This window comes from Coregonus clupeaformis, chromosome 33 (genome assembly GCF_020615455.1).
Source record: "Coregonus clupeaformis isolate EN_2021a chromosome 33, ASM2061545v1, whole genome shotgun sequence".
Classification (NCBI taxonomy): domain Eukaryota; kingdom Metazoa; phylum Chordata; class Actinopteri; order Salmoniformes; family Salmonidae; genus Coregonus; species Coregonus clupeaformis.
The window spans coordinates 23714962-23784406 of NC_059224.1; the positions used below are offsets into that span (position 1 = coordinate 23714962).

The 69445-nt window shown below is 43.5% G+C and overlaps 2 protein-coding genes, 1 long non-coding RNA gene and 1 other non-coding gene across 14 annotated transcripts; 2 read left to right on the forward strand and 2 right to left on the reverse strand.

Moving 5' to 3' along the window:
- Nucleotides 1-5806: 5806 nt before the first annotated feature.
- Nucleotides 5807-5878, reverse strand: trnae-cuc. Its single transcript has one exon. It is a non-coding gene; the product is annotated as a tRNA-Glu (tRNA).
- A 2577-nt stretch (nucleotides 5879-8455) lies between these two features.
- Nucleotides 8456-29921, forward strand: LOC121548823 (nuclear receptor coactivator 7). 3 transcript variants are annotated; one of them, XM_045210220.1, is made up of 17 exons: nucleotides 8456-9013; nucleotides 11748-11904; nucleotides 15254-15414; nucleotides 18861-18931; nucleotides 19393-19500; nucleotides 19587-19688; nucleotides 19781-19906; nucleotides 19990-20174; nucleotides 20737-20843; nucleotides 21030-21662; nucleotides 21749-21911; nucleotides 22035-22185; nucleotides 22400-22522; nucleotides 22666-22818; nucleotides 22898-22993; nucleotides 23115-23188; nucleotides 29346-29921. In XM_045210220.1, the coding sequence occupies exons 2-17, from the start codon at nucleotides 11867-11869 to the stop codon at nucleotides 29479-29481; spliced, it is 2427 nt and encodes an 808-aa protein (XP_045066155.1). In that variant the 5' UTR covers nucleotides 8456-9013; nucleotides 11748-11866; the 3' UTR covers nucleotides 29482-29921. The 3 variants fall into 3 exon arrangements, with proteins under 3 accessions (XP_045066155.1, XP_041716351.2, XP_045066154.1); XM_041860417.2 differs by having other exon boundaries at nucleotides 8458-9013; nucleotides 20704-20843; XM_045210219.1 differs by having other exon boundaries at nucleotides 8458-9009; nucleotides 20704-20843.
- Nucleotides 29922-43322: 13401 nt separating this feature from the next.
- LOC121548825 lies at nucleotides 43323-53118 on the reverse strand. 8 transcript variants are annotated; one of them, XR_005996692.2, is made up of 13 exons: nucleotides 52840-53118; nucleotides 52386-52715; nucleotides 50158-51393; nucleotides 49832-49941; nucleotides 49436-49521; nucleotides 48753-48998; nucleotides 48497-48611; nucleotides 47873-48340; nucleotides 47133-47265; nucleotides 45350-45447; nucleotides 44946-45129; nucleotides 44666-44833; nucleotides 43323-44528 (listed from the first exon to the last, which is right to left on the reverse strand). It is a non-coding gene; the product is annotated as an uncharacterized LOC121548825 (long non-coding RNA). The 8 variants fall into 8 exon arrangements; XR_005996697.2 differs by having other exon boundaries at nucleotides 44946-45074; nucleotides 52386-53118; XR_005996691.2 differs by having other exon boundaries at nucleotides 52386-53118.
- Nucleotides 53119-53202: 84 nt separating this feature from the next.
- Nucleotides 53203-59855, forward strand: LOC121548824 (histidine triad nucleotide-binding protein 3-like). Of its 2 annotated transcripts, none has more exons than XM_041860419.1 (5): nucleotides 53203-53833; nucleotides 58247-58364; nucleotides 58473-58542; nucleotides 58666-58792; nucleotides 59388-59855. In XM_041860419.1, the coding sequence occupies exons 1-5, from the start codon at nucleotides 53693-53695 to the stop codon at nucleotides 59469-59471; spliced, it is 540 nt and encodes a 179-aa protein (XP_041716353.1). In that variant the 5' UTR covers nucleotides 53203-53692; the 3' UTR covers nucleotides 59472-59855. The 2 variants fall into 2 exon arrangements, with proteins under 2 accessions (XP_041716353.1, XP_041716354.1); XM_041860420.1 differs by having other exon boundaries at nucleotides 53203-53747.
- Nucleotides 59856-69445: the final 9590 nt, after the last annotated feature.

The following is a 69445-nucleotide window of genomic DNA, read 5'->3' on the forward strand; positions in this document are numbered from 1 at the left end:
GGAGGGAAGGAGTTGTGTCTCAGAGCTGCTCATTTCCCCTTCTCCACCTCCACCTTGTTCTCTCTCACTCTCTTTGTAAGTCCCTCACTCCCTACATTTCTCCAGCGGCCGCCACGGCCTTGGGTGTAAATAATTGTAGAAGAAGTGAGAATAAGAGAGGAGGGAACCATAGGAGAGGGAGCAAGGGAGGAGAGAAGAGGTGAACTGGAGGAGCAGAATAGCCTCCTTTTCTACTGTAGCAACAGGAGCAGTTTATATTTGACAGGGCTTATTTAGTATTGTATTTACACTTGCATTGCTTTTGTCTCCTTTTGCCCCAAATCCTCAAGTAGATGTTTATACACTCTTCTTGGTATGTGTGCGTACGTGTGTATTACAAGAATAAAGATTAGTCACCTCTGAAACACGAGTGAATCCACCACCCTCTAAGACCCTCTTTCTGCCTGTTGAAATGCCCCTCAATGCACCCTGTGTGATAGCATGAGCAGGGGCCTCATTAGTCTTTTTAATTGGTCGGTTTATTTAGAGCGGGCTGTCTGTGGTCAGATCCCGGACCCGCCTGGCCTCGACCCAGACTAAAGTAAACTGAAACAGTAGAAACATTACGCAGGCCAACTAACAGATCACAGAGTACAACATCAAAACATCATAACCACTATAACAAAGGTGTGTGTGTGTGTGCGAGTGAGTGGTGCATTCTCTCTGAAATGTATAGTGTATTATGTAACATTGTCAAAGACATTCCTCTCTGAATGTGCCTTCTGGGCTACGAGGTGACTTGCAATATGCAATGTGTGTGTGTGTTTTAGCGCTCAGTGTGTGCCTGTTGGGCTGTGGCGTCTATAGCTTGCAGGGGATCCATCATAGCTTATCATTGTAAGTAAACATGACAGGCTGGACAAAACATCTTGTACGCCGGCAGACCTGCTATCTACCCACAAAGCATATCTGTGATGATGGAGTGATGTGGCGCTAGTCTTGACTAGCCATAGTCTGAGTGTGTGAGTGGGAGTACACACACACATACACAAACATACACATACACACACATGTGCACACAAACACACACACACACAAAGAGTTGACAGACATACACACATGTACACACGTAGACACTCAGACAAACAGTAAGTACACACTTATGTTACCTGTAAATCCTGACCTTCACAGGAACACTAACTTTACATTACATGGGAAGATGAATTATTGTACTGCAGTAAATTCAAAACCCAGTGATAATTCATTTTCTCTGCAGGAATTTATGACTGTGATTTATTAGCCAGCGTTTGACACGTCTGTAGTTTTACCCGTGAATTCAGATGTACTGGACTTTTTCTTCTGGAAAGTGAACATGGAGACAGGCCCTTTTTTTTATGGGGGATGAGGTTAGGCATCATTAGGGAAATATGGAGGTCTGGTAGCATTAGATAATTCATGTTAGCTAGCTAGCTAGCGTGATCCTGAGGATGTCCGTAGGGTTAGGACCATCACAGTTTAGAGGCTTTATGTGTCATATTGGAAAATCTGGTCTTTTCATAAACAGCTAATTTAAAAAAAATCATTGACCTGTAGAAAACTTAGTCCAGTCAAATATGAAACAAACAGAACAACACCATAGACACACCACAGGTGTGTGTACATGCACATGTGCATGCGTACACTGTGGTCAGTATGTGTGTGTGTGTATCCTGGGGTCAGAGTCTGTGTGTCATCTGCTTGTTACAACACCATTGATAAGCAGGGTAAACAGCATGGCACTGATTGCTTCACCACCATCATGTGACCAAGAACACAGAGGGACAGGTCGAGATGCCCTGACACACATACAGAGACAAGGGTGTGTGAGAGTGTGTGTGTCTACCTATGGGTGCCTATTTTGTCTCTGTGTGTTTGGCTGGATATTTTCAAGCGCAGGCGGGGAGCCGGCAGTTATTACGGCAGAATACAAGACATGACACAGCAAATAATACTAGAAGTGGAACCCAATTCTTCCTAATATTGATGTATTGTATTTGAGAGGGGGTAACCGTCACAACAGTTCCTACAATGTGTCTCACTCACCTGTGGTAGACTCTGGAAGGTGTCTGTACTGCATAGAATTCAATATACATTTAATATATTAATATTGTTTACTTCCTGGGTCAATGGTCACATGCTGTAATGCTTCAGTTAATTGGCAGATTGACGTTTGGGGTCGTGTCACATGACAGGATACAGTAGGCCTGTATCTGTATCTCTGTTTTGATCAGGCATCTCTCTTTCTCTCTCTCTCTTTTACCCTGCACTCTCTTCACTCACCTCTACTTCCCACCTTGTTCTTCTCTCTCTATCCAACTCTGTGTGTAGTCTGTCTGTCTGGGGGGGGATGCCCCTCTTTATCAGTCTGAGGCACATCAGAAAGGACGCTCCCTGACCACCGGGGGAGACAGACCACTATGGTCCACCACAGATTATGGCCCACCACAAACCACTGTGGCCCACTACAGACCACTAAGGCCCACCACCCACCACTAAGGCCCACCACTAAGGCTTATATGTGTGTCACTCAGGCCTGTGTTTCCACTATGTTTTATCTGATCTATTCAAGCCATTTATCCCTCACTCTCTGTCTAGTTCTAACGCCATATACTTGCTACTCTCTTTCTCACTGAGGGATTCAGTTGTATGTTTATGTTGATAAGTGGGGCCACACAAACAGTCTTAATAGAGACCCTTGTCATTGGTTCTTCCTGATCCCCTCTTGACTAGGATAGCATGTGACCTAGGAGAAGTACAAGAAACAAACTACACTAATTATAAGTATCAGTAGGCAATGTTTTCATATATTTATTTCACACACAAAAAAGATCAATGAAAAACATAATTTCACAGCGATTCACAACATACTGATTGTAAGCATATTATGAAATATGCATAGACTAAATAATTTTACTACAATCTCTACAGGCACTGAGGTTATGAGTATGAATGATTATGGTAACATTGTGACCTCAGTCATCTTTGTGACATGTCTTTTTGGTCTGTTTAGGTTTTGTGGCCGCTTGTTGCCACAATGTACTTGAAGTTATCAGTGGCCGTAGTCTAAGCTCTGTGAGTGTGACGTCTGAGGAAAATGACTTTATAGCTTTTCCAAGGTTAACATTTCTGTCTGCCATGGGTCAGACCTTGGTGTCTATAACATAATGCTTCGCATAAAGATCATTTTCAGAAGCGAGACTTAAGACGTCAGGGGTCGTTTTCCACTGTCTCAAAACCATGTACAGCAGCACAGAGCCTTTGAAGTCTTCCTCCCTCTTCCCATCCTTCTCTCCATCATCTATCTCTCTCCATCTTTCATTTTTGAAGAAATTTGATGGTTTGATTATAAAATCCCCAAAGAACATTATGTGCCTTTATATTATCACATGCCTCTATCAACTATCATTCCAGATGATAAAATAACATTGTTTTCAGTTCTAAAAAGATGCTACGTTTGCCCTTTTGTCCCAGTCTCCCCTTACTCAACCCCACTCCTCTCCTGCAACATAAATTCCTGTGTGTGTGTATGGCTTTGATCTCATACTGTATTCCCTCGAAGCAATAATCCTAAAACGCTAGCTCTGTAATGGTACCAAGCTGTTTGTGAGCCCTGGTGGGATGGTACCGTAAAATTCAAATATCAGAGTCCACAACAGGACCAGCTGTATGTATACTGTTCTTATGACCCGTGTATAGACATGTGTAGACTAGGGAGCCAGAGAGAGAGATTATAGGGGAGATGGGCTTGGATTATTGAACGGTATACAGATGTAGGATCTTAATTTGATCACTCTTTTGTTGAGAATTTTTCTGCACAGCAGGAAATGAAAAATTGCAGTGTATTCAAAGTTTAAAAAGGCTCCTAAAGTTTGTAATTACCACTTAAAAATATCATACTTGATTTGCCCTAACGTAAAATGTATCATATTGATGAATTATAATCCACATAATAATTCACATGTCCTGTTGCTGCAGGATTATTTTCATGCTGTAGCAAACTGGGTCAAATTAAGATCCTACATCTGTACTGTATGGGCCACATCTTGAAGGCATTACTCAGCAAAGAGTCAAAAGTTTACCGGAGCTCATCCTTGTCTTTTTAGTACTGTTTGCTTACAATGCAGTCGGGCTATGTTCTGGTCTGGCTTTCTCTCTCTCTTTCTCCCTCCTTCTCTTCTTTATCTCCATGCAGACAAAACTATGGTTCCATTGCCCCTAAGGCGCTCAAATGTTTGGAGGCGTGAGATAAACAGCTAGAGAGACCATTTCAAGAGTTAATTTCTTCATTAAAAGTTGACAAGATGGCAGGGAGAGACAGGGAGAGTGAGGTTTTAGGGGTGTGGTGTGGTGTGTGTGTGTGGGGGGATGGATGGGGGGGGTTATTGTAGGGTGTGGACAGGCAAGGGAGGTAGGGGGGTATGGTTGGACTTTTGAAGAGAAAGTGCAATGCTTCCCAGAGCCCTACGGTCTTGCCAACACAAACCCTGCTCCCTACCATGATCCTCCACAATCCTCCGCTGCAGTCAGGGAGCTGGCCATCTGAGAGGCAAGGGGAAGGGACACACCGGCGCCATGGCGATTCCTTAGACAGCTTATCTCCCCCCCCACACCCCTCTGTGATAGTGCTGTCAAAATAACTGCCAAGATACATAGCAGTCAGGAACTGGTTAAAACCTGAATGGCCCAATCGGCCAGCCAACTGTCTGTCTCCGTCTCTCTCCAGCCTTTGAGGGCTCTGAGACCCAGGTTACACAAACACACGGTATCTCTGTCTCACAGGCTACTCTCTCACTGACTGTGGCCTAGGTCTCTCTCTCTCTCTCTAATGAAGACACTGCTGCTGTGGCAACGATTTCAAACTCAGAGAGTGAAGTGATTTAGGAATTTGTCATTGTTAGACTTGTGCTAAATTGGGATGAGATTTAGATAGGCTAGATCAGGAATTCATCATGAAGGGCAGGAATGGCTCGCAGCCCTGCATACCCACATCCATACCCACACATGCAGTCAGAGCAAGCCCCCCCACCAAGCAAAACAGTTTAGCGGCCCCCCTCTTGACAGTGGAGAGAAAAAAAGTTTACGTTAATTTCCTGCAATTCTACACATTTTACCATGGGGCGGAGAGAGAAATGTGCAGTTTTACAGCTAATTTCCTGCAATTCTTTAAATTTTGCCAAAGGGTGGAGAGAAATGTTTGCAGTTTTTAAAATGATATGTGAGTGAGAGTGACTAACAAATTCATTGGAGGCCCCACGGTCGGTAATTCGACCATGATTACTACAAGTTTAGATAGCTGGCTAGACTAACTTACCAATATAAACAATTTTAGCTGACATGGGCTGACTGTCAGTGACTTACATAACAATAGAAAAAATGCTGATGCACAAACACATTTTAAAATTGCACCTTGTTTATTGTACTATTCTAACTCTCAACAGTAAGTTGAGACACTGGCTAAGTTCCCCCAAAAAAGATGTAAAAAAAAAAGATATTGCATGAACTGTGCCACTTTCTGTTTGTGAACAACAGCAAGGGGACATTTATAATGACTGAATTCATGAGCTCATCAGGCTCCATGCCTTTTGATTTCAGCCGAATAGCAATTGCTGTGATTAGACCGCCATCTAGCGGTGAAAACTGAAAAGGAGACAAAAATAAACCCAAATCCATCGCTGGGTAAAGGGGATCGTACACGTCTATAATGTTCCAGAATGTGTTAGTATGTCACTAGCACCATCAAAAGATAAGATGAGAAATTCTACAATAAGCAGCACTCCCAAAACGGATATTCCCTGACCGGGAATCGAACCCGGGCCGCGGCGGTGAGAGCGCCGAATCCTAACCACTAGACCACCAGGGAAAGCTAAATTATAATGCAACTGTGGCTATATTCTAATGCAACTGTAGCAAATTTAGATTACTTCATCAAAACATTAAAAATACAAAACTATAGCCAAAAGTATGCGAACACCGCTTGTCGAACATCTCATTCCAAAATCATGGCCATTAATATGGAGTTGGTCTTTGGAAGGCTTTCCACTAGATGTTGGAACATTGCTGCTGGGACTTGCTTCCATTCAGCTACAAGAGCATTAGTGAGGTCGGGCACTGATGTTGGGCGAGTTGGCCTGGCTTGCAGGCGTTCCAATTCATCCCAAAAGTGTTCGATGGGGTTGAGGTCAGGGCTCTGTGCAGGCCAGTCAAGTTCTTCTACACCGATCTAGACAAATCATTTATGTATGGACCTCACTTTGTGCACAGGGCATTGTCATGCTGAAACAGGAAAGGGCCTTCCCCAAACTGTTGCCACAAAGTTGGAAGCACAGAATCCTCTAGAATATCTTTGTATAGACCATTTTCTAGTACACAACAAACTGAGGTCATGCACAGAGGCGCGGCAGTAAGAAAGCCATCGCCATCTGCGCCCATTCAACATAGCCTACATTTACGTTTTTATTACTCCTAAACAAAATAACTTTTTTGGGTTCTCATACGCTTACAGTTATGTTTTGATTCTTACTTGAACAGTCGCTAAGATTATATTTGGTTGTGAACTTTGCAAAATAACAATTGTTAGCTAGAATGCTAACGCTTGTTGATATAGGCTGTAGCAAAAGCTAGCCAAAGAGCCATTTTACTGGTTGAAGTTTAAGTGTTTTTTAAGTATAATGCAGTTGATTTGCAATGATGAAACAAACATTATATTAAGCAGGACATTATATTAACTGCTCCAAAGTCCAATGGCTGCTAGCTTTACACCACTCCAGCAGACGCTTGGCATTGCACATGGTGATCTTAGGCTTGTGTGTGGCTGCACGGCCATGGAAACCCATTTCATGAAGCTCCTGATGAACAGTTATTGTGCTGATGTTGCTTCCAGAGGCAGTTTGGAACTCGGTAACGAGTGTTGCAACCAAGGACAGATGATTTTTAATGCGCTACCCGCTTCAGCACTCTGTGGTCCCATTCTGTGAGCTTGTGTGGCCTACCACTTCTGGGCTGAGCCATTGTTACACCTAGAGTCGTTTCCACTTCACAATAACAGCACTTACAGTTGACTGGGGCAGCTCTAGCATTGCAGATATGTGAAAAACTGACTTGGAATGGTGGCATCCTATGAGGGTGTTGTTGAAAGTCACTGAACTCTTCAGTACTGCCAATGTTCCTCATGGAGATTGCATGGATATGTGCTCGATTTTATACACCTGTCAGCAACGGGTGCAACGGGTGTGGCTGAAATAGCCGAATCCATTAATTTGAAGGGGTGTCCATATACTTTTGGCAATGCAGTGTAGTTCTGGTGTGGGCTATTTTAAATGCAGATATGGCTGTGTGCGCATTTGATACTTTAAATGCCAAACATCGGTCAAATACTATTAGAATTTAACCCACTGTTCCCCGGGCGCCGAAGACGGGCATGTCGATTAAGGAAGCCCTCCGCACCTCTCTGATTCAAAGCGGTTGGGTTAAATGCGGAAGATACATTTCAGTTGAATGCATTCAGTTGTACAACTGACTAGGTATCCCCCTTTCCTACCACTTTCCCTTGTATCTGACTATTTTAATAGCAGTCTTTGCAGATCGAACAGCTAGGCTGCAGTCCAAACACGTTATTTTTACCCACTCAGCCCTTGCGCTAGTCACTTTCCCTCGGGGGAATACCCGTCGAAACCGGATGCAGTTTGATTGCCATGTTAAGTGAAGATCCAATTGACTAACGTTGCCCCCCTCGATTTAGTGAGTGAACAACTTTGGTCACTTGCGGGGTTGATATGACCCACAATTCAATGCAAACTGTAGTCACATGTCAAACTCTGGTGCCCGCGAAGTCTCAGATTTAGTCAACAAGGCTGCATTTTCGGCTGGACCGAAAAAGTATGAAGCTAGCTTGCTAAAATATATATATAGACGTTGATTTTAGCGTTGGCAAATCGGCTTAGTCTCGCAGTGAAGAGCCTATAAAACGTAGCTAGATTCATAAACACTTTTTGGAATTCTGAAATATATTGGAATAAATGGCCAAACTATAAAACTAGCTAGCTACCTGACAGTTGTTTTTAAGCTCAACTTCAAGATTTCCACCAAGGACGTTGCCTCTCCGATCATCACTCCCTCTCTTGGGCAAAGGACTGAGGGTTTAGGGCAGAGGGCTTTCTACTTTGAGTTTGAAACGCAGCCCTAGATTGTTAATGCACGAAAGGGCACTGTACACGCGTAAACGGCAAATGTTTGAAAATTGTGAAATGGATCAGAGAGGGTTTATACTCCGCCCAAAATCAGTCCCCGAAAATAAGACTACAAAGTTAGTAATTTGTGTATGGAGGTCAATGATAGTGGGGAATTTGGTCAACCAAAAATGTAAATACACATTTTCTACGTGAGCCTTATTTGATCGAATATACGTTTCGTAATGGTTACGAATGAACTGACATGAGTGGACGCACGTGGCATTTAGGCAATGTTATTATCACGCGTATCTTCCTCTTATTGGCTAGAATGGTCCCACCTGCCTCCCATTTTTGAGGACATGCATTTCCTTTGTTAGAGCGGTCACTCGACTATCTTGTCACTATATAACATATTTGTCTGGAATGGTCGTAATTGCGTTATTTAGAATTATGAAAATGCATAGTTGCACCTAGCTAGCTTGGATAATATATTTAAATGTTTTTATGCATGCATGTCCACTACTTGCAAGTCGTAAACATTAGTGTTGTCAACCAAGCTACTGAATTCATCCATCTATTTTTTTTCTCCGCCTTTTGTTACGGTAAACAAACTCTGGCTAATGACATCAGCTGTCAGTGTTGTCTTGTGTGGACCTTGTCCCGTCTGCGTAGATAAGTGTCCACTCTCTCGCCACAGCTTTGCAGCAGCATACATGCTTACAGAGAGCAGACTCCTGTTGTTTCCATAATCATCGGGAAATCTCCGTTTTTTTCTGCACCACTGCCAGGGACAAGTTAAGCAAGAAAAGCAGGATGTAGAAAAGTGGGTAAGTAACTAGCTTTAGCATGTATGAACTATCTTGACTAACTACGAAATATATTGACTAGCTACCTAACTAGCTCTCATTATAAAATCAACAAGCTAGCTAACGGTTTATGGGAAGGTAGATTAGAGCTAAATTAGTTAGCTCATATTTTTCTGTTGTGTTGCTGTTTAACTTTGTCTCTAACGTTAGATCTCTTTTGTCTGCCGATATCGAAAGGCCCAATGTTGGCTGTTTAATTTCTGCTGCACCTGTTACAGACATCAATATGCAGTTATTGTAAAGTCCCTAACTAGTTAAAGGTATTCAGAGATAGCCTGGTTGCCGTCTCTGTTCAGCTATTCTTCTTCTTCTTCATTGAGGTTTAACGGCGGTTGGCATCGAATAAATGTTGCATTACCGCCACCAACTAGACTGGAGTATAACTCCCTTATACTTTGCTTGAAGAAAATAAAAGAAGTAAATCAACAAATACGCTACCACCTAACCCTACACTCACTAGAAACCCACCACCCTACTCCACTAATTCAGAGATGCCTCTTCTGGTAATGCAGTTGCTCAGAGTTACTACAAGCCATTTGCTAAGGTTGTCATTGTTAGCTGTTGCAGTGGTTCAGGATAAGATACACCCTTGCCAAGTACCTCAACTCCTCCACGGAATTGAGCGCAGACACGTTTTTTAAATGAACCTCTGTCTCCCCTCGAATCGCTATGTAGGCCATACTTCAAAAATGTCAATTCTTAAACCCTTATTGTGTACCTGTGTTTGTATTCTGTTGCATGCATTTCTTTTTTTGGCTGCTGAAACGGTGACTGAGTTTATCAGGATGTGTATAGGAGATGTTGTGCCCACTGTGACTATTAAAACCTACCCTAACCAGAAACCGTGGATAGATGGCAGCATTCGCGCAAAACTGAAAGCGCGAACCACCGCATTTAACCATGGCAAGGTGACTGGGAATATGGCAGAATACAAACAGTGTAGCTACTCACTCTGCAAGGCAATTAAACTGGCAAAACATCAGTATAGAGACAAAGTGGAGTCGCAATTCAACGGCTCAGACACATAACGTATGTGGCAGGGTCTACAGACAATCATTGACTACAAAGCGAAAACCAGCCACGTCGCCGACACAGACGTCTGCTTCCAGACAAGCTAAACACCTTCTTTGCCCGCTTTGAGGATAACACAGTGCCACCAACGCTGCCCACTACCAAGGACTGTGGGCTCTCCTTCTCTGTGTCCGACATGAGTAAGACATTTAAGCATGTTAACCCCCGCAAGGCTGCCAGCCCAGACGGCATCCCTAGCCGCATCCTGAGAGCATGCGCAGACCAGCTGGCTGGAGTGTTTACGGACATATTCAATCTCTCCCTATCCCAGTCTGCTGTCCCCACTTGCTTCAAGATGGCCACCATTGTTCCTGTACCCAAGAAAGCAAAGGTAACTGAACTAAATTACTATTGCCCCGTAGCACTCACCTCTGTCATCATGAAGTGCTTTGAGAGACTAGTCAAGTATCAAATCACCTCTACCTTACCTGTCACCCTAGACCCACTTCAATTTGCTTACCGCTCCAATAGATCCAAAGACGATGCAATTGCCATCACACTGCCCTATCCCATCTGGCCAAGAGGAATACCTATGTAAGAATGCTGTTCATTGACTATAGCTCAGCATTCAACACCATAGTACCCTCCAAGCTCATCATTAAGCTCGAGGCCCTGGGTCTGAACCCCGCCCTGTGCAACTGGGTCCTGGACTTCCTGACGGGCCGCCCCCAGGTGGTGAAGGTAGGAAACAACATCTCCACTTCGCTGATCCTCAACACTGGGGCCCCACAAGGGTGTGTGCTCAGCCCCCTCCTGTAATCCCTGTTCACCCATGACTGCATGGCCAAGCACGCCTCCAACTCAATCATCAAGTTTGCAGACGACACAACAGTAGTAGGCTTGATTACCAATAATGACGAGACAGCCTACAGGGAGGAGGTGAGGGCTCTTGGAGTGTGGTGCCAGGAAAATAACCTCTCACTCAACGTCAACAAAACAAAGGAGATGATCGTGGACTTCAGGAAACAGCAGAGGGTGCACCCCCCTATCCACATCGACAGGACCACAGTGGAGAAGGTAAAAAGCTTCAAGTTCCTTGGCGCACACATCACTGACAAACTGAAATGGTCCACCCACGCAGACAGTGTGGTGAAGAAGGCGCAACAGAGCCTCTTCAACCTCAGGAGGCTGAAGAAATTTGGCTTGTCACCTAAAACCCTCACAAACTTTTACAGATGCACAATTAAGAGCATCCTGTCAGGCGGTAACACCACCTGGTATGGCAACTGCACTGCCCGCAACCGCAGGGCTCTCCAGAGGGTGGTGCGGTCTGCCTAACGCATTACTGGGGCCAGACTACCCGCCCTCCAGGACACCTACAGCACCTGATGTCACAGGAAGGCCAATAGGACATCAACCACCCGAGCCACTGCCTATTCACCCCGCTATCATCCAGAGGGCGAGGTCAGTACAGGTGCTGTAACTCTGAGACTGAAAAACAGCTTCAGACTGTTAAATAGCCATCAGTAGCACATTAGAGGCTGCTACTGCTGATGGACCTGTGCTATTAACTATCACTCAACTCGCCCTAACAGTCTGGTGGCGTCGTTGGCTGTTTGGTACACTGCTGCAGCCTACGCAGTTACTCCGCTAATTCCCTTCATTCATTTCTCTCCTCCCTTAGGATAAGGTAGAGTGCAGTGCGAAAAGGAAAGGAGCGGAGAGGGGATAGTCTGGACGTTCTGCCCACAGGCTCGGAGTGTGTATGTGTTAGGGTGCATGCAGCATTAGACCACCGCACTGATGGAGACGAGAGAGAGGAAGCCTGGCTACTTTGCCAGGTAAGTGAAAGTTGTTTCTGTGTTTAGCCTCTGTTAGGCCGAAGTCTTGTAGTGTTGTGTTTTTAGAGACAGCCTGTGTGTTACCTGCATGTGGCAACTATGTTTTGCTTCACAATGTGTGCACGGCGTGGCAGCACTGACTGACATCCCAATTTGTCATTGTTTGTCACGGTGTGTTAAAATCAAATGACATTTTATTGGTCGCATACACATTTAGCAGATGTTATTGCTGGTGTAGCGAAATGCTTGTGTTCCTAGCTCCACCAGTGCAGTAATATCTAACAATTCACAACAGTACACACAATTTGAATTCCGAAATGTATAAATATTAGGACGAGCAATGCCGGAGTATAAATATGTGTACGTATGTGATGGGATGTACAGTGAGGGGAAAAAAGTATTTGATCCCCTGCTGATTTTGTACGTTTGCCCACTGACAAAGACATGATCAGTCTATAATTTTAATGGCAGGTTTATTTGAACAGTGAGAGACAGAATAACAACCAAAAAAATCCAGAAAAACGCATGTCAAAAATGTTATAATTGATTTGCATTTTAATGAGGGAAATAAGTATTTGACCCCTCTGCAAAACATGACTTAGTACTTGGTGGCAAAACCCTTGTTGGCAATCACAGAGGTCAGATGTTTCTTATAGTTGGCCACCAGGTTTGCACACATCTCAGGAGGGATTTTGTCCCACTCCTCTTTGCAGATCTTCTCCAAGTCATTAAGGTTTCGAGGCTGACGTTTGGCAACTCGAACCTTCAGCTCCCTCCACAGATTTTCTATGGGATTAAGGTCTGGAGACTGGCTAGGCCACTCCAGGACCTTAATGTGCTTCTTCTTGAGCCACTCCTTTGTTGCCTTGGCCGTGTGTCCACAACCCCTTTTCAATGCCCTGGCTGAGGGAAGGAGGTTCTCACCCAAGATTTGACAGTACATGGCCCCGTCCATCGTCCCTTTGATTCAGTGAAGTTGTCCTGTCCCCTTAGCAGAAAAACACCCCCAAAGCATAATGTTTCCATCTCCATGTTTGACGGTGGGGATGGTGTTCTTGGGGTCATAGGCAGCATTCCTCCTCCTCCAAACACGGCGAGTTGAGTTGATGCCAAAGAGCTCAATTTTGGTCTCATCTGAACACAACACTTTCACCCAGTTCTCCTCTGAATCATTCAGATGTTCATTGGCAAACTTCAGACGGACATGTATATGTGCTTTCTTGAGCAGGGGGACCTTGCGGGCGCTGCAGGATTTCAGTCCTTCATGGCGTAGTGTGTTACCAATTGTTTTCTTGGTGACTATGGTCCCAGCTGCCTTGAGATCATTGACAAGATCCTCCTGTGTAATTCTGGGCTGATTCCTCACCGTTCTCATGATCATTGCAACTCCACGAGGTGAGATCTTGCATGGAGCCCCAGGCCGAGGGAGATTGACAGTTCTTTTGTGTTTCTTCCATTTGCGAATAATCGCACCAACTGTTGTCACCTTCTCACCAAGCCGCTTGGCGATGGTCTTGTAGCCCATTCCAGCCTTGTGTAGGTCTACAATCTTGTCCCTGACATCCTTGGAGAGCTTTTTGATCTTGGCCATGGTGGAGAGTTTGGAATCTGATTGATTGATTGATTGCTTCTGTGGACAGGTGTCTTTTATACAGGTAACAAGCTGAGATTAGGAGCACTCCCTTTAAGAGTGTGCTCCTAATCTCAGCTCGTTACCTGTATAAAAGACACCTGGGAGCCAGAAATCTTTCTGATTGAGAGGGGGTCAAATACTTATTTCCCTCATTAAAATGCAAATCAATTTATAACATTTTTGACATGCGTTTTTCTGGATTTTTTTGTTGTTATTCTGTCTCTCACTGTTCAAATAAACCTACCATTAAAATTATAGACTGATCATTTCTTTGTCAGTGGGCAAACGTACAAAATCAGCAGGGGATCAAATACTTTTTTCCCTCACTGTATACACACACACACACACACACACACACATGTACGCAGACTCCGTACATAGTCTCAAGTGCAGGCTGACAACACGTTGATCCATGCACTCATTACATCCCTCTCCTGTGTCTCCGAAATGCATCCCAAACCTTTCAGGCTAGTGCTAGGCTAACATCAGTGTTGCATGGAGAGGAGACTATAGCCAGAGGAGAGGGAACATGGAGGGAGGAGGGACCTCTTGGCCACAGCTAGCATCCCCTCTCTTCCTGTCAACTGAGCAGGGTGCAAAGGCCATTCAGGACTGCAGAGTGCTCACAAACAGAAGAGACACTGTGAAATGGCTGCCTGTTATGTCACCAAATTATGTTGTCATATGGCCTCCATGACTTGGACAGTCATAGGATGGCCCAAACACCGGTCCCAGGTGATTTTAGATTATGAATATTCTTTATAAAGTATTTTGTGTCCCGGTAAATAGCTGAAGCATGAGAAATCCAGTAGTGATGATGGAAGCATGAGAACCTGGCTCTGTCTGTTCTGTTGCTGCTGTTTTTGGATGAGTTGTTTATGTTTTACATTATCTGTGGCTGTGCTTGAGTGATTACACAGGCAGGCCAAATATTGCTCCGCAACCAGGATAGAGAAAAAGCAAGAGTGGGACAAAATGGTAGAGAGCCAAAGGAAATCTATACATTTCGCTTGTGGAGATGTCCCTGTGTGAAACAGGAGGGCTGTGTGGCATGTGCTGGTGAAATCCTGAAACGTTTACCAGATGTGTCTGTTGCTCTGCTGTATCCGTAATTGCAGAGAGGCTATTAAAAGACCAGAGCTGTATCCGTCTGTCTCGTGTCTCCAAACCTATTGATCCACTGCCCAGTGCTCCTCCATTAGAGACGCTCTCGCTTTCTATCTCTATCTCTCTGCTTCTTCATTTTCACACATCCTTTGTCTGTACAGCATTGGATTTCCTTGAATGTTGACTTCCCTACCTCCTCTCTCTCTTTCCAACTGTTTCTATACTGGGCCTACCCTGCCTGGGCCTTGTTTACAACCTGTTTCAGTCGGTCCCGTAGGCCTAGCACTACCCCTTTGTACACAGGTTGACTCTAGCTTTGTTGTAGCTTCCACTGTTTGGTGTCGCTTCCCCTGTTAATGAACCCAGGCAAGCAGGCAGGGGTGGGAGACGCCATGACATCATCGCCTGACCTATCAATGATTAATCAGAGAAAAGGACAGAGGATGAGAGGAGCAGAGGGTGGGGAGGAAGGTTGGGAGAGAAAGTGAGCAAGCAAACGAAAGCAATGTTTTGAAGTTTGTTTCACAACCTAACAGGAAACTTTAATTGGGATTGAAATCAAATGTTTATAAGGCTGAGTAAACAGATTGACCTCCTCCATATCCTCAGGCTGAAGAAGCGGCGACAGGTCAAGCAGAGCCAATCAGAGAAGGCAATGGCTGAGCAGAACCCGTCGGATTCGTCCTCAAAGATGCCCATCATCTCCTGCCCAGACCCTACTTTTTCTGAACCCCTGGAGAGGATGAAACCTAACCCACCTGGAGGCTCAGGTAAAGCATGCACACACACAGGAACTTTCCCTAGGCACAGAGGCACATGACCCCCTGTTATGAACAGAGGGTCAGAATTATCATCTTATCAAGGAAGTTGTATAACTGACCAGATTCTCTTCTGTTCTTAGTTTTGCCTGTTTTTTTTTGGCAGCTTTTAGGACAATGTGATGAACATCCTCAGCTCTCCCTTCAGATTCCTGTGGTTGGATGGAGGGACTGCCAGTTGGCAGGCAGAATGCTCCATGTTTTGCAATGGCATACCACATTATCATGCTGACATTAGAAGTGTTCTGCGTATGAAGGAGTAACTAATATAAAAATAATAATTTGTGAACATATTCCTGGCACAACAAGTAGCCTAATAACTCTAATCAAATGTCGTTTTAATCTAACAGTTTATTTCTGTCAGTGTTGTTATTGAACTAAAATGGCAGTCTCCTTCAATGACAGACAGGTCTTCTATAGCTAGTCCAGGCCTTGACAACCTTCTAGCCCCTTTTTTTTTTTTTTTTTTTTTTACCTTCCGAAAGCTCAAGTCACTTCTCCAAAAACAGTCTGTAACACCATGTTTACATCCTTGTATGATGCAAGGAACCACTTTACAATGCATTACGATCTTTTTTACATAGAGAATCAGACAAACATGTAGGCTACACTCTTTGCATATTCAAGGCTGTCTCAAAATATAACACTGCCCCCTTAACGCTATCCTGGAGGATGGTTTGCCACCCTTGGTAGCCTGTAAAATATTGCAACGTTACAATTACAACCAAATACTTTTTATGTCTTTATAAAATAATTAAAGGCGTAAAATATGTCGAGGACGGTTCAACAGACTCTGGGACAGTTCTGGGACTGTGACGACAGAGACATAATTCATACAACTACTGCATATTTAAAAAATAATGAAAGCAATGAGGCTGATGCAACAGATCAGACCGTTTAGCTTAAAATGCTGATACAGGTTTATTTATTCATATTATAAGCTCAGCAATGCGCACATGGCTGTAGGCTACACGCAAATGTTCCAAAATGCAATTAGCAGGAAAACACCGTTCTCAAGTGCACCACATGCGCAAGCGGTCTCGTGCGGTTTCATGTGATAGAGATGAAAATATCCTTTAGAAATTAAGATAGAGGGGAGATGTAAAGATGCATCAACTAGCATGGGATACTAATATGACTAGGATTGTGCCTTTGGCTGCTGGACAATATTAGAAAGTTGATTTGAAAACCAATAGAACATGAGGGTAATGCTGGTTTCAATGGCATATGAAGTGTTGGCTGCCTGGTCAAACTGAGCAATCGTGGGAGAAGGGCCTTGGTCAGGGAGGTGACCAAGAACCCGATGGTCACTCTGACAGAGCTCCAGCGTTCCTCTGTGGAGACGGGAGAACCTTCCAGAAGGACAACCATCTCTACAGCACTCCACCGATCAGGCCTTTACGGTAGAGTGGCCAGACGGAAGCCACTCCTCAGTAAAAGGCACATGACAGCCCGCTTGGAGTTTGCCAAAAGGCACCTAAAGGAGTTTCAGACCATGAGACACAAGATTCTCAGGTCTGATGAAAACAAGATTGAACTCTTTGGCCTGAATGCCAAGCGTCACGTCTGGAGGAAACCAGGCTCTGCTCATCACCTGGCAAATACCATCCCTACGGTGAAGCATGGTGGTGGAAGCATCATGCTGTGGGGATGTTTTTCAGCGGCAGGGACTGGGAGACTAGTCAGGATCAAGGGAAAGATGAATGGAGCAAAGTGCAGAGAGATCCTTGATGATAACCTGCTCAGGACCTCAGACTGGGGAGAAGGTTCACCTTCCAACAGGACAACGACCCTAAGCACACAGCCAAGACAACGCAGGATTGGCTTCGAGACAAGTCTCTGACTGTCCTTGAGTGGCCCAGCCAGAGCCCGGACTTGAACCCGATGTAACATCTCTGGAGAGACCTGAAAATAGCTGTGCAGCGATGTTCCCCATCCAACCTGACAGAGCTTGAGAGGATCTGCAGTGAAGAATGGGAGAAACTCCCCAAATACAGGTGTGCCAAGCTTGTAGCGTCATACCCAAGAAGACTCGAGGCTGTAATTGCTGCCAAAGGTGCTTCAACAAAGTACTGAGTAAAGGGTCTGAATACTTATGTAAATGTGATATTTCAGTTCTTAAAAAATAAAAACACTTGCAAAAATGTTAACCTGTTTTTGCTTTGCCATTATGGGGTACTATGTGTAGATTGATGAGGGGAATGTAATCCATTTTAGGATTTTGCTGTAACATAACAAAATGTGGAAAAAGTGAAGGGGTCTGAATACTTTCTGAATGCACTGTATTTATGTAATTAAAAGTCTCATTCAAGTTTGACTACATTTACTGCACCTTCCTCATGTAATGTCATCATCATCAGTTTGGACATGAGGCTGAAGCCAATATGCATATCACCTATATACGTTGACATGTAGGCTTGATTATTTGTTTACATGAAAAATAGATTTTAATATTACTCCAATGTTGGCCTCTGATACAATTCTGATCAGAGTAATTGTGTGATTTTTTTTTATTGTTTTACTTTAAATTTATATTTTTGTCAGACAATTATTTTTCTTGTCCCATACAAGAGTTAATGTTGAGCACTGTAGTCTGTAAAGCATAGAGACCTTTCATTAACCCCGTGTTGACAGTGTTAATCTACTAGCCACAATAGTGGGTTAGTACCAGGCCAGCTGTGTAAACTGCCGTCAGTAAGCTAATAAAACCCTGTCATTTTTCTCTCCGGCCCAGTGTGGGCATCTAGACAAAGGAACCCACATAACCCTGACAGACCACTCACTGAGGGACAGACAGAGCTCTGTCCTCTCCAGGCCTGGTTATAAAGGTTTCAAGCTAAGGCCTTTTACAGTCTGCAGCCTTTTAATTCAGAGGTTGTTGCGTAATGGCTTTACAAACATAATGTAATTAAATCAGAGCCGATATCCCCATAATCCACTGACCAAGGAGTCTATGTAGGCCTATACTGCATTCACTCAGAGCTACAACAGTACGCAGAAAGGAAACAAATTGTTATTCTATATTATTACTATTTCTCGATCTGATAAAGCTACCAGTCACTATGCAGTAGTGAGTAAGTGACAGCTCTGTACCAGAGGTGATCTCTCTGAATGTACAGTGACCCACAGCTGGACTCCTCACAGCTGTACAATGCTGAGTCATCCCTCCACTGTTTCTGTAGGAGCTGGAGCACTGTACTGGAGTAGAGGAAATAGTGGGAGGGTGTTTTTAATAAACTGGCACTGGCAATTAGTGAGCGAGAGAGGGTTTTGATTCCAATATAGCTCTATTTAAAGTACTATTGTGTTTGTGAATACATGCTTTTGTGTTTCTGATTGAGCTGCTCTATGGCGGTCATCTCTCTATACTGTGTCGGTGACCTATGGCTGTCTTTCAGATGGCAGCAGCAACACGAGCAGCCAGGCCAAGCGAGAGAAGAGGAGGCCCCCCGGGACAGTGGAGTATACCGTTAGTACAGGCTGCCTCTGTGATGCCTCACTAACTCCTCTCTCACACTACAACTCCCATAAACCCATGGGGTTCTGACTTCAAAGACTGGCTTAGGAAAGCAATGTGGACAATAAACCTCAACCATTTTCTTCAGCAAATACAAGGGTGTATTCATTACGTCTAGCAATGGAAACCGTTTTCCATTTAAGAACCAAACGGAAGCAAACTGAGCGAACGGAACAGGGAGGGACCTACCTGAATTTGTCCAATAGAAACTCATTTTCGTTGCAAAATGTTTTACGTTTTGGAGTCAACAGTTTCTGTTGCAAAACGTTTTGCAACAGAATCGGCTTAATGAAGACACCGAGTTGTATGCTTTGCAAGATTTCTGCAGATTTTGTCTCATGCTGCATTTTGCTTTGGGTAGATTGATACTTTTGGTAATCAAGAATAACCAAGGACTTAACTTCATGTTACAGGTGGGACTCCAGGAATCTCTAAGCAGCATCTCTCTGAAGTTTAACATCACCCCGAACAAACTGGTGCAGCTCAACCGCCTCTTCTGCCGCATTATCTATCCTGGACAGGTGAGGTTTCAGCACATTACACACCACTTCATGCTTTAAATCTTGGCTTTCTGATTGGCTAACATGCCTGTCCTTCACCCTTGCAGAAGCTGTTTGTTCCTGACTTGGGCCAATCGGGTGCCGACTCTCAGTCTGTGGGTTCTTCTGACCCCGCCTTCCCCAACGGTCTATCAGAGAAGGTGTCACAGGTAAGTCATTCTCCTTTTTAAGATAACCCATACTAAAGTCATCTCTGATCCTGGTTCTGTGCTTGTCCTTGCTGCCTGGCGATATGTTACAGGATGCAGACTCCAGCGGCAGGTCAGTAAGACCATTACGACGGGAGCTGTCTCCCCCATCCGAGGACGAGAGCCCTGCCACAGTCAAGTACATTAAGATGAGCTGCAAGTACTTTACTGACGGAATGGTAAGTGGCCACACCGTAGGCCATTTTGTATTAAAGACCATCACCACCACAACAGACTCAAACTCATGTATTTTGTCTCCCAGGGTGTGGTGGGAGGGGTGATGATCGTGACGCCCAACAACATCATGTTTGACCCTCACAAGTCGGACCCACTGGTGCTCGAGCACGGCTGTGAGGAGTACGGCCTGCTCTGCCCCATGGAGGAGGTGGTGTCTGTGGCCCTCTATGACGACATCTCCCGCATGAAGCTCAAGGACACACTGCCATCGTAAGAACCAACCCTGCCATCTTGAGAAGCTCTTTCACATTCTGTCCATCTTTCACTCCCTATTTAAACTAGCCCTTTCCCCCTTTTTGATCTTATCTTAACCTTGCTTTTCTTACTTATTCTTCAAGCGTCACACTTTTTCTTCTTGCTGTTTCTACCTCTTTCTGCACTCCTCTCTCTCCCTTGTTCTTTCTAATCCCTCTGAGGTGGAAAGGTGAACTGATTTGCCGAGCTCATACTGTAGGGTTTCCGGTACCAGATTCTAGGGACAGACGACTCGCATTCATTTTTGTCTTTAGTTTTTGAATGATCTATTATATTTTATTTTGTACTGGTTAATTGTCTCGTTTACTATTATTTGTACTATTATTATTTAGCCTTTTGAAATCCCTTTTTATTTTGTCCTGTTTTTTCAGTTGCATTTTCTTTCTGTTCATTTATGATTTCCATTTATTTTGTTTATTTTATTTGTTGCATTTTTCCCATCCTGCTTTGTGGGGTGCGTGTGGTGCCCCCTGACGCCCTACAGAGACCTACCCCAGGATCTGTGTCCTCTGTACAGGCCCGGGGAGTGGGAGGAGCTGCCGTCGGAGTGCGACCTCTACGAGGCGCTGGACCCCAAACGACCCATCGTCCTGGACGACATCAACTCTGCCCTGTCAGAGACTGGTATGACTGGGAGATGACACACAATGACTTGTATTGGATCAGGATAAATCATGGCAAATGAATTTGAATCATTACACATGTGTAGTTAAAAAGAAATCAAAACAAATTAGCTTAAGCATAATAATAATGTAGCAATATTTTGATCCATGTGGTCATTTTAATAACACAGCATTTCTTATATCCCAGTCATAGGAAGGGCAGCGTGTGAGCCAGCAGACCAGTCTCCATCAGATGAGGGTTTCACAGAGCTGGAGCTTCCCTTGAACGGGAGCACTGAGGAACCGAAGAGCGGATCCAGACCACCTGCCAGTGCTACCAACCAGGACCAGCAAGGAGAGCCCCCAGGATCTAATACCCCTAAACGGGTAAAGTCCCAGGACCAATCCCTCTCTGACCCAATCCCACTGACCTGGCAGAGAGGGGAGGAGGAGGATGAAGGACTGGTACAGAACAGCTCAATTGAGGACACGACAGAATCATTGCCTGTCTCATCAGAGACTGAGAAAGACCGTGAACTCTTGAAGGAGAAGCCTGCTAGCCTAGCCACAGTCCAAGACAAAAACTCTACAGGGCAACTAGTGAACAGTGTTAGCATTAGCGAACAATCAGAATCAGCAATGGACCAAAACAGGAAGCTGAGCTTCAGTGAGACCGCTGAGGCTCTGGGAAAATGTAGTTCTCGGGAACCCAGCCCTCCAGGCGAGCTGCAGAACGGACCAGTGGTAGAGGAGTGGCTGAGTGAGGAAGAGAAGCAGAAGAGGAGCAACAAAGCGGAGGTGAAGTCCTGGCTGCTGGAGAGGATGCAGGCGCCCATCCAAAGTGAGTGTTCACAAACACTTTACTAGCATTTTGTGTGGTTTCTTGTATTGCAGTGTTTGAATATTTTAAAATAAATCTCTCTGCAGACATGCTGCTGTCCACGGAGGAGAAGAGTAAGACCCCTCCCATGTTCCTTTGCCTCAAGGTGGGCAAGCCCATGAGGAAGTCCTTCGTCATTACCCGGTCATCCAGCCCCGCCCACACGAGAGGAAAACAGCCGGAGTACTGGTTTGCTGTGCCCCAGGAGAGGTGAGAGGTCAACCAATGAGACCACAGTCACAGCCAGAACCTCTTTATGACAACTGGTGTGTATTCACAATTTTATAAACTTTCAATAAATGTTCTGAATCATAAATGTGTGGTGTGTTTCAGGGTGGACCACCTATATGCATTTTTTGTCCAGTGGTCTCCTGATGTGTACGGTAAGGAGGCCAGGGAGCAGGGCTTCGTGGTCGTGGAGAAGGAAGAGCTCAACATGATCGATAACTTCTTCAGTGATCCCGTGACCCCTCGCAGCTGGGAGGTGAGTTCACACGGCATGATCCCTCGGATGAGTGTATTTTGACTGTGATGTTATGTTAACATTGTGGTCAAGGGTTGTGTGACTTTGTGGTTGTGTGTGCGTTTTAGAGTGGGTGGACCAAGCTGTGTTCAATGTTTGGACTAAGAGTTTTATCGGTTGAGTATGATTTGACTGTACGGTTGAGGTGTCTGACAGTACATGGTTGTGTTCGTAGATCATCAACGAGGCGAAGCGCAGGCAGAGTTTTGGCAGCTACGAAGGGGAGGAGCCTTCGGGGGATCTACTGCCCATGCTCAGTGACCCCAGCGCTCTGCTACAGGACACACACATAGAGAAGGTACACACACGCCATGACTCACAAAACACTTTCAATCAAGAAAACGTACCCACTGCAAGAGTGTGTGACTTCACCTACACAACCTATGCAGAAATGCACATCGACAAACACTTCCCTGAATCTGTTTTTCTCTCTCCCCACAGCTTGCGTGTCGGCTGCCGGCGCGGGTGCAGGGGTATCCATGGAGACTGGCTTACAGTACGGTGGAACACGGGACCAGCCTAAAGACCCTGTACAGGAGCCTATTGGATGTGGACAGCCCTGTGCTACTGGTCATCAAAGACATGAACAACCAGGTACACACACACACTGACAATGGTGCCCAATTTTTATTGGACTCTTGAGTTTTTAATTTATTCTCTCTCCCCCCATTAGTTGTTTGGGGGATACTCTACCCATCCCTTCAGAGTAAGTGAGCACAGCTATGGCACGGGAGAGACCTTCCTCTTCAGCTTCTGCCCTGAGATCAAGGTCAGACATACTCCTATTTATGTGTTTTATCCTCATACCTATGTTCAAGTTCAACACTATATGAGCTGTATGTCATTGCTTTGCTCCCTGACTTGTTATGGGTTGCTTTTCCTTTGCTCAGATGTACAACTGGACTGGGGAGAACTCCTACTTTGTTAAAGGCAACATAGATTCTCTTCAGATGGGAGGAGGAGGGTGAGTGTATTTAAATATATGTGGTTGAGCAATGTGAGACTATCTTTGTGAGAAGCACTGCCCTTGCAAACACATTGGTGGGGAAACAGCTGTTGGCTCAGCAGGGAAACTTGCTATATAAAGGCTGAAGGCTATCTTATAAAATACACATTTCAAAAAATATATTCAGCCTTTATGCTATTATCTACTTAAATTATTACTTTTAAGATGCAGCCACCACCTGTGATAATTGGTGATATCACAATGGTGATTTTTCTAACAGCATCTACTCCTCATCTTTTAGATTGTGTAGGCAAAGTTAATATTATTTCACACCTTGATTTATCTAATTTGTCTATGAAAAATAATCAGCTGCATGCGATTGAACAAGCCGCAAGAAGCGTGCGCTCCTGGCTATTTTAAATAAAAAACGTGCACATATTCGATAGAAGAAACAAAGAAACAGAAAGAAAAGTTATTTCAACCTTTTTTAATAATTCAATGTATTTAATTTTCTCTAGAATCTAATTATAATAGCCTATAATAAAACTAGACCTACGATGTTTCCTTGAAAAGTTGACTCAAACAGCATATGTTGGATAGAAATTGGCTTTCGTAAGGTGCTGCGCAGATTCATTCATTTTCAGCACATTATGAGGAGTCTTTTAGGACATATTAGAGATTCTGAATTGCGGCTTGCTGTGGCCGACCCCCTTGAACATGCTATTTGTGGCGATTGGAGAAGTATTAGGCTACTAGTGATAAGCAACCATTTGTAAAGTGTGTACCAATGGGCTACAGTTGCATTTTTTCGAGGGATATATGACTGACTTGCACAGGTAGGAAAGTGTCCAGACGACTGTGTGCTGATTGCCAGTAGGCTAGGTGTGAATGTTCTGAAAGCTTAATTCTAATAAATAATCTGAATACAATCAGAACCCCATGGGCCATGGGCCATCAGCGGGAATGAGATGGTGCGCTAAACGGCAGCATCGCAGACAAACATCAACGATTTATAAAATGTTCATATTGATATTAGACGTTAGCCTAAACTGTGAAAACTGTTCATGGTAAAACAAATCCAAAATAATGTATGCGATTGCAAAAATCGAATGCTTCTAATCGAAAGAGTCATCTTAACTTGATTCGTCATTAACGTGGTTCTTCAATAATTATTGGTTCTTCAATAATGATGCATATAGGCAGAGGTGGGTAGTAACGAGTTACATTTACTCCGTTACATTTACTTGAGTAAGTTTTTGAAAAAATTATACTTCTAGGAGTAGTTTTAAATCACTATACTTTTTACTTTTACTTGAGTAGATTTGTGAAGAAGAAACTGTACTCTTACTCCGCTACATTAGGCTACAATGAGGTCGTTATTTTTCTTTTTACCTCTTTGGTATTCTACGCGTCATTGTCTTTATCCCCCCGCATATGCCTTATTTTAATGTTTTATTTTGACAGAGAGAGAGAGAGACTTCCGCTAAAGCTCTACCACGTGACTGTGTTTCACCAATCAAACGTAGTTGTGCAGTCTCGTCACTTTACCATACTCAATCTCAGTGGCGGGACGGGTTGGCTTTACAGTCATAGCAACACACAAAATGTCAGAATTAGCCGTCGGCAATGCAGACACAGACGAGGAGGAACACCCCGCACCCCCTGGCCTCATATTGAAAGCATGTTTACCTAAGTAAAAGTGCGAAAGAACAGCTACATTATGCGGTGTCTTCTGTGTCTACCAAAACAAACGGACATTTCAGCATTCAAGAACTCAACATCTAACTTGAGGAAACATGTAGCGGTAAGTTTCTAAATTCGTTTTTTTGCTGTGGATAGGCGAATGTTTGTCTTTTAGGTTACATATGTTTTAAACATTTTCTATATATATATATATATATATATATATATATCCACATTTGATGTGATAATAAGTCTCTTTTAATGTCTTGATCTCCCTGTAGCCTCACAGATTTTTTTTTTTTTCCACAGAGGATTCACCCCAACAAACTGGCAAAGTACACAGACTTACTAGAGAACCACAGAAAGCGTAAGTCCTCCTCTTCCAGTGATACTCTTGTGAAAAATGCAAAAATCACAGCCTTTGCTGCCCCAGGGCGGGTAACACAAGCAACGCTTGACAAGCTGATGCTAAATTTTGTATGTGAGGCCAACCAACCATTTTCTGTGGTTGAGCGCCATCCTTCAATACTTTGATAGAAACCTTGCAACCTCATACAGTAATGACAAGGAAAACGTTATGCACAAGAATACAAGAAGCTGCAAAACACAAGAAGAGCATAATCATCAAAAAGCTGAGTGCTGTGAACTATGTTGCTAACGTAGCTACTTAGGTGTCACCTGTCACTGGATAGACAACACCTCACTGGAGAGGCACTCCACATTGGCTTGTAGACCTGTCAAAGGCTCGCACACGTTTGATGTCCTTGCTGCTGCATTAGAGGAAATACATTCTGAGTACCACATCAGGGAAAAAAGTGACCAGGACGACAACAGACAGTGGCTCAAACTTCCTTTCGATTATATGGTGAGGAGAAAGAGGAGGAAGCCATCAATGTACAAGAGGAGAGTGACTCCACCCCTTGATGATGCAACAGAAGATCAGAGTGAGTCAGAGGTGGAGTATCAAGATGTCTGCAATTCTGGATGACAACACAGGCCTTGAGTACCAACTTCCAAGGCACCAAAAGTGTGCATGCCATCTCCTCAATCTTATATCCACAGTTGATGCCACTGCTGCAGGAGGAGCTGCAAAGCGAAACCTACAAGAGGCTGTCTCGGTCTGCTTTTTGCAAAATGTCATGCTCTTTGGAATAAAACCAGCAGGTCAAGCATGGCTCATGAAACAGTGGAACGTGAATGCAAGCTGCAGTTTCTCCGACCCAATCAGACACGCTGGAGCTCCCTGTTCCTCGCTGTCCGTAGAAAGGATTGTGCGCATTCACCGAGAGCAAGGAGAACAAGCAATTCGCAATGTCTGCACAGCATTAAAGATAAAGATGTAAGTTGACAAAATGTATATTTTGTTTTTAAAGAATAATAAAAGTAAATAAGCCTTGCTGATTAATGGGTGAATCCACTTGTCTCAAGTAACTACGTTTTCTTTGCATGGTGGTGTGACAATTGTGGATGACTTGAATGAAATATATATATATATATATATTTTTTGTATTTAACATGTACAATGCATAATAAAGACATTGTACCAGAAATAGCTATAAGTAATTGTTTTATCGTTACATCTTTTATAGGTTCAATCCAGCTGAAAATGGGTTTTTTGGTCGAGTATGCTGCTGTGATGAAGCCTGTTGCCATGGCCCTTAATATCCTCCAAGGGGAATAATCTGTGCATATGGGCCTCCTGCTGCCAACACTTTACCAGTTGCGGGACAAGCTGAAGAAGTTGGAGTCAACTTGCAAAATGTGTACACCTCTTGTTCACGCCCTGCAGCAAGGGATCCAGAAACGTTTTGGAGACGTCATAAAAGAGCCTGAGCTGATTGCAGCAGCAATACTCCTACCAAGATTCAGAACATCCTGGACCACAGAGGAGAACATCTTAAATGCTGGTAAATATGCTTGTTTATCAGATTCAAATGTGAACCAGTAGACATTGACCTGTATAACTCTGTATAATGTTACTGTCATTTAGGATTATAGTGTGTCAGTGACAAACCACAGGGTGGCAATATAGTTAGTGTGACTTTTTTTTTTGCTGACTTTTCTTGTTAGATATTGGAACTGCAAAGTAAACATAATGCCCGATCTACAACTACATCACTCTCCTCTAATGCCTTTTAGAGAACATGCATTCAGCTTAATTTGTGTTCTGGGATACTAGGCCTGCAATATTGTTTTATTTGGCCATCTATCATGGACTGGTGCTTTTTCAGTTGATGTGTACTGCTGCTCTTTTCCTCTGCTCAGTGAGATGTGCAGTGTGGCCTAATCACAGATCAGAGTATTCATTTCTAGGCACACAGAAAAAGGGCTGTTGCTTGCCATGCAATACAAAGGTACTGAGTAGCCTAATCCCTATTGATTTTTTACTTGCTTCCTCTGCATAGCTAATACTTGATGGATGTGCATTTGGTATCCAGCTGTGTAGTTGTTGGCCTAGTGATATTGTCGACCGTCAGCTGATCCAGGAAATAGTTTTATGAATGACAGTCAAGTGACAAACTGTTGTGATAAACCGCGCGATGCAAAAACAGCCTAAGTGCGCGAAAAACGGTGTGGAAGAATGTCCAGTATATTTTGGTGCTTCATTCGTTACGCCCGTGAAGACGGTTATTCCGTGATCCACGTTGGATCCAACACCTATACATTGATGTTGATAATCTGCTATTGTCTGCTTGATTTATAGCAGGGACTAGTTCGATTTAACAGAAAGCATCAAGGTCATGAATTCGTGTTTTCATATGTTTCTGTGCGTCGATTGGACACTGAGTCTACTGTGGGCAATTGTGTAGGATAGGCTATTGGCAACACCTAACGGTATTTTCCTTTCTATTATTTAGGACATTAGAAGTCCAATGCAGCCGTTTTTATCTCATTAGTATTTCTGGGTAACAATAAAAAAAATAAAAAAATAAAGGCTTCTTAGCAAAGAGCAATATCTCAAGCAAGATTTTTGCCAGGACTGTCTGGGAGTGGTCTGAGTGGGGAGGGTAAAACTAGCTGTTATTGTCTGAGAGGTTTGGAACTCTTTTTCTTTCTTATTGGTCTATTAACTAATTTACCGCCTGGCAGGCCAAAACTCTATACCAAAACAGGCAGAAATGTCTGTCTTTTCAAACAGCTCTTACAGTAAAGGGGCATTATCATCATTTTCACAATTTCACAGAAATATACTGAACAAAAATGTAAACGCCATGCTCTACCAACTGAGCTACATCCCTGCCGGCAATTCCCTCCCCTACCCTGGACGACACTGGGCCAATTCGAACCATTATCTCTAGTGGCACAGCTAGCACTGCGATGCAGTGCCTTAGACCACTGTGCCACAGAAATGCTGTTAGTGAGCATTTCTCCTTTGCCAAGATAATCCATCCACCTGACAAGTGTGGCATATCAAGAAGCTGATTAAACAGCATGATCATTACACAGGTGCACCTTGTGTTGGGGACAATAAAAGGCCACTCTAAAATGTGCAGTTTTGTCACACAACACAATGCCACAGATGTCTCAAGTTTTGAGGGAGCGTGCAATGGCATGCTGATTGCAGGAATGTCCACCAGAGCTGTTGCCAGATAATTGAATGTTAATTTCACTACCATAAGACATCTCCAATGTCGTTTTAGAGAATTTGAGAGTACATCCAACCGGCCTCACAATCGCAGACCACATATATGGCATCGTGTGGGCGAGCGGTTTGCTGACGCTGTGAACAGAGTGCCCCATGGTGGCGGTGGGGTTACGGTATGGGCAGGCATAAGCTACGGAAAAGAACACAATTGCAATTAGATTTTAAAAAAATCTGTGACTAACAGATGCATATCTGTATTCCCAGTCGTGAAGTCCATCGATTAGGGCCTAATGAATTTATTACAATTGACTGATTTCCTTATTTGAACTGTAACTCAGTAAAATCTTTGAAATTGTTGCATGTTGCGTTTTATATTTTTGTTCAGTGTATATATAAAACACAGGAAAATATCGTTTTTGACTGCACTGGGCCTTTTAGGAATGACAACAAATGACAGCTTATATACAAAAAAGATCTGTTGATCAGGTTATGAAATGGCGTGACAGACATTTTGATGTCCATGTATCACCTGAAATAGCTAGCCTATTAAATTATAGGCTATGGCTACAAAGTTTTCGCCCCCACCCCTACGGAAACCTCTTTCTCAAAGCTAAGGATCCGGATCACGTTATGTGCATGTGTTATTTTACACACACTACACAGCTACTGCTCACACTCCACCTCCCTTTACGTTTCTCTATTTACTCACCCTCTTCTGAACCATGATGATGTAGCCCATCTCTGCCTCATATTTCTGTACGCAGTGTTGTACCCTCGCTGTCACGTTTTGCTTGACAAAAAGCCACGTAAACGTCTTTGTGTGACCTGCTCTCTCTCTGTTGAAGTCAACTTGTAGTTGCCATGTCGTTATGAGTTTGACTGACCTTTTCCTGTCTCTCTCCCTAGAGGTCAGATAGGGCTGTGGGTGGACGCTGACCTGCACCACGGCACCACCTCCAGCTGTGCCACATTCCACAACCAGCCCCTCTCCACCCAGAAGGACTTCACCATCCACAGTGTGGAGGTCTGGGCCTTCGAGTAGCCTCCCTCCACCTCCAGTCTCCCCCAAACCCAACCCACACTGGGGGGGAACCAAGACCTAGCTTCAACGCCCACCCCTTTACCAGAATGGGGAGCTGACGATTTGACATGGTTTATGCCAGCCGGTTTGATGTGGTTGGACCTGGTTTGTCCTGGTGGTGGATGTGTGAAAATCTGTGGCTGGTTTATTTCCCTTTCACTCTATTTGTTACATTAAGGTTCTCGCATGCTTCCTAGTCAAAACGTGGCGTGCCGGTTCACGCATTTATTATGACGAGATTTTGAAATTTTTGTTCGTTTTGGTGTTTGGCAGGGTTTTTTTCCAGCTGTTCACACACAAGTCTAAGTTCGGTAGCCTAAGTCTACTCCCCTTCGTCGGTGATTGGTCAACAGTAGGGATTCATCAAATCAAATTTTATTGGCCACATGCGCCGAATACAACAGGTGCAGACATTACAGTGAAATGCTTACTTACAGCCCTTAACCAACAGTGCATTTATTTTGAATAAAAAAGTAAAATAAAACAACAACAAAAAGGTGTTGAGAAATAAAAGAGCAGAAGTAAAATAAAATAACAGTAGGGAGGCTATATATACAGGGGGGTACCGGTGCAGAGTCAATGTGCGGGGGCACCAGCTAGTTGAGGTAGTTGAAGTAATATGTACATGTGGGTAGAGTTAAAGTGACTATGCATAAATAATTAACAGAGTAGCAGCAGTGTAAAAAGATGGGGTGGGGGGGCAGTGCAAATAGTCCGGGTAGCCATGATCAGCTGTTCAGGAGTCTTATGGCTTGGGGGTAGAAGCTGTTGAGAAGTCTTTTGGACCTAGACTTGGCACTCCGGTAACGCTTGCCGTGCGGTAGCAGAGCGAACAGTGTATGACTAGGGTGGCTGGAGTCTTTGACAATTTTGAGGGCCTTCCTCTGACACCGCCTGGTATAGAGGTCCTGGATGGCAGGAAGCTTGGCCCCAGTGATGTACTGGGCCGTACGCACTACCCTCTGTAGTGCCTTGCGGTCGGAGGCCAAGCAGTTGCCATACCAGGCGGTGATGCAACCAGTCAGGATGCTCTCGATGGTGCAGCTGTAGAATTTTTTGAGGATCTGAGGACCCATGCCAAATCTTTTCAGTCTCCTGAGGGGGAATAGGCTTTGTCGTGCCCTCTTCACGACTGTCTTGGTGTGTTTGGACCATGATAGTTCGTTGGTGATGTGGACACCAAGGAACTTGAAGCTCTCAACCTGTTCCACTACAGCCCTGTCGATGAGAATGGGGGCGTGCTCAGTCCTCTTTTTTTTCCTGTAGTCCACAATCATCTCCTTTGTCTTGGTCATGTTGAGGGAGAGGTTGTTATCCTGGCACCACACGGCCAGGTCTCTGACCTCCTCCCTATAGGCTGTCTCATCGTTGTCTGTGATCAGGCCTACCACTGTTGTGTCGTCGGCAAACTTAATGATGGTGTTGGAGTCGTGCCTGGCCATGCAGTCATGGGTGAACAGGGAGTACAGGAGGGGACTGAGCACGCACTCCTGAGGGCCCCCCGTGTTGAGGATCAGGGTGGCAGATGTGTTGTTACCTACCCTTACCACCTGGGGGCGGCCCGTCAGGAAGTCCAGGATCCAGTTGCAGAGGGAGGTGTTTAGTCCCAGGATCCTTAGCTTAGTGATGAGCTTTGAGAGCACTATGGTGTTGAATGCTGAGCTGTAGTCAATGAATAGCATTCTCACGTAGGTGTTCCTCTTGTCCAGGTGGGAAAGGGCAGTGTGGAGTGCAATAGAGATTGCATCATCTGTGGATCTGTTGGGGCGGTATGCAAATTGGAGTGGGTCTAGGGTTTCTGGGATAATGGTGTTGATGTGAGCCATGACCAGCCTTTCAAAGCACTTCATGGCTACAGACATCAGTGCTACGGGTCGGTAGTCATTTAGGCAGGTTATCTTAGTGTCCTTGGGCACGGGGACTATGGTGGTCTGCTTGAAACATGTTGGTATTACAGACTCAGTCAGGGACATGTTGAAAATGTCAGTGAAGACAATTGCCAGTTGGTCAGCACATGCTCGGAGTACACGTCCTGGTAATCCGTCTGGCCCTGCGGCCTTGTGAATGTTGACCTGCTTAAAAGTCTTACTCACATTGGCTACGGAGAGCGTGATCACATAGTCATCCGGAACAGCTGGTGCGCTCATGCATGCTTCAGTGTTGCTTGCCTCGAAGCGAGCATAGAAGTGGTTTAGCTCGTCTGGTAGGCTTGTGTCACTGGGAAGCTCGCGGCTGTGCTTCCCTTTGTAGTCTGTAATAGTTTTCAAGCCCTGCCACATCCGACGAGCATCAGAGCCGGTGTAGTACGATTCAATCTTTGTCCTGTATTGACTCTTTGCCTGTTTGATGGTTCGTCGGAGGGCATAGCAGGATTTCTTATAAGCGTCCGGGTTAGAGTCCCGCTCCTTGAAAGCGGCAGCTCTACCTCTTAGCTCAGTGCGGATGTTTCCTGTAATCCATGGCTTCAATTAAGTGTTGTCATTCAACGAGAGACGACTACTTTTCATGCACATTCTTTCACTTGAAAAATACTGCACCAAACATCTTAGCTAGATGTAAATTTGCACGACTAAGACCTCAGCAAAAAAAAAAAAAAAAACTACACATTTGTTGATTTCTTTTAGATTTATTAAAACTATTTTGAGGAAGTGTATACTGGCTATGTTGATGCTACGGCATTGCTCTCGTTTTTTTCAAATGGTCATTTATGGGAGTATGCGAGGCACAGATGTTCGCCTAGCTGAGTTCTGCTAGGAGCATACCGAATCTAGTATGCAGGCATCTTTATACCTACCACGCCACCCACAGCTATCCCAGCATGCAGCCTGCCTGCAGAACTCAAAACTTCTACCCACTCGGAGGGGGAAAAGTAGAGTGACTCAAGTTCCTGGAGGATTCTGCTGCAATTGTCCTAGCTAACGAAATCCGTCATAGGTGACTTTAAAAAACAATTAAAACAATGAATTGTGAAATTATTGCAAGTAGTGGGTGCAATGCCCATCAAGAGGAAATAAACACAACCATCAATTCTCTACAAACGGAGCCAATCAGAATATTCTGGTTGATAACAAAAGGAGCAATCTTATTTCCCTGAAATGTTAGGAACTGTTGTGAAAAGAGGAAGAAGGTGAAAGGGAAGAAGTTTTAGGTAGGGCTTAAGAGACTAATTTCTCTAAAACACATATCCGCCCCAAACCCACTTTAAATATAGGAGTAATTGTTTACAAAGAGAAGAGGCTTACATTCACTGAAGGTTGTATTGTTCTCATGTCTCCAGTCCTATATAGACTGAATGGGAATGTTGCATTGCATTTCATGACCCTCGCTTTCCAAAACAACTGCCCACTAAGAAGGGAACATGCAGTGCATTCGGAAAGTATTCAGACCTCTTAACTTTTTCCACATTTTGTTACGTTACAGCCTTGTTCTAAAATTGATTAAATTGTTTTCCCCCCTCAATCTACACTCAATACGCCATAATGACAAAGCAAAAATTGGTTTTTAGAAAGTTTTCCAAATATATATAAAAAATAATAATTACAGAACTGTGACATTTACACGAGTATTCAGACCCTTTGTTGAAGCACCTTTGGCAGCAATTACAGCCTTGAGTCTTCTTTGGTATGACGCTACAAGCTTGGCACACCTGTATTTGGGGAGTTTCTCCCATTCTATGCAGATCCTCTCAAGCTCTGTCAGGTTGGATAGCTGCACAGCTATATATATTTATATTTATATTTTAGTCATTTAGCAAACGCTCTTATCAAGAGCGACTTACAGGAGCAATTAGGGTTAAGTGCCTAGCTCAAGGGCACATCGACATTTTTCACCTAGTTGGCTCGGGGATTGGAACCAGCGACCTTTCAGTTACCGGCCCAACGCTCTTAACCACCCCCCCGTTCTTCACTGTCTCCACACATATGCTTCCCCATGTACCACTCCAACTTTACTTGTTTCTATCTGTCTACCACCCACGCATTGTCTATCCATTATATTCTATATATTTTCAGGTCTCTCCAGAGATGTTCGATCGGGTTCAAGTCCGGGCTCTGGCTGGGCCACTCAAGGACATTCAGAGACTTGTCCCGAAGCCACTCCTGCGTTGTCTTGGCTGTGTGCTTAGGGTTGTTCTTCGCCCCAGTCTGAGGTCCTGCCGCTGAAAAACATCCCCTCAGCATGATGCACCGTAGGTATGGTGCCAGGTTTCCTCCAGACGTGACGCTTAGCATTCTGGCCAAATAGTTAAATCTTGGTTTTATCAGACCAGAGAATCTTGTTTCTCATGGTCAGAGTCCTTTCGGTGCCTTTTGGCAAACTCCAAGCGGGCTGTCATGTGCCTTTTACTGAGGAGTGGCTTCCGTCTGGCCACTCTACCATAAAGGCCTGATTGGTGGAGTGCTGCAGAGATGGTTGTCCTTCTGGAAGGTTCTCCCATCTCCACAGAGGAGCTCTGTCAGAGTGACCATCGGGTTCTTGGTCACCTCCCTGACCAAGGCCCTTCTCCCCCGATTGCTTAGTTTGGCCAGCTCTAGGAAGAGTCTTGGTGGTTCCAAACTTCTTCCATTTAAGAATGATGGAGGCCACTGTGTTCTTGGGGACCTTCAATGCTGCAGAATTGTTTTGGTACCCTTACCCAGATCTGTACCTCAACACAATCCTATCTCGGAGCTCCACGGACAATTCCTTCGACCTCATGGCTTGGTTTTTGCTCTGACATGCACTGTCAACCGTGGGACCTTATATAGACAGGTGTGTGCCTTTCCAAATCATGTCCAATCAATTTCAAATCTCATAGCAAAGGGTCTGAATGCTTATGTAAATAAGGTATTTGTTTTTTATTTGTAATACATTTGCAAACATTTCTAAAAATCTGTTTTGCTTTGTCATTATGGGGTATTGTGTGTAGATTGAGGAACAATATTTAATTTAATCCATTTTAGAATAAGGCTGTAACGTAACTAACTAAATGTGGAAAAATGGAAAGGGTCTGAATACTTTCTGAATGCACTGTAAAGGGGGAGGTTTTGCAATGAACAAATGTTGTTTTATTATACTTATCTGTTTTGTTTGTTTTATCACTTTTTATAATTTTTTGTCCACTTTGTTTTTAAAAAGAATGTATGCATTTTGAAATGGTGTCACCTTTTATAGAATTGTATGTTTAGTGTTTCAATTTTCTGTGTTGTTTTAAAGGAAGTCCTGTCATCGGCCACAAGGTTGATACATCCAAAGCACGAAATGGATTGAAGGAAGTCAAGGCAGTATTACAGTCTGTCACATCTCTGACCAACTGTACCTTCTCTTTGTTTTAGATGTGTTTCTGTAAGTAGAGTGAGTTACTGCAGAGTGTGAATTTTTACATTTACATTTTAGTCATTTAGCAGACGCTCTTATCCAGAGCGACTTACAGTTAGTGAATACATCGGGTTTTTTTTTTTATACTGGCCCCCCGTGGGAATTGAACCCACAACCCTGGTGTTGCAAACGCCATGCTCTATCAACTGAGCTACATCCCTGCCGGCCATTCCCTCCCCTACCCTGGACGACGCTGGGCCAATTGTACGCCGCCCATGAGTCTCCCGGTTGCGGCCGGCTGCGACAGAGCCTGGATTCGAACCAGGATCTCTAGTGGCACAGTTAGCACTGCGATGCAGTGCCTTAGACCACTGCACCACTCGCAGTCGTTTAGTCCATTGAGCCAAGGGAAGGATGTCGTTTTGCACTGCAGGCTTGTAAGACAGTTAAATAACTCAAGGTGATTGGTCTGTGCAATTAACATAACATAAATCATTTGTGTGAATACCTTCCACTATTGTCACTTTCTACCACTACAACAGGGAAGGATGGGTGACTACTGATATATTATTTGGGAAAGAAAGGGATATACCTTTTTGTTTTTTTTCTCAACGCGTTCTGTTGAGCTCTCGTGCCACTGTTGTTCTTTTTTATTTTCCAAAGCAATGTTGATAAAGGGAGTGTTCATTTCTGTCTCAAGTAGGTTACCGTAAGATGACTAGGTCTACTACATGATATGACAATACTGTAAGTGTTGAACATGTTCCTGCTCATATGACGTTCCCCTTCCTGCATTCCCACTATCCACAAATCCTTACAGGTGTGGCTTTGTTTTGTGAATGTGTTTCTATGTCATATAGATGTTGAGTGTTCTTCTCATTGTGAATGTTTCCAGTGTTTTATTTCCTGTGAATCCAAAACTACAGTGTCATATTATGTGAATACCACCAAGGATATATTTATTCTATTGTTGGCACATTTAAAACTAAATAAACAAATAGTACCACTCCATGCTGAGACTCCCCCCCCCACACTTGCTTACTTTACTGTCTTATGTAGGCTACATAGGCACATTTAACTTTTATGTAACTATCCCCTAGGCTAGTAAGTAAAGATAAATCAATTTAGAAAAATAGTTAAATACTCAAACTGAGTAAATTGCTCAACATCTAGGGGACGTACGGTCGTGACTAGAAGGGATCCACCATTTGGCAAATTAACGTCTAAAGTAGAAACATTTAGCATTTTAGCTAACCCTAACCCTTTTCCTGACTGAAACCTAATTCTCAACCTGCTACGTTAATTATCCTAACCTGCTACAAAAGTCAAATCTGACGTTAATTTGACAAAAGCTGGATCCCTTCTAGCCATGACCAGGGCATACCTGCAGGTGCTTAACTTGCGGGCAGGGACGGATTAATGCAGGGGCTTACCGGGGCTGAAGCCCCTGGGGGGCCCAAGAGGAAGCAAAAAATGATCATACAAGGAAATATATATTTATTATATATTATTTATATGTGTGTGTGTGTGTGTGTGTGTGTGTGTGTGTGTGTGTGTGTATATACACTGCTCAAAAAAATAAAGGGAACACTTAAACAACACAATGTTTCTCCAAGTCAATCACACTTCTGTGAGATCAAACTGTCCACTTAGGAAGCAACACTGATTGACAAATTTCACATGCTGTTGTGAAAATGGAATAGACAACAGGTGGAAATTATAGGCAATTAGCAAGACACCCCCAATAAAGGACTGGTTTTGCAGGTGGTGACCACAGACCACTTCTCAGTTCCTATGCTTCCTGGCTGATGTTTTGGTCACTTTTGAATGCTGGCGGTGCTTTCACTCTAGTGGTAGCATGAGACAGAGTCTACAACCCACACAAGTGGCTCAGGTAATGCAGCTCATCCAGGATGGCACATCAATGCGAGCTGTGGCAAGAAGGTTTGCTGTGTCTGTCAGCGTAGTGTCCAGAGCATGGAGGCGCTACCAGGAGACGTGGAGGAGGCCGTAGAAGGGCAACTACCCAGCAGCAGGACTGCTACCTCCGCCTTTGTGCAAGGAGGAGCAGGAGGAGCACTGCCAGAGCCCTGCAAAATGACCTCCAGCAGGCCACAAATGTGCATGTGTCTGCTCAAACGGTCAGAAACAGACTCCATGAGGGTGGTATGAGGGCCCGACGTCCACAGGTGGGGGTTGTGCTTACAGCCCAACACCGTGCAGGACGTTTGGCATTTGCCAGAGAACACCAAGATTGGCAAATTCGCCACTGGCGCCCTGTGCTCTTCACAGATGAAAGCTGGTTCACACTGAGCACGTGACAGACGTGACAGAGTCTGGAGACGCCGTGGAGAACGTTCTGCTGCCTGCAACATCCTCCAGCATGACCCGGTTTGGCGGTGGGTCAGTCATGGTGTGGGGTGGCATTTCTTTGGGGGCCGCACAGCCCTCCATGTGCTCGCCAGAGGTAGCCTGACTGCCATTAGGTACCGAGATGAGATCCTCAGACCCCTTGTGAGACCATATGCTGGTGCGGTTGGCCCTGGGTTCCTCCTAATGCAAGACGATGCTAGACCTCATGTGGCTGGAGTGTGTCAGCAGTTCCTGCAAGAGGAAGGCATTGATGCTATGGACTGGCCCACCCGTTCCCCAGACCTGAATCCAATTGAGCACATCTGGGACATCTTGTCTCGCTCCATCCACCAATGCCACGTTGCACCACAGACTGTCCAGGAGTTGGCGGATGCTTTAGTCCAGGTCTGGGAGGAGATCCCTCAGGAGACCATCCGCCACCTCATCAGGAGCATGCCCAGGCCTTGTAGGGAGGTCATACAGGCACGTGGAGGCCACACACACTACTGAGCCTCATTTTGACTTGTTTTAAGGACATTACATCAAAGTTGGATCAGCCTGTAGTGTGGTTTTCCACTTTAATTTTGAGGGTGACTCCAAATCCAGACCTCCATGGGTTGATAAATTTGATTTCCATTGATCATTTTTACGTGATTTTGTTGTCAGCACATTCAACTATGTAAAGAAAAAAGTATTTATTAAGATTATTTCATTCATTCAGATCTAGGATGTGTTATTTTAGTGTTCCCTTTATTTTTTTGAGCAGTGTGTGTATATATATATATATATATATATATATATATATATATATATATATATATATATATATATATATTTTCCTTGTATGATAATGGGACCCATCTCGTCCAAAAAGTTGACTCAAGTTGGATATACAGTGGGGAGAACAAGTATTTGATACACTGCCGATTTTGCAGGTTTTCCTACTTACAAAGCATGTAGAGGTCTGTAATTTTTATCATAGCTACACTTCAACTGTGAGAGACGGAATCTAAAACAAAAATCCAGAAAATCACATTGTATGATTTTTAAGTAATTAATTTCCATTTTATTGCGTGACATAAGTATTTGATACATCAGAAAAGCAGAACTTAATATTTGGTACAGAAACCTTTGTTTGCAATTAAAGAGATCATACGTTTCCTGTAGGTCTTGACCAGGTTTGCACACACTGCAGCAGGGATTTTGGCCCACTCCTCCATACAGACCTTCTCCAGATCCTTCAGGTTTCGGGGCTGTCGCTGGGCAATACGGACTTTCAGCTCCCTCCAAAGATTATCTATTGGGTTCAGGTCTGGAGACTGGCTAGACCACTCCAGGACCTTGAGATGCTTCTTACGGAGCCACTCCTTAGTTGCCCTGGCTGTGTGTTTCGGGTCGTTGTCATGCTGGAAGACCCAACCACGACCCATCTTTAATGCTCTTACTGAGGGAAGGAGGTTGTTGGCCAAGATCTCGCGATACATGGCCCCATCCATCCTCCCCTCAATACGGTGCAGTCGTCCTGTCCCCTTTGCAGAAAAGCATCCCCAAAGAATGATGTTTCCACCTCCATGCTTCACGGTTGGGATGGTGTTCTTGGGGTTGTATTCATCCTTCTTCTTCCTCCAAACACGGTGAGTGGAGTTTAGACCAAAAAGCTCTATTTTTGTCTCATCAGAGCACATTACCTTCTCCCATTCCTCCTCTGGATCATCCAGATGGTCATTGGCAAACTTCAGACGGGCCTGGACATGCGCTGGCTTGAGCAGGGGGACCTTGCGTGCGCTGCAGGATTTTAATCCATGACGGCGTAGTGTGTTACTAGTGGTTTTCTTTGAGCCTGTGGTCCCAGCTCTCTTCAGGTCATTGACCAGGTCCTGCCGTGTAGTTCTGGGCTGATCCCTCACCATCTCATGATCATTGATGCCCCACGAGGTGAGATCTTGCATGGAGCCCCAGACCGAGGGTGATTGACCGTCATCTTGAACTTCTTCCATTTTCGAATAATTGCGCCAACAGTTGTTGCCTTCTCACCAAGCTGCTTGCCTATTGTCCTGTAGCCCATCCCAGCCTTGTGCAGGTCTACAATTTTATCCCTTATGTCCTTACACAGCTCTCTGGTCTTGGCCATTGTGGAGAGGTTGGAGTCTGTTTGATTGAGTGTGTGGACAGGTGTCTTTTATACAGATAACGAGTTCAAACAGGTGCAGTTAATACAGGTAATCAGTGGAGAACAGGAGGGCTTCTTAAATAAAAACTAACAGGTCTGTGAGAGCCGGAATTCTTACTGGTTGGTATGTGATCAAATACTTATGTCATGCAATAAAATGCAAATTAATTACTTAAAAATCATACAATGTGATTTTCTGGATTTTTGTTTTAGATTCCGTCTCTCACAGTTGAAGTGTAGCTATGATAAAAATTACAGACCTCTACATGCTTTGTAAGTAGGAAAACCTGCAAAATCGGCAGTGTATCAAATACTTGTTCTCCCCACTGTATATGTATATATATATGTGTGTGTGTGTGTGTGTATATATATATATATGTGTATGTATATGTATGTGTGTGTATATATATATATATGTGTATATGTATGTGTATATATGTATGTTTATGTGTATGTGTGTATGTATGTGTGTGTGTGTATATATATATATATATATATATATATATATATATATATATATATATATATACACTGCTCAAAAAAATTAAGGGAACACTAAAATAACACATCCTAGATCTGAATGAATGAAATAATCTTATTAAATACTTTTTTCTTTACATAGTTGAATGTGCTGACAACGAAATCACACCAAAATTATCAATGGAAATCAAATGTATCAACCCATGGAGGTCTGGATTTGGAGTCACCCTCAAAATTAAAGTGGAAAACCACACTACAGGCTGATCCAACTTTTATGTAATGTCTTTAACACAAGTCAAAATGAGGCTCAGTAGTGTGTGGCCTCCACGTGCCTGTATGACCTCCCTACAACGCCTGGGCATGCTCCTGATGAGGTGGCGGATGGTCTCCTGAGGGATCTCCTCCCAGACCTGGACTAAAGCATCCGCCAACTCCTGGACAGTCTGTGGTGCAACGTGGCGTTGGTGGATGGAGCGAGACATGTCCCAGATGTGCTCAATTGGATTCAGGTCTGGGGAACGGGCGGGCCAGTCCATAGCATCAATGCCTTCCTCTTGCAGGAACTGCTGACACACTCCAGCCACATGAGGTCTAGCATTGTCTTGCATTAGGAGGAACCCAGGGCCAACCGCACCAGCATATGGTCTCACAAGGGGTCTGAGGATCTCATCTCGGTACCTAATGGCAGTCAGGCTACCTCTGGCGAGCACATGGAGGGCTGTGCGGCCCCCCAAAGAAATGCCACCCCACACCATGACTGACCCACCGCCAAACCGGTCATGCTGGAGGATGTTGCAGGCAGCAGAACGTTCTCCACGGTGTCTCCAGACTCTGTCACGTCTGCCACGTGCTCAGTTTGAACCTGCTTTCATCTGTGAAGAGCACAGGGCGCCAGTGGCGAATTTGCCAATCTTGGTGTTCTCTGGCAAATGCCAAACGTCCTGCACGGTGTTGGGCTGTAAGCACAACCCCCACATGTGGACGTCGGGCCCTCATACCACCCTCATGGAGTCTGTTTCTGACCGTTTGAGCAGACACATGCACATTTGTGGCCTGCTGGAGGTCATTTTGCAGGGCTCTGGCAGTGCTCCTCCTTGCACAAAGGCGGAGGTAGCAGTCCTGCTGCTGGGTTGTTGCCCTCCTACGGCCTCCTCCACGTCTCCTGGTAGCGCCTCCATGCTCTGGACACTACGCTAACAGACACAGCAAACCTTCTTGCCACAGCTCGCATTGATGTGCCATCCTGGATGAGCTGCACTACCTGAGCCACTTGTGTGGGTTGTAGACTCTGTCTCATGCTACCACTAGAGTGAAAGCACCGCCAGCATTCAAAAGTGACCAAAACATCAGCCAGGAAGCATAGGAACTGAGAAGTGGTCTGTGGTCACCACCTGCAAAACCAGTCCTTTATTGGGGGTGTCTTGCTAATTGCCTATAATTTCCACCTGCTGTCTATTCCATTTGCACAACAGCATGTGAAATTTATTGTCAATCAGTGTTGCTTCCTAAGTGGACAGTTTGATTTCATAGAAGTGTGATTGACTTGGAGTTACATTGTGTTGTTTAAGTGTTCCCTTTATTTTTTTGAGCAGTGTATATTTATATAAAAAATTTTTTTACTGCACCCGCCAACCACAGGAGGACTCAGGCGCTTCAATGTTCCTTGGCTTAGATTCTACAAGTGGACCTAAACCATGCCAGGAAAATGCACCCCACACCATAACGTATACTTTGTATCCCTTGTTAACTCGAGTGTTTTCTTTATTTTGGCAGTTACCGGTATGGCTGCAGTTTGGGCAGCATGCAGAACAAATATACAGCTTGTTGTGTTGTGGCCAGACACATAGCCGCGGGAAGTAGGGGTGCTGTGGGTGCCCAAAAAAAAAATTCTGAAAAAATATATTAATACAAATATATAATTTTTGAAAAATATACTTTCACAAAAGTAATGCACTGGGCATTTACTAGTATTAACGGCCCAATATAGATATCTGTAGCATGGGCAAAAAACATTCTGCATCTCCACATTGGCAAAAAAGTAGTTGTATAATTAAGAACAGTATCTTGAAGGATTCAATAGTATTAATGGACCAATATAGTGTTGTGGAAATTCTAACCAGAAAGGAAGAGACTGCAGATTCTTCAAAACAACTTATTTCACTGTAAGATTTGCAAATCTGGAGCAGTTAACAATCACTCAAAATGTGCATAGTTAAGAGCCCAACAAAAAATACTGCACTTGGGTGGTGTGACAACCAGACAGAGCAATAGCTGTGAGGAAGCACTTGTTGGTGACGCAAATGTGCAGCCAAATGACTATGGAACTGAGAGGCTGCGGTTGGTCTGTGGTGAGGTCTTGTTGAGAAATGTCACACCATTTTTCAGTGCTCATTGTCGCAACACTGTTTATCAAAGGAATCGAAACCATTTGTGTTGGTCGTCTCTCACAGCTTAGTTCAGTCTACTGCTAAATAACAGGATTTATAACAACAGCATTTGGCTGTAAATCCAGAACCATGAGTCAGTCACGTAGACAAAATGTAGTGTTCTAGCAGAGGGAGCAAGTCTTATTAGTACATTGTGACTTTAGTTAAATGCATAGATACACTGGATAAACATTATAACAGCATTTTTTCCCACCATAATAGATATCTGTAGCATGGACCCAAAAAAACATTCAGCATCTCCACATTGCCAAAAAAGTAGTTGTATAATTAAGAACAGTATCTTGCAGGATTCAATAGTTGGAATTGTAAGAGTTGTTGCCCTGTCCCTTTCTCTGTGATTGTCATTCTAATGGAATCCAGAAAGAACAAAACCCTGTCCTCTAACATTTACTTTAAAAAGGTGCAAAGTTATGGGCAAAAACACAAAACATCCACATCAAATTAAATATTTTTCTTGATCAAATAACATGGAAAACAACCACTTTTTGTGCAGTATTAATTTACCATCCTTACAAACCGCTTAATGTAAAAGTACATTACTGTATTGTACATAGACTGGTCATCTAGGTTTGTACCTGTAGACTTTCCATCACCATGAAGAAAGATTATGCACAATACAGTAATTTAGTACATTGAGACATCAAGTGGTTTGTGATGATGTGGCTCAGTTCGTAGAGCATGGCGCTTGCAATGCTAGGGTTGTGGGTTCGATTCCCACAGGGGACCAGTACGAAAATGTACTCACTACTGTAAGTTGCTCTGAATAAGTTGGTCTACTAAAATGGAAAAGGAATTAATAGACCATTTCAGTTTCCCCATAGAAATAAGTTGCATTTGCAAAGTATTTCAAGAAACTGGAAAACATATCAAGCAAGTATTTTTACATTCCACAAGTATTATCAGATTAACTGTTTTGTACAGATAATTATCGCTCAAGTTACAAATGCTGGTAATCACTCAAATACATTTAGTTTAAATTTTTTCACAAAAGTAGTGCACTGGTCCTTTACTATTCCTGTATTAGTGGACTGATATATCATGAACAAAAACATAAATGCAACAATTTCAATGTTTTAACGGAGTTACAGTTCATTTAAGAAAATCTGTCAATTGAAATAAATTCATTAGGCCCAGAGCATTGATGTTCTAAAAACTTTTCAGACAAATCTAAGAAAGGACCATGGGAAGATTTCTCTCATGACATCTTTGACTTTCAAGAAAGTGTTCTTGAAGATGGAAGAACTGTAAGCGGTACAAAAAATTTGGGGTGTTGAGGTTTGACCTCATCGCCAAGAAGCTGAAACAGGAAGTTGTTCGTGATGCCGAACGAGTTACAGAAACAGTTGCTGTCACTTTAACCAAAACTAAAAGGATTGTTAGCTATCGCTCAGACCTATTAGACTTATCAGAGATACAGTTTGCGCCACACCATGGAGAACCCCTTCCGTATCAGCTGGATGACATACTGGTATTTGAACATTGCCAACAGAATGAGCTACACAACCTAGACCAGTACCTGATCGCTTTTACAATTGATCCTCCTACAGACAACAGATGTCATGCCACATACCCTGCAGAAGACAGAAGTCACGTCACAAACCCCTCCAGATGTCAGAAGTCACTCCATAACCCCTCCAGACGTCAGAGTTCATGCCACCACCCCTCCAGATATGAATGGCCACACCACAACCCCTACAGGAGACAGAGGTCAAGCCACAACCCATCCAGAAGACAAAGGTCACGCCACAACCCCTCCAGATGTCAAAGGTCACTCCATAACCCCTCCAGACGTCAGAGGTCACGCCACAACTCCTCCAGAAGATCGAGGTCACGCCACAAAACCTCCAGACATTGGAGTTCACGCCACAATAATATGATCATGTGTTGGATGCTGCGAGAGAAGTGCTGTCACAAACACTCCAGAGGAAAGAGGATATTGAGAATATTTATGCAGAACAAAAGCCGGCGACTAGAAAGGTTTTGAAGTTACTGCAGGCATCCCCACAAAACTAAGCAGAGATTCAGAATTTCCGGTATTTCCAGCAATATAACAGAGGGTTGGATGAGGTTGGACTATAATGAGGATAATGAGATTCATGACGGGTGCTGATGTAATATGTGTCAAAGAGGTAAAAGTCTAGTTCACCACTTTGGATGGTCTGTTAAGACGTCATGTCACACACACTATAGTGCTTGTCCAGCAGCACCCGCCCCACCTCAGCATAGCCACCTGATGTAGCCTCCATGAGAGGAGTCAGACCTGTCTAAAAGAGAGAACATATGGGTCAGTGACATACTGCAACACACAGACAACAAACACACTGTCTAACACCAAACCTCATTCCTAATGTCTTTGACTCTAGCCCAGATAACATGACATGTCAGGTTCAGCTGCCCTCACCTTGGAGCGGTGCGTCAGGTTGGCAGGCCAGGGTCAGTGCTGTGTTGCGGTTGGTCTCGATGTGAGTGTTGATGTCTGAGCCCATGTCCAGCAGCAGCTTGACCACAAGGACATGACCGTTCATGGCATCCAGCATCAGAAGAGAGATACCCAGTGTACTTCCTAGTCCTGACAGGAAACAAATACACAGTGAGAGAGGAGCAGACAGGGAGAGGGGGAAACATGTGGACAGGGATAATTATACACACAGTTCAGAGTGGGAAAAATCTTTGTGACTGACAGGGAAGGTTGTGTGTTTCAGAGGTTGATAAACTGTCGTATCTGGAGTTGATTTCAGCGCCAGCATTCAGGAGGATCTTGATGAAGTTGATGTAGCCCCCTGAGGCGGCCAGGCTGAGAGGAGTGTAATCTGAAACGTTACAGTGCTCATTGTTGGCCCCACGCAGCAGCAACAGTTTTACTACCTGGAAGGAATGGACCACAGGTTATTATTGGGGCATTTCCACTAAGGCCATACCCCGGTGTTTTATCAAAAAGTTAACAATTAATTAATGTGATGTTCAGGGAAGAATGTGTTTTAGTGAAGAGCAGGACCTCTTGTCTTCCTAGAGAGCAGACCAGGGAGAGAGGTGTGTTTTTGGTTCTCTTATACTGTTCTCTCAGACTGGGCTTCGATGTCCTCACCTTTATCCAGTAGGATCTCCACCACGCCAATATGACCCGTTGAAGCAGCCAGGATTAGAGGAGTGAAACCAGGGGACAGAGAGATTACTCTCCAACACCTACAGTTGAAGTCGGAAGTTTACATACACTTAGGTTGGAGTCATTAAAACTCGTTTTTCAACCACTCCATTGGTTAGGACATCTACTTTGTGAATGACAAGTCATTTTTCGAACAATTGTTTGCAGACATAATATTTCACTTATAATTCACTGTATCACAATTCCAGTGGGTCAGAAGTTTACATACACTATGTTGACTGTGCCTTTAAACAGCTTGGAAAATTCCAGAAAATGATGTCATGGCTTTAGAAGCTTCTAATAAGGCTAATTGACATAATTTGAGTCAATTGGAGGTGTACCTGTGGATGTATTTCAATGCCTACCTTCAAACTCAGTGCCTCTTTGCTTGACATCATGGGAAAATCAAAATAAATCAGCCACGACCTCAGAAAAAAAATTGTAGACCTCCAACAGTCTGGTTCATCCTTGGGAGCAATTTCCAAACGCCTGAAGGTACCACGTTCATCTGTACAAACAATAGTATGCAAATATAAACACCATGGGACCACGCAGCCGTCATACCGCTCAGGAAGGAGATGCGTTCTGTCTCCTACAGATGAACGTACTTTGGTGCGAAAAGTGCAAATCAATCCCAGAACAACAGCAACCTTGTGAAGATGCTGGAGGAAACAGGTACAAAAGTATCTATATCCACAGTAAAACGAGTCCTATATCGACATAACCTGAAAGGCCGCTCAGCAAGGAAGAAGCCACTGCTCCAAAACCGGCATAAAAAAGCCAGACTACGGTTTGCAACTGCACATGGGGATAAAGATCGTACTTTTTGGAGAAATGTCCTCTGGTCTGATGAAACAGAAATAGAACTGTTTGGCCATAATGACCATCGTTATGTTTGGAGGAAAAAGGGGGATGCTTGCAAGCCGAAGAACACCATCCCAACCGTGAAGCACGGGGGTGGCAGCATCATGCTGTGGGGGTGCTTTGCTGCAGGGGGGACTGGTGCACTTCACAAAATAGATGGCATCATGAGGAAGGAAAATTATGTGGATATATTGAAGCAACATCTCAAGACATCAGTCAGGAAGTTAAAGCTTGGTCGCAAATGGGTCTTCCAAATGGACAATGACCCCAAGCATACTTCCAAAGTTGTGGCAAAATGGCTTAAGGACAACAAAGTCAAGGTATTGGAGTGGCCATCACAAAGCCCTGACCTCAATCCTATAGAAAATGTGTTGGCAGAACTGAAAAAGCGTGTGCGAGCAAGGAGGCCTACAAACCTGACTCCGTTACACCAGCTCTGTCAGGAGGAATGGGCCAAAATTCACCCAACTTATTGTGGGAAGCTTGTGGAAGGCTACACGAAACGTTTGACCCAAGTTAATCAATTTAAAGGCAATGCTACCAAATACTAATTGAGTGTATGTAAACTTCTGACCCACTGGGAATGTGATGAAATAAATAAAAGCTGAAATAAATCATTGTCTAGTATTATTTTAACATTTCACATTCTTAAAATAAGGTGTTGATCCTAACTGACCTAAGAAAGGGAATTTTTACTAGGATTAAATGTCAGGAATTGTGAAAAACAGAGTTTAAATGTATTTGGCTAGAGTGTATGTAAACTTCCGACTTCAACTGTACATACACAGATAGACTCCCACTTCTACACACAAACTATCAATTTCTCAGAAATATTGACATATAAATATAAAAATATAGCTACGTGGTGATGTAGATGTGCATCGATGTCCAGAGGGGGAGCATGGAGGGTGGGGACACTGAATTGATGGGCATCTGTTCTGTGGGTATGGGCGAGGTTGTAGTGTTCAACATAGACACTCTACTGCTCACCGCTCCTGTACCAGGGGGAGAGGAAGAGATAACTGTTAATAAGAGAGTATCGTATCTGAAGATTATGCCTTTGTTAAATGTTTTTCATGAAGAAATGGAATGTTGTTTGTGTTAGTATCAAGAGGGAATGTTTTGGGTGTGACGTCACATACAACAGACCGGAAGTGTGTTGTAGACACAGGGATTGGACAGTAGAGGGAGCCACTCACATCTTGGAAGGTTATATATAAGGGGGGAACAACGACGGAGGGGCAGAGCGAGCAGCCATTCGGAGGCGTCGCTCTCCGGGTGTCATGTCACCTGTCATTTATGCTGTAACCTCGTGATTTTAATAAAAGCCTCTAACACGATGCAGCATAAATGGACTCTTTGTTGACAGCAATAATGGCCACCATTCACCCGATACGACAAGAGCCTTCAAATTATAACTAAATCAAATTACATTAGAATTTAAGATTTCATTTAGAAGCAGTTGTGAATTATGTTGAAAATGTGTTGAAACCATGTTCAGCATTAAGGAAAAGGATGGGGGACAGAACACCCACCCTACTTTTTGTTATTACAAGAATAAGGAAAGTGAAGAACCAGCTTCTACAGTAACTGCTCACATACCTGCCATGATGTCGTCCAGCGTGTCTGTGCGGGGAAGGCCACTATGAGTCTGTCGGGGGACTGAGTGAGAAGGCCCAGTCCCATCAACTGCTGCCCCAACATCTACTGCTGGCTCACCATCAGCCTCAGCAGGTCAGGGCAGGAGCTGTCAGGGTATTCTGCTGTATTAAAGTCTAGAATGCTGAGTGGCCAAGGTAAGAAGCTACAGGGGTAGGGGGTGCCCCGGGTCATCCTTCAGGCCTTTGGCCTTCATGTACTCTTTGGTGAACTGCTCCTTGAGGATCTTCTTCTTCTGCAGCTCTGCCTTCTCTATGTCTAAGATCCTTTGGCTCATTCAGCCTGCTCTCTGTCTCTTCCACAATGCACTCCAGGGGCTGGTACAGGTAGAAGGGGGGCAGCAGGTATGTGTCTGGACCGTCTGCAGTGACGTATTACCCTGGAAGGGGCTCAGCCTCTGCTTGGAACCGCCTGAGACAGCCACACAGGACAACACAACCAGTTAGCTACAAGGTTGTACCATACAATATTACAGTAATCATTATAACGCTTTGATGCCTTGTGCACTCAACTGCTGTCTAGTTGTCTTGTTGGTCATGGAATTAACAAAGTTAGACCTGTATTTACTATTGGACTGAGCTTTTGTGATGAAAGGTGGAGGTGTTGTGATGTTGGAGGGTACTCTGTCTGGCGCTTGGGGAGGCAATACCATGGCCAGGGCTTGGAATGGAAGTTGTGGAGCCTGTTTGGGTTAGGGCAGATATTACAAAAGTATATTTGGTATCAACTTATAAAAATGTGATGTTAATACAACTACATCAAGACAAATAAACATACATGTTTGTAGTAGCTGTTTGTCTATAAGTAAGCCAGCAGTCCCTACCTGAGAGGTGTCATGGGAGGGGGATGAGAGCTGAGATACAGTAGGTTTGGCACGGGGCCCGAAAGGATGTTGTTGGGGTAGTCAAGGAGGTAGGACACCCCGATGGTGTGACCACCCTTAGCACCTCCTTCTCCTCTTCACTCTTCTTTACTTCCTTGTCCTCCTCGTCGCTGGTGGACGATTCTAAGATCTCGCTCATGTCCATCTTCCAAATGTCAGGGACCACCTTGTTTTTGAGGAAATACACTGCCCCGTCCAACCCTGGGATTAGCCAGATCAATTGTATCTCAATTCAGTTAAATAAGACATTTGAGTTCTCCATAAGAATGCCCATTCAGTTCTTGAACTAAGTGGAATTGTGAGTGTAGAGCTCCCTAAGTGAGCCATCCTTATCTTTCCTCGACGAGAACTCAGGCTTAGAGATGCTGTCCATGTTCACTTTATGGATCTCCTTTCTGGCCACAGTGTGACAATTTTTTCAAATATCTAAATACATGTGCATTCAGCAAAACATTTCACCAATTGTGAGAAGATTATATTAGCAAAAAAAAACATGCCTATTTACATTGCCCTTGGCTATAACATGTATGACAGGACAAAAATCAAACAAGATATAATATTTGTAAACTAAACCTAATTTCCTTATAACTATATGACACAAAAGTAGGATAAACAATGCTTACAATTTGGAGTCTGCAAATGACCTCACTAAACATTGGTCCTTCTTGACTTTCATTAGAGGGGTTCTGTCCCCCTCCGATTCATGTTTCTGCAAGACAAACAGAAAGACAGGAGTGAGTAAAACGGACACATGGAAACACATATTCAAGCAGTCATGCATCTAAACAACACCCAGACTGTGCCCTAAATGGCACCCTATTCCCTATAAAGTGCCCTACTTTTGACAAGAGCCCTCTGGGCCCTGGTAAAAAGTAGTGCACTATAAAGTGAATATGGTGCCATTCGGGAAGCACTCCGACATTTATGCAAACTTGTGAACAACTCATGCAAAATGGCTGTGTATTGACATGAACTGTGTTTCCCAGAGATAAGGCCAGAGGGTTAGGGAGAGGTCTAACCAGGTCAGCCCCCGTCTGCAGCAGCACGTCAGCCACGTCTGTGTGTCCGTTCTCTCAGGCGTACATCAGCGCTGTGTCTCCCATCGCAGTGGCAGCATGGACATTGGCTCCTGTGTACAAGAACACAGGTGTAAATTACACCCCGAGTGTTGTGTGTGATCTGGATAAAAAAATAAAAACTTGAGAAGATGTTGGGTTTGGTGATAGGCAAGTGAATTTTGATAATGTATGAATTGAGGATGAGACAATCTCAAATAGAGGTTGGTAGAGTTTGGCTTGAGAGAACCAAACAGAGAGGCTGTCCAGTTAGAAGAGGTTCTGCTCACTTGCAGCCAGCAGGTATTTGACCAGCTCCAGGTGTCCCTCTATGAGAAGTGTTGAGCAGCCCAGCTTAATGTTGGCCCCGGCAGGGCCGTCTCCTGGGTCTCCTCCGTCTGAGCGTTGATGTTGGTACCTGCAGACAACAGAGACTACACTCTTAGAAAAAAAGGTGCTATCTAGAACCTAAAAGGGTTATTCGGTTGACCTTATAGGAGAACCCTTTGAATAACCTTTTTGGTTCTAAGTAGAACCCGTTTGGGTTCCATGTAGAAACCTTTCCACACAGGGTTTTACATTGAATGCAAAAGGGTTCTACCTGGAACCCAAAAGGGTTCTACTTGGAACCAAAAAGGGTTATCCTATGGGGACAACCGAATAACTATTTTAGAACCCTTTTTTCTAAGAGTGTACAGAGGAAGGATTGAAGATGGCCTTGCAGGGAATGCACTTACTAAAGGGGTACTAATCTACTGTTGGCTATTGAAAAATGATTTAAATTTGTTTTGGAACAGCCAGCTTGTCCTTTTTGCATCCACTCAATAAGATAATGAGCTTAAAACTTAATATAATCATATCACTTGATAATTTTGTTTCCAAAAGAGGGGTTTCGTATTTTGCCTCAACAATGAGCTTGGACGGTCAATATGGTAGGTAAAATCTCTAAACAGAAGCACTAGCTAGTTTAATTCAAACCCAGAGAGCGAGAGCCCATTCCTTGTGCCAAAAGCAGCACCACCATGTCCTCTTGGCCCTCTTGTGCAGCCTCTATGAGTGGAGTGTATCCCTCATCATTGACCTCCTCCAGGTTGGCACCCCTCTCGATCAGCAGGGCCGCCAGCTCGCTGTCTCCCCTTCAGGGCGCCAGTGTCAGGATAACCGAGTTCGGCCCAAGTCCTGGTGCTAGCTGGACTGTGTTACAGATGAGCTAACATGTAAGCCCGTAAGAACACATACAGTTTGATAGCTTCGTTGGGAGTAGTGTGTGGAGGCAGATTATTCTCTGCCATTGCAAAGCATGAAATGTAAAAAACAGTCTCATGACAAGGGTATGGACCTCTCTGAAGGCCTTCCTCTCTACATGCCTGTATTTGTTGTTGAGAGAGTCCTTTCAGGTGATCCCTGGTCCCATACAGCTGTGGAAGGCTGTCCATAAGCAGTGGACGGCCATGCGGCGCTACAACGTATCTGCAGGGGTGGATTCTGTGAGTGTTCCAGAGGTGAACAACATGCTGCAATTCTTCCTATAAGATAAAAAACACAAGGACAAAATAATTTGGTTAGTCACAATATTTCCATAAATATACATTTCCTGCCTTAGTTAAGGGTAAACTGTGATGGTTAGTTGTGAACTCTTAACCTATAATTTTGGCATGAGTATAGCTGTGCAGATATGAATCAACCTTTTACTCCATTCAACCCACATAATCATTCATTTTAGGCTGACAAATTATTGAAAAGCTTTTGGTGAAATATGCCCCTCTCTGACCAATAATGTATTGACAATATGTCTGGACCCGTTTTAAGGGACCAGTTTTGGCTTATGACCTCCCACAGAGGCAAATCTTATACAGAACAGTAAAACATATATATTTTTTTAATACAGCTATTACATTTTAGTAGACGCTCTTATCCAGAGCAACTTACAGTTAGTGAGTGCATACATTTCTTCATACTGGCCCCCCGTGGGAATCGAACCCACAAGCCTGGCGTTGCAAGCGCCATGCTCTACCAACTGAGCTACAGGAGGCTATGCGTTCCAGTCATCCCAAAATTGCTGCATGTAGGCTATTTTTCTATTGCCTCTGCGTGAGGCCTCTCTTATTAACTTGTGGTTCCGGGATGTGCAAATAATAGTCATTTCGATTAATGATAATGTTGTTGCCTGTATAGGCCCATTGAATAGCGTAGTGTAGCAGCATTGTCTTACCTTAAGCCAAAATGTAAGGTTTATTTTATAAATAACATACATTTGGAAAACTATAGGCTTTCAATTTGCCTTTTATAATGAAGTATGGGTTACACTTGATTTGGATAGTCCCTATGATCTACAGATGCTCAAACTATTAACTGCAACTGTTGATATGCAACAGCTTGGTGGGGTTTTGGTTAAGGGTTAGGGTAAGGGTTAACGTTATAAGGTTAGAGCTAGGTTATAGGGTTAGTGGATCTAGGTTATAGGGTTAGTGGATAGTTTACATTTTGTTGACTGTTACTTGAACATAATTTAACTTACCTCGATTATTTGTAGACAGGTGAATAATATTACATTATTGTCCACAAAGTCACCAGAAAAATGTCCTTCAAATCTGTTCATCCAGTACTGAACATGGTGTTTGCTTAAAATATCCCCACCAGCTCTCTATCAGCTGGATGTGGTTCCTGGACCCATATAAGTTACAGTATATGGCATTTTCTAGCGAATTCGTCCCCATTGTCATGTCTCAAAAACAACTGTATCTGCTCCATACAATTGTTTTCTGTTCCCAGGTCAGATCGAATTAGAGGAGCACCCATCCTGGATCCAACCTCATCCATGAAGTAACCAGCGATAACTTTTGGATTGCTATTGGTAGAATAGGAATGGAGCCAAATAACCATTCGTGAGAACCCATCAATTGCGCCATTAAAACAAATGCCATATGTCTTCACTTTATCGTAGGAGTCAACATGTCACAAAAAATTCGGACCTGGGTTCCTGTAAAGACGTCGTCGAAGGCGATTCCTGCAACTCTGTTGCTCTCTATAGGGGTGTAGAATATGAAGTAAACGCCTGACTGTGTTTTGTGTCACCACATATCCCGCTTGGATGCATTTAAGATGTATTAATTTGTATCAATGAAGCTTTCCATGTCGGCTCAGTTTATCGAGAAGGAATAACGCCAAGGGGGTCCAAATTGTACATACTGCTGTAATGATTTGCTATGCGGTTCGTAAGCACAGCGTAGATAAGAAATTGTCAGCCAACATAACGTGTAAGGTAACTTATTTGAAAAGTGATTACTTTATTACATTGATAAACATTTTCTTAACATCTGTCATAATTATAATAATATAATAATATGCCATTTAGCAGACGCTACAGAGGACCACACTTAAAGCAATGAATTTGTATCCGCTCTCGTTGAACTAAGTTGCATATCTTCCGCCATTCTCTTCAAATCTGAAAACGTTGTGGGCCCGAAAAGCACGGAAACAGTGTCCACTGTTTATATACTTCGTATTTTGGCGAACGTAATACGACATCCGGGAACTTTTGGCATACTAACTATATCCATACTATGACCAATAAGCATACTATATACTCAATTTACGTCACGAATAGTACGGTTAGTATGAGTATACGAACACAGCTCTCGTTTTTTCCCGGAGTTCACAGTTGTCTTGAAAGCGCAACTGTATAAACTACAGTATTCTCATGAGATATACAAAGCAGACGGAAACGTCGAGCTACTACGTATTCTCAGCATAACTGTTACATTACCGATAAATCAAAAACGGCTACCCCAGCAGGAAATAGGTCTCGGGAACCGGGCCGGCTACATGGAGAACGGGCGAAAGATGGACACTGTAGAACAATGCGACGATGATACACAAAGTAATTTATCCAGCGACAGTGAAGACACCTGCATGTTCTGTATGATTGCTAAAAACCAAGACAAGGACACTGAAATTGTGAAACAGGTAATACAGTTGTTTACAATCACTTTGGCACTAATTTCAGAACCTTGACGTCATTTTTCAAAACTCTAGACACAAAACTCACAACCAATGATCAAAATGCACATTTTTCAAAACTCTTAACACTTTTTTCAATTGCTTGGATACAATACACATAAAACTAAGATAATATGTTCATTTAACAAAAATCACCTGTTCAATATGACACAACTTAACATCAAAGTACTACTATTTCAAAAGGCAATTCACACATTACATTTCAGATGAGTGTCTATTCATTTCATTACAATTATCCAACTATCAATTGATACAACTGCTCAAAATGATAAGTAACTGTTGCATTGCTCTTAATGCATAGTTGTATGGAAACAGACAAACAATATTCCATGTTTAGATCATGAAAGTTTCAAAGTAACGAGATTCATTGTCTCCAATTAGCGTGGAGCATGAACCAATTAGACTACATTATCTATGGATGTAATATTTCATCATCATTCTTTATCAGACACCGTTTCTATGGTCCCCTTGTAACCTTCCTTGATGAGCTCGATCAGGTCTGTAGAGCTGATGGCGTGACCTATGTCATTGTGTGGGATAATGTCAGGTTCCACCATGCTCATATGGTGCAAGCATGGTTTCAGGCCCATGCACAATTTACCACCCTGTATTTACCCCCATACTCTCCTTTCCTTAACCCGATTGAGGAATTTTTCTCCACATGGAGATGGAAGGTTTATGATAGGCGCCCTCATGAACAAGTCACTCTTCTCCAGGCCATGGATGACGCATGCAATGACATCACGGCAGACCAGTGTCAGGCCTGGATTCGCCATGGCCAAAGGTTTTTTCCAAGATGTTTGGCTAATGAAAACATCCATTGTGATGTAGATGAGAACCTGTGGCCAAATCCTCAAGACAGAGTTGATGAAAATGTAGAAGTACAGTAATCACTCCTATGTTTTGCTTTTTACAGTACAAGCAAGCAAGTTGAAGAACACTGCATTTGATGTTTTACAGTAATGTATTGTTTTTCATCAATATATTTCAGATTTTGTTCAATGATTCCACTGTGTCTGTAGTATTCTCTCTACTACTGCAGTACTTTTACAGGGATGTATTTACATGTAGTACCATAATGAAACATGTATCACCTATTTTGTACTACAATATTTAATGATCGTACGAACAATGACACAGTGAAACTATCGGTTGCTTGTGTGTGGGTGATCTAAATTAACGTTTCATTGTTATTTCACAATAAATTTGTTTTTTGAACCAATGATTGTGCAAGTGCAAGATTTCTTTAAAGATATGAATGCACAATCCAATGTTTTGAACATTGGACAGCCTGTGTTACAAGTGATGACCGTTTTGAGTTTTGTGTCTAGAGTTTAGAAAAATGACGTCAAAGTTCTGAAATTAGTGCCAAAGTCATTGTAAAAAACTGTAATCTCTCGTGGGGATGGGCTCGTAAGCAAGCATTTCACGGTCAAGTCTATACCCGTTGTATTCAGCGCATGTGACAAATAAAATTAGATTTGATTCAATTTTGACACTTATTTAGTTCTGTGTTACCGAGATTATGAAGCGGGTAAAATACATACAGAATGATAGAGGCCTCTAGTGGCATGGGGCAGCGCCATTGAGCGCTCCCACAATTTTAATGTAGCCAACTGGGTGGGACTCAAGGGGCCAGGGTTCAGGTCCAGAAGCACTTTTTTGGCTGCTCCTACAGTTTTACATTTTAGTCATTTAGCAGACGCTCTTATCCAGAGCACATCGGCAGATGTTTCACCTAGCCAGCTCGGGGATTAGAACCAGCAACCTTTCGGTTACTGGCACAATGCTCTTAACCACTAAGCTACCTGCCGCCCGGCCCAGAAAGACAATTTCCATACACGTACACATAGAGATTAAAGAATTCCTAATAAAACACTAGTCATCACCTTTGTGCACAAACTTTTTCATCACACACAGTCGAAGATATTAACATTTTATATTCATCCAATAGAGTACCACAGTGAGTTATAATACCATAAAACCTAGCGATCAAACAAGGAAGTGGTTCCAATAGTTTTTTCCACCATTCATTTTTCCCATATGGGATTTTAGAAACACTTAAAATAAGGGCTCTGTTTTGTGTAGGTTTACCCTGGCGTGACGTTTTGATAACCGTGTAAATCTCTATAGGACAAGGTGACTTTTATAAAAATATTCACCTTTATTTAGACCCTAAAATGAAATGCTAATTAGCTGCTAGTGTAACCTTTGTGAAATGGCTAGCTAGTTAGCGGTGCGCATTAGTAGCGTTTCAATCGGTGACGTCACTCGCTCTGAGACCTTGAAGTAGTTGTTTTCCTTGCTCTGCAAGGGCCGCGGCTTTTGTGGAGCGACGGGTAACGGTGCTTCGAGGGTGACTGTTGTTGATGTGTGCAGAGGGTCCCTGGTTCAAGCCCAGGTAGGGGTGAGGAGAGGGACGGAAGCAACACTGTTACACTAGTGTGGCTATCATAAAGAACTACAAATACCATGATGATCTGGACGAGACTGTCAAATTGAGGGAAATGTAAGAATCTCTGGATTAACTATCTAATGTTAGCTAAACATAGTAGTTAATAAATTGGCTGAATTTCTTTAAATGGACAATTCTTTGTACTGTCTTGTGCAAGTTTTTAATTGACACAATACCTGTTAGCAAAGATGTCAGCTAGAGATGACATGCAGGGATTTTTAGTTTTGCATGATGTCTACTTTGATGGTAATTATCATTTTCGAATCTGAGAGTAAATAGAGCCGAATATATTGATAAAAGTCACCTCATCCAAGAGAGATTTACATGGTTATCAAAATATTACGTTAAGGTAAGCCTACACGAAACACAGCCCTTATTTTAAGTGTTTCTAAAATCCCTTATGGGAAAAATGGATGATGGAAAAACGATTGGACCCATTTTTCTGTCTGACCGCTAGGTTTTGTGGGTATTATGACACCCCCACTGTGGTGCTCTATGTCTGCCATGTTTTTGGATGACGTTGTTGCTGCTTGCCATGCACACTGAGTGCGCATGTGATGTTGGTCAGTATCAGGGTGCCCGTTAGGAAAATGTGTCGCACGGTGCTAAGAATGCCAGAAATGACGTTTAGTTTATGGTAATTGATCTTAACATAACATGCAACAGCGTGCGTCGTTATTACCGAATTGCGATGATCAATTTGAAGATGTTAGAATACATAGGCGGCGGGTCCATAAGGCTGGGGGAAGCTTTCCCCTAAAGTAAATTGAATTAAATTGCCAGAATTATATAGCCTAAATAGCTTACTCCTGTCTATACATAAATAAATACAATCATTCAAAATAGGCTAATATAACGTTTTGTGCAAGAAAGAAATGGCCTATTCCAAATACAAACAGACTCTGGGACAGTTGTGGGAGGAAAGATCCCAAATTCATACAACCAGTAGGCCTAGGCTACATCCTTCCCCAAAAAACGTTAAAAAGCAACGAAGCTCATGCAACAGATCAGAACGTTTAGCTTCAAATGTTTATATTATTTCTTCACATTATAAGCGCAGCAATGCACACAAGGCAGTAGGCTATGCACCATTGTTTGTTCGTTCCATAATGCAATTAGCAGGAAAACACCATTGTCAAAAGGGCACTGCACATGCGAGCAGTTTCATATGACAGATGAAAATATCTGTTAGAAAGAGGGTAGATTTAAAGATGCAAAAACTATCATGGGTTGCTAATATGACTAGGATTGTGCTACTGGACAGTGAAATAAAGTTTTGGCAAGGCTACTTCGAAGCAGGTAAGACATGCCTCATCATATGAAGTAAAACGTTAATTGCAAAGTGGTGTGATGCGCTGATGCCTGCCTACAGTTGCCTGTGCACTTGAATGGCGAATGGGAAGCCATCAAAACTGTATTTAGAATTGTTGTGCAATGATTAGGCTTATAAAAGCATATGTTTCAATCCAGCAGCAACTAATACACTGTTTGAGGAGATGTAGCAGCAGCTCGTGCTGTCTGACAGATTTTCTGCTCAAACTAGGGTCTGTATCTGTATGCTGTGCGTGTCTGATAAATAAGATACATAACGACTAACAAAAATAAACACACCCCAATTTAATTCCACTAAATTATGCAAATTAACCTATATACCGATAAGCATGACCGGTCAAATGTATTTACATTGACTGGTATTTCCATCAATTAATAGGCTAAAAAGCATTGTTTTGCAATGGGATTTTTTTTCTTCTCCTGGACAATTAGCCAGCAGAATTTTTATTTATTGGCTTTTATTTTTTTTGTGGGGGGCCAAAAGCTATTACTGGAATTTAGAACAGTGTTTAGTGGTCACTTCTTCCTACTCCATTGAAGGTCTCCATTTCTTTTGTTAATCTTTTTTACAGGATTCTGAGCTAGTCTGCTTTCGGGACATTTGCCCCGCTGCCCCACATCACTACCTGGTTGTGCCAAAACAACATATAGTGAGCTGCTTCTCTCTCTTTAAGGAGCACATAAAGCTGGGTGAGGAATGATTCAACCAATAACTAATGTTACATGAAATACTGTGCCTTTTTGAAATGCATATACACAATTGAACGTTCATTGATTATTAATTGGTTTATATGGCAGTTGAGAGGATGGCTGAGATGGGGAGGGCTGTGTTGCAGGAAAATGGCATTACCAATCCAAATGACATCAGGTATAAAGTATCCTGTGTTTGTGGGTGAGAGAGAGAGAGAGATCACATCATCATGTATGTTCATGCTTGTATTTTCAAGTCGCTGGTCTGGTAGGTTCAGTGATCTTGTCTGTCTGTCTACAGGCTGGGGTTCCACATACCTCCATATATCTCTGTACCTCACCTCCACCTCCATGTCCTCGCCCCGACAAGTGAGATCACTGACGACTTGGCACACAAGTTCACACCAGGCACAATGAGGTTCTTCACAGTGAGTGCAAATTTTGACACATTCAGTAGGCTATACACACACGGTGACATACAGTATATACTGAACAAATATATAGACGCAACATGCAACAATTTCAACAATTTTACTGAGTTAGTTCATATAAGGAAATCAGTCAATTGAAATAAATAAATTAGGCCCTAATCTATGGATTTCACATGACTGGGCAGGGGAGCAGCTATAGAGAATGAGTTTTTCCCCACAAAAGGGCTTTATTACAGACAGAAATACTCCTCAGGTCTCAGACGATCCTGCAGGTGAAGAAGCCGGATGTGGAGGTCCTGGGCTGGCGTGGTTACACATGGTTTGCGGTTGTGAGGCCGGTTGGACGTACTGCCAAATTCTCAAAAACGACGTTGGAGGCAGCATATGGTAGAGGAATGAACATGCTTTTTGTGCGCGTGGAACATTTCTGGGATCTTTTATTTCAGCTCATGAAACATGGGACCAACACTTTACATGTTGCGTTTATATTTTTGTTCATATAGTTGCAGAACACACTTTCATATACAGGTGAACACACAGATACCCATACATAATGTGTCTTCAGTCAGTGTAAAATGTAAATTTCCTGCAGGAGGATTTATTGCGCAGGACCCTTGAAGATGACCTCTGCCGATTGGTCTGTACAGTGGAGCCAGATCATTATCATATGCTTTGATGCATCAGTGGGAGATGGCTCTTTGAGTGAGCTGCAGCCTGTCTGCAGGGTCAGAGATGTGAGAATGGGAGAATTTAGCGAAAAGGGCTAAAACATGCTTTTGTTTTGTTATTTAGGGACCTAAACACAATTGTGAAAGCATAGTATAGTCTTCCAAAGAATATCAATAAATATTTTTTCAGATAAGTTAAAGGAATAGATAGGAATTTTTGTTTTTAATGATATTTAGGAGAGGCTTTTGACACTTCCACTTTAAGGATTCCTGGGGTTTGTTTGCTTTTTGGAGGGGGGTAATAAAACAGATTGGTGTAATAAGATATCTGCTCCATTTTCTTAAAACTCTGAAGTTGACTAAATAATGAATAAACCTGATCAGTTGACTTCTTAATGGATACTGTGATTTATACAAGTTAAAGGCCCAGTGCAGTCGACAGTATGAGTTTGGGATAATACTATGTAATTGTGAAAATTATGATAATGCCATTTTAGTGTAAGAGCTGTTTGAAAAGACCCCCTGAAATTTCAGCGTGCTTTGGTGAGATGGATTTTTGGCCTGCCTGGTGACATCACCAGGTGGTAAATTAGTTAGTAGACCAATAAGAAAGAGTTCCAAACCTCTCTGCCAATAACAGCTAATATTCAGTTTTCCCCTCCCCGATCAGACCACTCCCAGACAGTCCTACAAAACAATAATAATAATTGAAAACAATCACAGTAAGGTACTTAACTGTCATCCAGAAATGATTTTGATATTGAGATAAAAACTGCTGCATTAGACCATTAAGGATAGGGCTGCTAGAGTTGACTGCACCAACCCAGTTTTCATCTACACAGGTTGACAAAACACCAGGCATGTTGAAGGTCCCAGACATTCATCCTGATTTCCATGTAAAATAGCCTTTGTTTGGTTATTGTAACAGCATCAATATATACAAAATGCTTTTATAATTTAGCTAGCTAGCTAGTTAACCTTGTACAATTTCCTCCTGATTCCGCTCACACGAGGCTCGAACCCAGGAGTAAGTTTCACACATCCCCATGTGCTACATTCACCCCCTCAAACTTTTTCCACAGCGAACCCAGCGTTGAGCTGAGTTCAACTGCAGATCCGAGTCACGGCACCATTTGTAATGGACGCAACGCTAATTGCTTAACGAGTACCGCTTCCTCCTGAATCAGCTCATACTCCCAACTCTACCTGCATCGCTGCCTCTGGGGAGGTCCTGAGTGCTCCACAACATATTTTTAGGGCTTGGGCCTGGATAACATCTAGCTTTTATAAAGATGTCTGAGCTGCTAATCCATATGCTATACTTCCATAATCCATTGATGACCTTAACAGCGCTATATATATATATATATACAGTATATATATATACAGTGAGGGAAAAAAGTATTTGATCCCCTGCTGATTTTGTACGTTTGCCCACTGACAAAGACATGATCAATCTATAATTTTAATGGTAGGTTTATTTGAACAGTGAGAGACAAAATAGCAACAAAAAAATCCAGAAAAACGCATGTAAAAAATGTTATGAATTGATTTGCATTTTAATGAGGGAAATAAGTATTTGACCCCTCTGCAGAACATGACTTACTACTTGGTGGCAAAACCCTTGTTGGCAATCACAGAGGTCAGACGTTTCTTGTAGTTGGCCACCAGGTTTGCACACATCTCAGGAGGGATTTTGTCCCACTACTCTTTGCAGATCTTCTGCAAGTCATTAAGGTTTCGTGCCTGACGTTTGGCAACTCGAACCTTCAGCTCCCTCCACAGATTTTCAATGGGATTAAGGTTTGGAGACTGGCTAGGCCACTCAAGGACCTTAATGTGCTTCTTCTTGAGCCACTCCTTTGTTGCCTTGGCCGTGTGTTTTGGGTCATTGTCATGCTGGAATACCCATCCACGACGCATTTTCAATGCCCTGGCTGAGGGGAGGTGGTTCTCACCCAAGATTTGATGGTACATGGCCCCGTCCATCGTCCCTTTGATGCGGTGAAGATGTCCTGTCCCCTTAGCAGAAAAACACCCCAAAAGCCTAATGTTTCCACCTCCATCTTTGACAGTGGGGGTGGTGTTCTTGGGGCCATAGGCAGCATTCCTCCTCCTCCAAACATGGCGAGTTGAGTTGATGCCAAAGAGCTCGATTTTGGTCTCATCTGACCACAACACTTTCACCCAGTTCTCCTCTGAATCATTCAGACGTTCATTGGCAATCTTCAGACGGGACTGTATATGTGCTTTCTTGAGCAGGGGGACCTTGCGGGCGCTGCAGGATTTCAGTCCTTCACGGCGTAGTGTGTTACCAATTGTTTTCTTGGTGACTATGGTCCCAGCTGCCTTGAGATCATTGACAAGATCCTCCCGTGTAGTTCTGGGCTGATTCCTCACCGTTTTCATGATCATTGCAACTCCACGAGGTGAGATCTTGCATGAAGCCCCAGGCCGAGGGAGATTGACAGTTCTTTGCATAATCGCACCAACTGTTGTCACCTTCTCACCAAGCTGCTTGGCGATGGTCTTGTAGCCCATTCCAGCCTTGTGTAGGTCTACAATCCTGTCCCTCACATCCTTGGAGAGCTCTTTGGTCTTGGCCATGGTGGAGAGTTTGGAATCTGATTGATTGATTGCTTCTGTGGACGTGTGTCTTTTATACAGGTAACAAACTGAGATTAGGAGCACTCCCTTTAAGAGTGTGCTCCTAATCTCAGCTCGTTACCTGTATAAAAGACACCTGGGAGCCAGAAATCTTTCTGATTGAGAGGGGATCAAATACTTATTTCCCTCATTAAAATGCAAATCAATTTATAACATTTTTGACATGCGTTTTTCTGGATTTTTTTGTTGTTATTCTGTCTCTCACTGTTCAAATAAACCTACCATTAAAATTATAGACTGATCATTTCTTTGTCAGTGGGCAAACGTACAAAATCAGCAGGGGATCAAATACTTTTTTCCCTCACTGTATATATATATATATATATATACAGTGGGGAGAACAAGTATTTGATACACTGCCAATTTTGCAGGTTTTCCTACTTACAAAGCATGTAGAGGTTTATCATAGGTACACTTCAACTGTGAGAGACGGAATCTAAAACAAAAATCCAGAAAATCACATTGTATGATTTTTAAGTAATTAATTAGCATTTTATTGCATGACATAAGTATTTGATACATCCGAAAAGCAGAACTTAATATTTGGTACAGAAACCTTTGTTTGCAATTACAGAGATCATGTTTCCTGTAGGTCTTGATCAGGTTTGCACACACTGCAGCAGGGATTTTGGCCCACTCCTCCATACAGACCTTCTCCAGATCATTCAGGTTTCGGGGCTGTCGCTGGGCAATACGGACTTTCAGCTCCCTCCAAAGATTTTCTATTGGGTTCAGGTCTGGAGACTGGCTAGGCCACTCCAGGACCTTGAGATGCTTCTTACGGAGCCACTCCTTAGTTGCCCTGGATGTGTGTTTCGGGTCGTTGTCATGCTGGAAGACCCAGCCTCGACCCATCTACAATGCTCTTACTGAGGGAAGGAGGTTGTTGGCCAAGATATCGCGATACATGGCCCCATCCATCCTCCCCTCAATATGGTGCAGTCGTCCTGTCCCCTTTGCAGAAAAGCATCCATAAAGAATGATGTTTCCACCTCCATGCTTCACGGTTGGGATGGTGTTCTTGGGGTTGTACTCATCCTTCTTCTTCCTCCAAACACGGCGAGTGGAGTTTAGACCAAAAAGCTCTATTTTTGTCTCATCAGACCACATGACCTTCTCCCATTCCTCCTCTGGATCATCCAGATGGTCATTGGCAAACTTCAGACGGGCCTGGACATGCGCTGGCTTGAGCAGGGGGACCTTGCGTGCGCTGCAGGATTTTAATCCATGACGGCGTAGTGTGTTACTAATGGTTTTCTTTTAGACTGTGGTCCCAGCTCTCTTCAGGTCATTGACCAGGTCCTGCCGTGTAGTTCTGGGCAGATCCCTCACCTTCCTCATGATCATTGATGCCCCACGAGGTGAGATCTTGCATGGAGCCCCAGACCGAGGGTGATTGACCGTCATCTTGAACTTCTTCCATTTTCTAATAATTGCGCCAACAGTTGTTGCCTTCTCACCAAGCTGCTTGCCTATTGTCCTGTAGCCCATCCCAGCCTTGTGCAGGTCTACAATTTTATCCCTGATGTCCTTACACAGCTCTCTGGTCTTGGCCACTGTAGAGAGGTTGGAGTCTGTTTGATTGAGTGTGTGGACAGGTGTCTTTTATACAGGTAACGAGTTCAAACAGGTGCAGTTAATACAGGTAATGAGTGGAGAACAGGAGGGCTTCTTAAAGAAAAACTAACAGGTCTGTGAGAGCCGGAATTCTTACTGGTTGGTAGGTGATCAAATACTTATGTCATGCAATAAAATGCAAATTAATTACTTTAAAATCATACAATGTGATTTTCTCACAGTTGAAGTGTACCTATGATAAAAATTACAGACCTCTACATGCTTTGTAAGTAGGAAAACCTGCAAAATCGGCAGTGTATCAAATACTTGTTCTCCCCACTGTATATATCATTTTCAACATCATTGTATCTGCCCCCCACTCCATTCCTGACAAGAACGCATCACATTCAATCGTTTATTTCCTTTGACAACTACTCTGTTCATTTGCTCTGCCCATGTCATTCGAGTGTCAAACCAGAGCCCCAGGAACCTAAACCCTCCCACCCTCTCCCGATTTCTTCCATACAACTTCAAGTATATTTCCTCCCCAACCTTCCTTCTAGAAAAAAAACACAGTCTGTGTTTTCTCAACTGAAAACTTGAAGCCCCACCTGAGGGACCACTGCTCTACTTCACTAATCGCTTCTTGAACTCTTCTGGCTGTATGGGTAATATTTCCCCCTTTTCCACAGCGCTCCATCATCCGCAAACAATGACCGCCCAATATCAGGTCTCACCTGAGAGAATACATTGTCAATCATAATGGAGAACAACAAAGGACTAATGACACTTCCCTGGGGGATACCATTATCCACCTCATAGCTTTGACATAGAGCTCCCCACCCTCACTTGTATTGATTTCCCAAAAGGAAAATCCTTTATCCAGTTAAAAACCCTTCCTCCAACCCCCATGGTATCCAGCTTGATAAGTAGGCCTTCCTTCCACATCATATCATAAACCTTCTCTACATCAAAGAAAACAGCTACCACCACCTCCATATTTGCCTTCCGTATGTCTGACTAAAGGCACAGTACAGGATCCATCGTTCCTCTGCCTTTCCTGAACCCACTTTGATCAGGTGACCTTAGTGCTCTACTCTCCAGAAAGTAAGTCAGCCTTTCCGTTATCATCCTTTCCATACGTTTACATACATGAGATGTCAACGCTATCGGCCTATAGGTTGAAGGACTAGTAGGGTCTTTCCCTGGTTTCCGTAGTGGCACCACTACCGCCTGCTTCCAACTTCCAGGCAGTCTCCCTTCCTGCCACACCTTATTGTAAAGGCCCAATACTTTCCCCATTGCAGTGTCACTGAGATGAGCCATCATGATGTAACACATCTCATCCTTCCCAGGAGATGTTACCCCAGCTTTAGCTAATGCTCTATTCATCTCAGCCAACGTAAAAGGGCTATTCAATGTATCCCCCACCATCTCTCTCTGATCCAGGACCCCCGGATGTTCTCCTCTGACCCTTTCTCTCCCACGCTGCCCCTCTTCTGTCAGATTATTTGAGCTGTGCACCTTCACAAATGCCTGGGCTAACATCTCTGCCTTCTCCATATCTCTCACTGCAACAATCTCCCCACTTTTCAGCACAGGGAGATCCCAATCTCTTCTGACCCCACTCATCCTCTTAATCATCCCCCATACCTCACCCACAGGAGTGGTCCTGCCTATGTTTCCACAGAACCGGCGCCAATATTCCCTCTTAGCTGTCCTAATGATCCTCCTTACTACTGCTTGTGCTTGTTTATACTGAATCAGGTGCTGGTAAGTTTCTGCCCTGTCCTTGTACATTGACTTCAATTATGTTGGCCACATTGGGGCGCCAAAGCCCTATGATTACCAAAGAATGTATTGAGATCAGATGTTTCATAGATTAGAAAATGAGCAGAATGTCGACCCAGTTTCACCTAGTTCCATCCTTTCCCACTACCCGCGACTGGACTTCATCTCACTACCATATTTGGTGGTGAGCAAACGTTCTAAACGGATGCTTGAGCTTTATAGCCCCTGTGACGTGTCTGGGTTAACCCTTCTGTCTGTGATTATGCTACTGTAAAATGGAGACAACGGGCTTGTTTGAGTGCTAAGGCTGAACCAACCGACTGAAGGCCAAAGTCGAGGAGTGGAGTCAGGGGAAGGGCATCTGCTACAGCCGAAAGTCGGACACTGATGTGGTTTTCCGACAGCATGGCTCATTGCAACATGGCAGTGTCGCCACTGTTTATAAACATTTTCCTTTAGAATGTCGAAATAAACATGTCTCCAAGCCCCATATCACACACTCAAACTGTAAATATGTGTGTACATTGTACTATCAATTGGGGAGGAGAGCCTCCTATCACATTCATTTTTACATATCCACTGTATACATGGCAATCGTGGCAAAGTTTTATGGCAGACTACAACCCAAAAAGGTGTATTACCGCTACCAACTGGACGGGGTTGAAAAAAAACAAGCTAAAAATAAACCAATAAGAAACCACATTGACAAAACCAAATCCCCAAAACCCACTTCTTCCTTCTTTGAAATCTCCATATCTCCCTTCTCAGGCTCTATGACCTGAGAGGCTGGTACGGCTTGTGACCATCCTCCATGCAACTCCTCCGCCGAGAAGTCTTTCAGTCCCAGGAACTGTTCCCGCCGCATCCACAATGAATACTGAACTGGAGTGTGAGGCCAGTCACGGCCTACCTACATTCAATTCTCTTCATTAGTCCTGTTCCTCTAAGAAAGTAAAATATAGCCCTTTAATGAGCCCACCGACACTCATTAAAACCCCACTACCCCATTCTATTACTTTGAACCCAACGGCCTGGGAGGATGGGACTCCACCCCTTGTAACTCTTCTGAAGTCAAATTTCATATACCCATGTACATAATAATATGTCATTTAGCAGACGCTTTTATCCAAAGCGACTTACAGTCATGTGTGCATAAATTTTTACGTATGGGTGGTCCCGGGGATCGAACCCACTACCCTGGCGTTATAAGCGCCATGCTCTACCAATTGAGCTACAGAGGACATCTCTGCAGCTGCCACCACAACATCTATGTTTTTATGATTTACATTCCATTTCTGCGGTAAAGTTGATAATCATTGCTATGAACGCTAAGAAGCCAACCTTACTGAAGCATTAATCACTCGTTGGCCTATCTTCTTCTTTGTCTTCTTTGTCTTCTTCTTCTTCTTCTTCTTCTTCTTCTATGATATCATGGCGGTCCGCAAACAATCTTTTAAGTGCTGGAATGTACGATCAATCATGATCTATTCTGTACTACCATAAAAATAAAAATAAATCCCTACTAACTTCTACCACACCCTCCCCAGCCCCCCTACCCAATTATCTATATCATGCTGAAACACTCCACCCTTAGGATTGTTCAGCATGTCAACAACCATTTCAACAGTAACATGTTACCCCCGATATCTCTTTTGCCGTCTCCACAATAACCTTCAACCTGGCATTTCTGCTTTCCACAACCCGAGTCATATTGATAACCTTCCCAATAAAAGCTATGAAGTCAACTTTATTCATTATCAAAGTGTCCTTTGACATCGCACATTCATGAGCGCAAGATTTCTGAACAGGCCTCCAAACCAGCAGAAACACCAGCCCAGACATTAGGTCCACTTAATACAGGAGCAGCCATGGAAGCTCCATCCTTCCACACTGTAGTTCCACCTATCTGTCTTACAGCCTCTGCATACGATACATCATGACTAATTCTATATCTCTGAGCCTCGTTGGCCTATCCCTCTGTGCTTGCACAAATCTACTACCCACTTGGAACGCTCCTGCTCCTGCTCCTGCTCCTGCTCCTGCTCCTGCTGCTGCTCCTGCTCCTGCTCCTGCTCCTGCTCCTGCTCCTGCTGCTGCTGCTGCTGCTCCTGCTCCTGCTCCTGCTCCTGCTCCTGCTGCTGCTGCTGCTGCTTCTTCTTCTTCTTCTTCTTCTTCTTCTATAATATAATGGCGGTCTGCAAACAAACGGTTAAGGTGCATGCTGCCACCTACTGTGCTGGAGTGTGTAGCCAATCACTGTTTACAACATTAGCTCCACATTTCTAAATCCTCCTACCTAACTCTGTACTTGTGAGAAAATAAAAAAGAGCCCTACTAATTTCTAATAGACCCTCCCCCAAATCCCTTCCAAACCCCTTCAACCCCTCTAACCTCAATGACCCTACACTGACTGTAAGTCGCTTTGGATAAAAGCGTCTGCTAAATGGCTTATTATTATTATTATATTATACACTTCAATATTTCCCTCTCTTCAACATACTTACAACAATATAACAACACATGCTTCACTGTTTCATCGACCATACACTCCAGACACAAACCATTCACATGCTTGCCAACCAGATGTAATGACGAGTTCAATGTACTAGGCGCAATCGAGCAAACACCACCTCTTCCTTCCTAATCTGACCTTTGAATCTTGGTCCACCGACCTTTCTTTGGAGGGCATATAAATGCCAGCCCTTGGGCTCAGAGTCCCATCTTTTCTGCCACCATCTATCAAAATGATTCTGATCTTACATTTGGCCTCACCTCTACCCAGTGGAGCATGAATATCAATTATATCTAGTTCTAAAGCCCTTTTGGCTATCTGGTCTACAATTTCATTCCCTTCCACACCCAAATGGGCTGGGACCCAGCAGAATCTCAATACTACACCCAGTCTCTCGATTCTCCATAATAACATTAATACCTCCAATAGTAGGTCACTCCTATTAGATTTGCCAGATGTTAAACTATTCAACACAGACAGGGAATCTGAGCATACTATAATTCTGACAGGTTGAACGTCCTCCACCCACTGGAGGGCAACTATAGTACTATCGCCAACAGTTCAACTGAGTATACTGACAGTTCATCTGTTAGTCTTCTACATATCTGCACATCAAATTCAGGAACGTAAACACCTGCTCCTGTGCGCCCACTATCTGGGTCCTTGGATCCATCTGTGAAAAGCGGTAGAAATGCATAAAAACGTCTACCAATGTAATTGTCAACCAGTTTCCCTATATCACTAACTTCTGACCAATCTTCTATGCCTTGTCTACTAGTATATTCCCAACAGTTTTCTAGAACAGTAGGAGTGGGATGATCAACCTCACAGCCTTTCAGCCTAACCCTGTCTTTGGTCCCATTCGTGTGGGTCAAACAAAAACACTACTTCTTCTTTGGTGGGGTTTGACAGTGGTTGGCATCCGATATGTTGCATTACCGCCTGGACTATAGTATCAATCCATTAAACTTTGTGATACAAAATGGGGAAAATTCTTATTAAAATAAACACCATTCCAACTAACCCTACATTAATTAAAAACCCACTACCCCATTCCACTAAATTGACCCTATCTGCTCCTGCACCATGCCAATGGCCTGGGAGGATGGGACACCACCGCTCAACACACCATGTAACCAGTTGTGTAAAGTACTTATGTAAAAATACTTTAAAGTACTACTTAAGTAGTTTTTGGGGGTATCTATACTTTACTATTTATATTTATTTTACTTCACTACATTCCTAAAGAAAATGTACTTTTTACTCCATACATTTTCCCTGACACCCAAAAGTACTCGGTACATTTTGAATGCTTAGCAGGACAGTAAAATGGTCTAATTCACACACTTATCAAGAGAACATCCCTGGTCATCCCGACTGCCTCTGATCTGGCAGACTCACTAAACACATGCTTCATTTGTAAATGATGTCTGAGTGTTGGAGTGTGCCCCTGGC

Excerpts from the sequence above, each read along its gene's own strand:
- LOC121548823 (XM_041860417.2), top strand. The coding sequence starts at position 11,867 with ATGGAGACGAGAGAGAGGAAGCCTGGCTACTTTGCCAG. Across the intron at positions 19,501-19,586 it reads GCATTATCTATCCTGGACAG|AAGCTGTTTGTTCCTGACTT; the intron begins GTGAGGTTTCAG and ends TCACCCTTGCAG. Across the intron at positions 20,175-20,703 it reads CTCAAGGACACACTGCCATC|AGACCTACCCCAGGATCTGT; the intron begins GTAAGAACCAAC and ends GACGCCCTACAG.
- LOC121548824 (XM_041860419.1), top strand. The coding sequence starts at position 53,693 with ATGGAGAACGGGCGAAAGATGGACACTGTAGAACAATGCGACGATGAT. Across the intron at positions 53,834-58,246 it reads ACACTGAAATTGTGAAACAG|GATTCTGAGCTAGTCTGCTT; the intron begins GTAATACAGTTG and ends TCTTTTTTACAG. Across the intron at positions 58,543-58,665 it reads ACCAATCCAAATGACATCAG|GCTGGGGTTCCACATACCTC; the intron begins GTATAAAGTATC and ends GTCTGTCTACAG.